This window comes from Triticum aestivum, chromosome 7A (assembly GCF_018294505.1).
Source record: "Triticum aestivum cultivar Chinese Spring chromosome 7A, IWGSC CS RefSeq v2.1, whole genome shotgun sequence".
NCBI lineage: Eukaryota > Viridiplantae > Streptophyta > Magnoliopsida > Poales > Poaceae > Triticum > Triticum aestivum.
Genome location: NC_057812.1, coordinates 92,077,878 through 92,149,966, shown reverse-complemented (window position 1 = coordinate 92,149,966; position 72,089 = coordinate 92,077,878). Strand labels below are relative to the sequence as shown.

At 44.7% G+C, this 72,089-nt stretch overlaps 1 protein-coding gene and 1 pseudogene across 1 annotated transcript; one reads left to right on the top strand and one right to left on the bottom strand.

Annotated features, from left to right (window-relative positions):
• The first annotated feature begins 19,087 nt into the window (after positions 1-19,087).
• Positions 19,088-20,591, top strand: LOC123150599 (uncharacterized). Its single transcript, XM_044570437.1, has 2 exons — positions 19,088-20,296; positions 20,476-20,591. The coding sequence occupies exons 1-2, from the start codon at positions 19,713-19,715 to the stop codon at positions 20,531-20,533; spliced, it is 642 nt and encodes a 213-aa protein (XP_044426372.1). The 5' UTR covers positions 19,088-19,712; the 3' UTR covers positions 20,534-20,591.
• Positions 20,592-24,160: 3,569 nt separating this feature from the next.
• LOC123150600 (uncharacterized) lies at positions 24,161-25,225 on the bottom strand (annotated as a pseudogene).
• Positions 25,226-72,089: the final 46,864 nt, after the last annotated feature.

Below are 72,089 nucleotides of genomic sequence, written 5' to 3'. Positions count from 1 at the left end.
GGACATATTTCTTTAGGACTCCCATGAACCTCTCAAAGGGGAACATATTGTGTAGAAATACGGGGCCCAGAATGACAATCTCGTCAACTAGATGGACTAGGACGTGCATCATGGTATTGAAGAAGGATGGTGGGAACACCAGCTCAAAACTAACAAGACATTAGGCCACATCAGTCCTTAGCCTTGATATGATTTCTGGATCGATCACCTTCTGAGAGATTGCATTGAGGAATGCACATAGCTTCACAATGACTAATTGGACGTTTTTCGGTAGAAGCCCCCTCGATGCAACTGGAAGCAGTTGCGTCATAATCATGTGGCAGTCATGAGACTTTAGGTTCTGGAACTTTTTCTCTGGAATATTTATTATTCCCTTTATATTCGACGAGAAGCCAGTCGGGACCTTCATACTAAGTAGGCATTCAAAAAAGATTTCCTTCTCTTCTTTGGTAAGAGCGTAGCTGGCAGGACCTTCATACTGCTTTGGAGGCATGCCGTCTTTTTCGTGCAAACATTGCAGGTCCTCCCGTGCCTTAGGTGTATCTTTTGTCTTCCCATACACGCCCAAGAAGCCTAACAGGTTCACACAAAGGTTCTTCGTCCTGTGCATCACGTCGATTGAAGAGCGTACCTCTAGCTCTTTCCAGTAGGGTAGGTCCCAAAATATAGATTTCTTCTTCCACATGGGTGCGCGTCCCTCAGCTACATTCGGAACAGCTAGTCCGCCGGGACCCTTTCCAAATATTACGTGTAAATCAGAGACCATATCAAGTACGTGATCACCGGTATGCCTGGCGGGCTTCTTCCGGTGATCTGCCTCGCCTTTGAAATGCTTGCCTTTCTTTCGACATTGATGGTTGGTCGGGAGAAGTTGACGATGGCCCAGGTACACATTCTTCCTGCATCTGTCTAGGTATATACTTTCGGTCTCAGCTAAACAGTGCATGCATGCGTGGTATCCCTTGTTTGTCTGTCCTGAAAGGTTACTGAGAGCGGGCCAATCGTTGATGGTTACAAACAGCAACGCATGCAGGTTAAATTCCTCCTGTTTGTGCTCATCCCACGCACGTACACCGTTTCCATTCCACAGCTGTAAAAGTTCTTCAACTAATGCCTTTGGTACACATCAATGTCGTTGCCGGGTTGCTTAGGGCCTTGGATGAGAATTGGGATCATAATGAACTTCTGCTTCATGCACATCCAAGGAGGAAGGTTATACATACATAGAGTCACGGGCCAGGTGTTGTGATTACTGCTCTGCTCCCCGAAAGGATTAATGCCATCCGCGCTTAAAGCAAACCATACATTCTTTGGGTCACTTGCAAACTAAGCCCAGTACTTTCTCTCAATTTTTCTCCACTCCGACCCGTCAGCGGGTGCTCTCAACTTCCCGTCTTTCTTACAGTCCTCACTGTGCCATTGCATCAACTTGGCATGCTCTTTGTTTCTGAATAGTCGTTTCAACCGTGGTATTATAGGAGCATACCAAATCACCTTCGCAGGAACCCTCTTCCTATGGGGCTCGCCCTCAACATCACCAGGGTCATCTCGTCTGATCTTATACCGCAATGCACCGCATACCGGGCATGCGTTCAAATCCTTGTACGCACCACGGTAGAGGATGCAGTCATTAGGGCATGCATGTATCTTCTCCACCTCCAATCCTAGAGGGCATACGACCTTGTTTGCTGCGCACATACTGTCGGGCAATTCATTATCCTGTGGAAGCTTCTTCTTCAATATTTTCAGTAGCTTCTCAAATCCTTTGTCAGGCACAACATTCTCTTCCTTCCACTGCAGCAATTCCAGTACGGTACCGAGCTTTGTGTTGCCATCTTCGCAATTGGGTTACAACCCTTTTTGGATCCTCTAACATGCGATCGAACTTCAGCTTCTCCTTTTCACTTTCGCACTTTTGTGACCCGGCGGAGATCATCATCGGGCACATCGTCTGGTTCCTCTTGATCTTCAGCTTCCCCCGTTGCAGCATCACCATATTCAGGGGGCACATAGTTGTCATCGTCCTCTTCTTCTTCACTGTCTTCCATCATAACCCCTATTTCTCCGTGCTTCATCCAAACATTATAGTGTGGCATGAAACCCTTATAAAGCATGTGGGTGTGAAGGATTTTCTTGTCAGAGTAAAACCTCGTATTCCCACAATCAGGGCATGGACAACACATAAAACCATTCTGCTTGTTTGCCTCAGCCACTTCGAGAAATTTATGCACGCCCTTAATGTACTCGGAGGTGTGTCTGTCACCGTACATCCATTGTCGGTTCATCTGCGTGCATTATATATAATTATGTGTGTCAAAAGTAAGAAAATTAGACAAGTATCTATCTAAAGTAAGATTTTTTTTCTTTCAGAAAGAAGATAAGAACAAGAGGCTCACCCCGGTGGTGCCGGCGACGAGATCGGCGCGGGCGATCGAGGGTGGTGAAGACGAGGACGGGGCGTGACGGACCGCTAAACCTAGACAAATCTCGGAAAAAATGGAGCTCAGAGGTCGAGCTTCGAGAGGAGAAAGCTTAACTAGTGTGGCTCGGGCATTTCATCGAACACCTCACATGCATAAGAGGTGAGCTAAAGCACCCAAATGCCCTTCCTCGCCGGCCAGAAAAAAACAGAGCACTATGGAGTGCTCTTCTCGTCGGCGATGGGGTATATATAGGCAACTCATTTGTCCCAGTTCGTGGTTGGAACCGGGACTAAAGGCCATCCTTCTGTTGGAAATATGCCCTAGAGGCAATAATAAATTAGTTATTATTATATTTCCTTGTTCATGATAATCGTTTATTATCCATGCTAGAATTGTATTGATAGGAAACTCAGATACATGTGTGGATACATAGACAACACCATGTCCCTAGTAAGCCTCTAGTTGACTAGCTCGTTGATCAATAGATGGTTACGGTTTCCTGACCATGGACATTGGATGTCATTGATAACGGGATCACATCATTAGAAGAATGATGTGATGGACAAGACCCAATCCTAAGCATAGCACAAGATCGTGTAGTTCGCATGCTAAAGCTTTTCTAATGTCAAGTATCATTTCCTTAGACCATGAGATTGTGCAACTCCCGGATACCGTAGGAATACTTTGGGTGTGCCAAACGTCACAACATAACTGGGTGGCTATAAAGGTGCACTACGGGTATCTCCGAAAGTGTCTGTTGGGTTGGCGCGAATCGAGACTGGGATTTGACACTCCATGTGACGGAGAGGTATCTCTGGGCCCACTCGGTAGGACATCATCATAATGTGCACAATGTGATCAAGGAGTTGATCACGGGATGATGTCTTACGGAACGAGTAAAGAGATTTGTCGGTAACGAGATTGAACAAGGTATCGGGATACCGACGATCGAATCTCGGGCAAGTACAATACCGCTAGACAAAGGGAATTGTATACGGGATTGATCGAATCCTCGACATCATGGTTCATCCGATGAGATCATCATGGAACATGTGGGAACCAACATGGGTATCCAGATCCCGCTGTTGGTTATTGACCGGAGGACGTCTCGGTCATGTCTGCATGGTTCCCGAACCCGTAGGGTCTACACACTTAAGGTTCGATGACGCCAGGGTTATAAAGGAAGTTTGTATGTGGTTACCGAATGTTGTTCGGAGTCCCGGATAAGATCCCGGACGTTACGAGGAGTTCCGGAATGGTCCGGAGGTAAAGATTTATATATGGGAAGTCCTGTTTTGGTCACCGGAAAAGTTTCGGGTTTTATCGGTAACGTACTGGGACCACGAGGAGGGTCCCGGGGGTCCACCAAGTGGGGCCACCGGCCCCAGAGGGCTGCATGGGCTAAGTGTAGGAGGGGACCAGCCCCAGGTGGGCTGGTGCGCCCCCCCCCCCCCACAAGGGCCCAAGGCGCCTAAGGGGAGGAGGGGGGCAAACCCTAAGGGAAGATGGGCCTTAGGGCCCATGCCTGGTGCGCCTCCCTCTCACCCTCCCCTTGGCCGCCCCACCAGATGGGATCTGGGCTGGCCGCCGCCCCTAGGGTGGAATCCTAGGTGGGGGCGCAGCCCCACTCTCCCCCTATATATAGTGGAGGCAAAGGAGCAGCCCATAGACGAAGTTTCTTCTCTTGTTGGCGCAGCCCTACCTCTATTTCTCCTCTTATCTCGCGGTGCTTGGCGACGCCCTGCTGGATCACCATGCTCTTCCACCACCACTACGCCGTTGTGCTACTGCTGAATGGAGTCTTCCTCAACCTCTCCCTCTCTCCTTGCTGGATCAAGGCATGGGAGACGTCACCGGGCTGTACGTGTGTTGAACGCGGAGGTGCAGTCCGTTCGGCACTAGGATCTCCGGTGATTTGGATCACGACGAGTACGACTCCTTCAACCCCGTTCTCTTGAACGCTTCCGCTTAGCGATCTACAAGGGTATGTAGATGCACTCTCCTTCCCCTCGTTGCTGGTTTCTCCATAGATAGATCTTGGTGACACGTAGGAAAATTTTGAATTTCTGCTACGTTCCCCAACAGTGGCATCATGAGCCAGGTTTATGCGTAGTTTCTATGCACGAGTAGAACACAAAGTAGTTGTGGGCGTTGATTTTGTTCAATATGCTTACCGTTACTAGTCCAATCTTGATTCCGCGGCATTGTGGGATGAAGCGGCCCGGACCGACCTTACACGTACTCTTACGTGAGACTGGTTCCACTGACTGACATGCACTAGTTGCATAAGGTGGCTAGCGGGTGTCTGTCTCTCCCACTTTAGTCGGATCGGATTTGATGAAAAGGGTCCTTATGAAGGGTAAATAGAAATTGGCATATCACGTTGTGGTTTTTGCGTAGGTAAGAAACGTTCTTCCTAGAAACCCATAGCAGCCACGTAAAACATGCAAACAACAATTAGAGGACGTCTAACTTGTTTTTGCAGGGTATGCTGTGTGATGTGATATGGCCAAGAAGAATGTGATGAATGATATGTGATGTATGAGATTGATCATGTTCTTGTAATAGGAATCACGACTTGCATGTCGATGAGTATGACAACCGATAGGAGCCATAGGAGTTGTCTTTATTTATTGTATGACCTGCGTGTCATTGAACAATGCCATGTAATTACTTTACTTTATTGCTAACCGGTAGCCATAGTAGTAGAAGTAATAAGTTGGCGAGACAACTTCATGGAGAAAATGATGGAGATCATGATGATGGAGATCATGGTGTCATGCCGGTGATGATGATGATCATGGAGCCCCGAAGATGGAGATCAAAAGGAGCAATATGATATTGGCCATATCATGTCACTATTTGATTGCATGTGATGTTTATTATGTTTATACATCTTATTTGCTTAGAACGACGGTAGCTTAAATAAGATGATCCCTCACTAAAATTTCAAGAGAAGTGTTCTCCCTAACTGTGCACCGTTGCGAAAGTTCGTCCTTTCGAAGCACCACGTGATGATCGGGTGTGATAGATTCTTACGTTCAAATACAACGGGTGTTGACGAGCCTAGCATGTACAGACATGGCCTCGGAACACATGTGAAACACTTAGGTTAACTTGACAAGCCTAGCATGTACAGACATGGCCTCGGAACACGTAGGACCGAAAGGTCGAACATGAGTCGTATAGAAGATGCGATCAACATGAGATGTTCACCAATGATGACTAGTCCATCTCATGTGATGATCGGACACGGCCTAGTTGATTCGGATCATGTATCACTTAGATGACTAGAGGGATGTCTATCTGAGTGGGAGTTCATAAGATGAACTTAATTATCCTGAACATAGTCAAAAGGTCTTCGCATATTATGTCGTAGCTCGCGCTTCAGTTCTACTGTTTAGATATGTTCCTAGAGAAAAATTAGTTGAAAGTTGATAGTAGCATTCATGCGGACAGTAGAAGGCTTATGTCCTTAATGCACAGCTCAGTGTGCTGAACCTCGAACGTCGTCTGTGGATGTTGCGAACATCTGACATACACATTTTGATGACTACATGATAGTTCAGTGCGTAATGCTAAGTGGTTTAGAATTGAGGCACCAAAGACGTTTATGAAACATCGCATAACATATGAGATGTTCCAAGGACTGAAATTGGGATTGCAGGCTCATGCCCACGTCAAGAGGTATAAGACCTCCGACGATTTTCTTAGCCTGCATAATAAGGGAGAAAAGCTCAATCTTGAGCTTGTGCTCAGATTGTCTGAGTATAACAATCGCTTGAATCGAGTGGGAGTTGATCTTCCAGAAATAGTGATGGTTCTCCAAAGTCACTGCCACCAAGCTACTAGAGCTTCGTGATGAACTATAACATATCAGGGATAGATATGATCCTTGAGTTATTCGCGACACCGCGAAAAGTAGAAATCAAAAGGGAGCATCAATCGTTGATGGTTAGTAAAACCACTAGTTTCAAGAAGGGCAAGGGCAAGAAAGGGATACTTCATGGAACAACAAATCAGTTGCTGTTCTAGTGGAGAAACCCAAAGTTGAACCCAAGCCCGAGACTAAGTGCTTCTGTAATAAGGGAACAGTCACTAAAGCAGAACCACCCTAGATACTTGGTAGATGAGAAGGCTGGCAAGGTCGACAGAAGTATATTGGATATGCATTATAATGTGTACTTTACTAGTACTCCTAGTAGCACCAGGGTATTAGATACTGGTTCGGTTGCTAAGTGTTAGTAACTCGAAACAAAAGGCTACGGAATAAACGGAGACTAGCTAAAAGGTGAGATGACAATATGTGTTGGAAGTATTTCCAAGGTTGATCAAATATCGTACGCTCCCTCTACCATCGAGATTGGTATTAAAACCTAAATAATTGTTATTTGGTGTTTGGTTGAGCATAGACATGATTGGATTATGTCTATCGCGATACGGTTATTCATTTAAGGAGAATAATGGTTACTCTGTTTATTTGAATAATACCATCCCGATCGTAGTGATACACATTTTCATGCCAAAGGTATAAGATAGTAATGATAGTACCACACAAATGTGGCACTGCAATTTGAGTCATATTGGTATAAAACGCATGAAGAAGCTCCATGTTGATGGATCTTTGGACTCACTCATTTTTGAAAGGATTGAGACATGTGAACCATGTTTGTTGGTAGATATGCATGAAGAAACTCTATACAGATGGATCGTTTGGACTCACTTGATTTTGAATCACTTGAGACATGCAAATCATACCACATGGACAAGATGACTGAAAGCCTCGTTTTCAGTAAAATGGAACAAGAAAGCAACTTGTTGGAAGTAATACATCTTGATGTGCGCAGTCGAGTGAGTGCTGAGGCATGTAGTGGATATCGTTATGTTCTTACTTCACAGATGATTTGAGTAGATACTGAGTATATTCACTTGATGAAACATAAGTCTGAATTATTGAAAGGTTCAAGTAATTTCAGAGTGAAGTTGAACATCGTCGTGACAAGAGGATAAAATATCTATGATATGATCATAGAGATGAATATCTGAATTACGAGTTTGGCACAGAATTAAGACATTGTGGAAATTGTTTCACAACTAATACAGCCTGGAACACCATAGTGTGATGGTGTGTCCGAACATCATAACTGCACCCTATTGGATATGATGCATACCATGATGTCTCTTATCGAATTACCACGATAGTTTATGGGTTAGGCATTAGAGACAACAACACTCACTTTAAATAGGGCACCACGTAATTCCGATGAGATGACACTGTATGAACTATGGTTTAGAGAAACCTAAGCTGTCATTTCTTAAAAGTTTGGGGCTGCGACGCTTATGTGAAAAAGTTTCAGGCTGATAAGCTCGAACCCAAAGCGGATAAATGCATCTTCATAGGACACCCAAAACAGTTGGGTATACCTCCTGTCTCAGATTCGAAAGCAATAAGGGATTGTTTCTAGAATCGGGTCCTTTCTCGAGGAAAAGGTTCTCTCGAAAGAATTGAGTGGGAGGATGGTGGAGACTTGATGAGGTTATTGAACCGTCTCTTCAACTAGTGTGTGGCAGGGCATAGGGAGTTGTTCCTGTGCCACCTACACCAATTGAAGTGGAAGCTTATGATAGTGATCATGAAACTTCAGATCAAGTCACTACCAAACCTCGTAGGACGACAAGGATGCGTACTACTTCAGAGTGGTACGTAATCCTGTCTTGGAAGTCATGTTGCTAGACAACAATGAACCTACGAGCTATGGAGAAGCGATGGTGGGCCCGGATTCCGATAAATGGCTCGAGGCCATAAAATCCGAGAGAGGATCCATGTATGAAAACAAAGTGTAGACTTTGGCAGAACGGCTCAATGGTCGTAAGGCTATTGAGTACAGATGGATTTTGAAAGGAAGACGGACAATGATGGTAAATGTCACCATTAAGAAAGCTCGACTTGTCGTTAAGATGTTTCCCGACAAGTTCAAGGAGTTGACTACGATGAGACTTTCTCACTCGTAGCGATGCTAAGAGTCTGTTGGAATTATATTAGCGATTACTGCATTATTTATGAAATCTTGCAGATAGGATGTCAAAAACCATTGTTTCCTCGACGATTTTCTTGAGGAAAGGTTGTATGTGATACAATCAGAAGGTTTTGTCAATCCTGAAAGATGCTAACAAGTATGCAAAGCTCCAGCAATCCTTCTAAGGACTGGAGTAAGCATCTCGGAGTTGGAATGTATGCATTGATGAGATGATCAAAGTTTTGGGTGTATACAAAGTTTATGAGAAACTTGTATTTCCAAAGAAGTGAGTGGGAGCACTATAGAATTTCCGATGAGTATATGTTGTTAACATATTGTTGATCAGAAATGATGTAGAATTTCTGGAAAGCATGCAGAGTTATTTGAAAAGTGTTTTTCAATGGAAAACCTGGATTAGGCTACTTGAGTATTGAGCATTAAGATCTATAAGGATAGATCAAAACGCTTAATAGTACTTTCAAATGAATACATACCGTGACAAGATTTTGAAGGAGTTCAAAATGGATCGGCAAAGAAGGAGTTCTTGGCTGTGTTATAAGGTGTGAACATTGAGTAAGACTCGAAACCTGACCGCGGCAGAATAGAGAGAAAGGACGAAGGTCGTCCCCTATGCTTTAGACGTAGGCTCTACAGTATGCTATGTTGTGTACCGCACCTGAAGTGTGCCTTGCCATGAGTCAGTCAAGGGGTACAAGAGTGATCCAAGAATGGATCACAGGACAGCGGTCAAAGTTATCCTTAGTAACTAGTGGACTAAGGAATTTTCTCGATTATGGAGGTGGTAAAAGAGTTCGTCGTAAAGGGTTACACCGATGCAAACTTTGACACTAATCCAGATTATTCTGAGTAGTAAACTGGATTCGTATAGTAGAACAGTTATTTGGAATAGCTCCAAATAGAACGTGGTAGCTGCATCTGGGAGATGACATAGAGATTTGTAAAGCACACACGGATCTGAAAGATTCAGACCCGTTGACTATAACATCTCTCACAAGCATAACATGATCAAACCCAGAACTCATCGAGTGTTAATCACATGGTAATGTGAACTAGATTATTGACTCTAGTAAACTCTTTGGGTGTTAGTCACATGGGGATGTGACCTTGAGTGTTAATCACATAGCGATGTGAACTGGATTATTGACTCTAGTGCAAGTGGGAGACTGTTGGAAATATGCCCTAGAGGCAATAATAAATTAGTTATTATTATATTTCCTTGTTCATGATAATCGTTTATTATCCATGCTAGAATTGTATTGATAGGAAACTCAGATACATGTGTGGATACATAGACAACACCATGTCCCTAGTAAGCCTCTAGTTGACTAGCTCGCTGATCAATAGATGGTTACGGTTTCCTGACCATGGACATTGGATGTCATTGATAACGGGATCACATCATTAGAAGAATGATGTGATGGACAAGACCCAATCCTAAGCATAGCACAAGATCGTGTAGTTCGCATGCTAAAGCTTTTCTAATGTCAAGTATCATTTCCTTAGACCATGAGATTGTGCAACTCCCGGATACCGTAGGAATACTTTGGGTGTGCCAAACATCACAACGTAACTGGGTGGCTATAAAGGTGCACTACAGGTATCTCCGAAAGTGTCTGTTGGGTTTGCGCGAATCGAGATTGGGATTTGTCACTATGTGTGATGGAGAGGTATCTCTGGGCCCACTCGATAGGACATCATCATAATGTGCACAATGTGATCAAGGAGTTGATCACGGGATGATGTGTTACGGAACGAGTAAAGAGACTTGCCGGTAACGAGATTGAACAAGGTATCGGGATACCAACGATCGAATCTCGGGCAAGTACAATACCGCTAGTCAAAGGGAATTGTATACGAGATTGATCGAATCCTCGACATCGTGGTTCATCCGATGAGATCATTGTGGAACATGTGGGAACCAACATGGGTATCCAGATCCCGTTGTTGGTTATTGACCGGAGGACGTCTCGGTCATGTCTGCATGGTTCCCGAACCCGTAGGGTCTACACACTTAAGGTTCGATGACGCCAGGGTTATAAAGGAAGTTTGTATGTGGTTACTGAATGTTATTCGGAGTCCCGGATGAGATCCCGGAAGTCACGAGGAGTTCCAGAATGGTCCGGAGGTAAAGATTTATATATGGGAAGTCCTGTTTTGGTCACCGGAAAAGTTTCGGGTTTTATCGGTAACGTACCGGGACCACCAGGAGGGTCCCGGGGGTCCACCAAGTGGGGCCACCGGCCCTGGAGAGCTGCATGGGCTAAGTGTGGGAGGGGACCAGCCCCAGGTGGGCTGGTGCACCCCCCCCCCCACAAGGGCCCAAGGCGCCTAAGGGGAGGAGGGGGGCAAACCCTAAGGGCAGATGGGCCTTAGGGCCCATGCCTGGTGCGCCTCCCTCTCACCCTCCCCTTGGCCGCCCCACCAGATGGGATCTGGGCTGGCCGCCGCCCCTAGGGTGGAACCCTAGGTGGGGGCGCAGCCCCCCTCTCCCCCTATATATAGTGGAGGCAAAGGAGCAGCCCATAGACGAAGTTTCTTCTCTTGTTGGTGCAGCCCTACCTCTATTTCTCCTCATATCTCGCGGTGCTTGGCGAAGCCCTGCTGGATCACCATGCTCTTCCACCACCACCACGCCATTGTGCTGCTGCTGGATGGAGTCTTCCTCAACCTCTCCCTCTCTCCTTGCTGGATCAAGGCATGGGAGACGTCACCGGGCTGTACGTGTGTTGAACGCGGAGGTGCCATCCGTTCGGCACTAGGATCTCCGGTGATTTGGATCACGACGAGTACGACTCCTTCAACCCCGTTCTCTTGAATGCTTCCGCTTAGTGATCTACAAGGGTATGTAGATGCACTCTCCTTCCCCTCGTTGCTGGTTTCTCCATAGATAGATCTTGGTGACACGTAGGAAAATTTTGAATTTCTGCTACGTTCCCCAACACCTTCTGTCCCGGTTCCTGCCATGAACCGGGACCAATGGTTGTGGGCCAGGAGCGAGGCCCATTGGTCCCGGTTCATGCCAAGAACCGGGACAAATGGGCCCAGACGAACCGTGACCAATGCCCACGAGGCCCCAGCCGGCCCTCTGGGCTCACGAACTATGACAAATGCATCCATTGGTCCCGGTTCGTGGCAGAACCGGGACTAATGGGCTGGCCAGGCCCGAGCGAAAGCCCCTTTTTCTACTAGTGAAAGCTTTACACCACAATGATTGAGCTTTGTGACAACACCAACCGCAAGCGCCCAAGCACCTAATAGGAACAAGCTCTAGGTTACCAAGCACCCAAGCGTATAAATAAGCTTCTCAACTTTCACTCCCAGGAATCCTTGTGGAGAACTCAAACATATGCACCAAATGCAATGGAAAGAACACATAGTGCTCAAGTCCTTCTCTCCCAAATCTCACCACAACAACTAATGCTATGGAGGAATAGCAGAGGAAGAACAAAGGAGGAGAACACAAAGAACTCCAAGATCTAGATCCGTGGGGTTCCCCTCACTTAGAGGAGATATGGATTGGTGGAAATGTAGATCTAGGTATTCTCTCTCTCTCTCTTTTGCCTAAAAGAGATGCAAGATTCATGGGAGGAATAGAGAGAAGGCAAAGCTTTTGGCGTTCAACAATAGAGGAGAAAGCGTGCTCCAAAAACGTGAGCACCATTGGGGAAGAAGCCCCCTTAAATAGGAAACCAGAAATCTAATTGTTATAGTGTAGAAAACACTGCATCGGTACAACCACTCCAGGAAGCAAACTGGGAGCTGCGGCCCGACTACAAGGGTGGCCAGGGCGAACAAAGTGGTAGAACCGTCCGGTTGCCTGGTTTTACCGGTTATTATGAAAATAACTAGAACAACCGCTAGGCCACCGCCTGAGCACCCCTACCAAACCCGAGGGAATCACTTCTTGGGTGGTAATTGGTCCTATAGTACCGCTCGAGAAAGTAGTCGTACGACTGCCTAGCCGTGCATAGTTGTGTCCACACCAAGGAGCGGTACAACCGCTAGCACGAGCGGTACAACTGGACCAGGTAAAGACTGCAGAAAACATGTAAAATTAGAACTTTCATAATTTCTGCAAATGAACTCTAATTTCGACAAACTCAAGCTTGATAGAAAGCTAATGACTAGAGAAATACAAATTATATAGAAGTGTGAAACCTCTACGAGTGAAGAACCGACAAAAACAACCATATCGAAAATGTAATTGAAGATGCATAGGAAATCCAGTTTCGATGAACTTGAGCTTGTCATGAAGATAACCACGGGTTCTAAGACTCGCAAATAGAGAGCCAAACAAGAACCAAGAAAGATGATGCCCAGGATGCAAAGTTTGAGTTCTCTATGAACGATACGATCAAGTTACTCACTCGAGATCCCACCTTGATAGTATTGCTATTGATCCTATAACTCGGTCTCCAAACTAACACCATGAGACCAGTAAGATAGAACACCTATCAAGGTAATACCTTCGCATTGCGCAATCAGTTGAGCTAGATGGTGCCGATCATGACCTTCTCAAGTTGGACCACTTTATTGATTGTGTTGGATGGATGAAGACTAGTAATTTTCTCCCCATACACCACTATGGGAGATACTCTCTTAGGCACATATTCACTTGTCCAGTATCACCAGAATGGACGGCAAGATCCAAGCATGTGATCTCTTCGTGATTCTCCTCTTGAACCTGCACAACTCAACCTTAAACCTTTTCTTCTCGCTGTCCATGGATGATGTCTTGAAGGTAAACATAGTGTTCAAATAATCTTCTTCTTCAAGACATGCTTTCAATAGGCTCAACTCTCACATGACCATTTTTTTGATAACTCCTTGAATAACACCTTGGTCATCAATAATCTTCTACATTCAACCTTGAAGCCAACATATGATCTTCAAGAATTGCCTATGGACAAACCCTTCAAGTATCTCAAAGAAACTAGTAGTCCATAGGGATTGTCATAAATTATCAAAACCAAAGAGATGGGGCGGCCATGCTCTTTCAATTACTTTGATCTGATGCTGCCCATTGGTGGGTGGAATCTCATCTCGTCGGCCTGCTCTGCACCATGGTATTTAAGCTTCTCTTTTAAATGATGAAGAAACTCGGGGATAGGTCAAAACCCATACAAGTTCATGTGCAAATAAAAATAAATTGTGCACCCTTCAATATTCATGAGCTACCACCTCCTCTTCCCCTATCGAGCATGCTTCCCAATAAGCATTATCCACACATCACATATCTCTCTCCTCAGCATCCTTCCACCTAGTGGCCATGTGGTGTTGCCCGCTCTTGCGCACTTCCTCTATTATATTATTTGGGTCGTGCTTCAGCATGGGAGGCGACCGGTGATGATATGACATCAGTGCAGATGGACTAGAGGCTATGGTGACACTTCGAATTTGTGTAGATCAAAGGACCCCGGACCACACATACTACTACTATGCATGATTGACATCTTTTTGTACCTAGGATTAGGTATGTAGATATTTAAAAATATACAATTATATTGTCCATTTTTATATCACCAACAAAAATCTAGTGACAAATTGCCTTTTAGTGCAGGAATTTGTCCCATGGCACATGTAAAATGGATAATAGTGTTACCATATGTTTATTCTTCTTATTTTCTATGGACCAATTGTTATATGTAGGCAAATGATTATTTGTAATTGTTATAACTTATATTACAACAATTTTTATTTTTGAACAATCTTTATTCTTGTGTAGCTTTTGGGGACAACAAAACGTATCACCACTGTAAAATGAACAAAAAATGGGTTTATGCATTACGAAGGTAAAAATGTTCGTGAAGCAACTACAATTTCTTATTTGTGACAAGCATAACCTAGATCTAGCAATGCCTAAGAAGCCCAAGGAGAATGGAGGAAAATATGTTTGCAAGCCAACCCGAGGTACAACATAACTTGTTTTCTCCGACCCGGTAAAGTGCAATCCTCACCTCTTCAGGTGAGAGTATGCGCAGAAATTTTGGAGTGGGAAGATCCATGGGCCCATTCTTAATTTAGGGGTTTGTCTTAAGCTCATAGCTATTTTATTTCTCTAATATTAATACTACAAGAGACTCTATGAGTTCAGTACCAACAATTTAGAGCATCTCCAGCCGCGCCCCCAACAGGCCCCCCAGGCCACTTTTTCGGCGCCGGCGCCGAAAAAACGTCCCAATCGCGCCCCCAGGACGCCGAAAATCGTCGGTTCGGACCTTTTTTCTGCCCGGCGGTCACAGGCCGAACCCGGCGCGCTGGGGAGCAGTTGGGGGCTCCAGCGCTAGGGAAAAGCACGCCTGGCCCACACCAACAGGGGAAAAGTCAAGGTTTTCTTCCCCCGACTCGCCTCGCACCCCCCGCGCCCTCGGCCACCACTAGCTATATCCTGGCGACGGTCGCCGCCCTACTCCGCTAGATAGCCATTCCCCGCCGAAAAATAGCAGCGCTTCGCCGCGACAGCCCCTCCCACAGCAGCTGGGCGTTTCCGGCCGCCGTTTCCGGCCGCGGAGGCACGGTTTAGCGGCGGGTACACGCCCACCGAGCGCAAGGTGTTCGGCGTTTTGCCTGTCTCGGTGATGGACTCGGATGACGAGGAAGAGCTCGCCGCGCTGCTGGATGAGGAAGCCGCAGCCGACGTCCAGGAAGAAGAGCATCTCATGGTGCTCGCCGCCCTCGCCCAGCTGCTGGCGAGCAATGAAAAGCCGCGGCGAGGTGGCTCGGCACCGGGGCGGGTGAAAGCAAAGAACCGGCATCGTCTCGAAGGCTACTGCATGCTCTACTCCGACTACTTCGCCGATGCTCCACTTCATGGCGAGAAAACATTTCGGCGCCATTATCGGATGAGCCGAAAGCTCTTCCTCAGGATTGTGAATTCCATCCGGGAGTTCGACAACTACTTCAAGTGCAAGATGGATTGTACTGGCGCTCTTGGATTCACCTCCATCTAGAAGTGCACGACAGCGATGAGGATGCTTGCATATGGAGCTCCCAGTGATTCACTCGACGACTATGGGCGCATGGCCGAGTCCACCAGCATAGAGTGTTTCTACAAGTTCTGTCGGGCAGTGGTGGTAGTGTTTGGGCCACAATACTTGAGAACACCCAATGCGGAAGACACTGCTCGGATCCTAGCCTAGAATGCAACAAGAGGATTTCCTGGGATGCTTGGAAGCATCGACTGCATGCATTGGAAATGGAAGAATTGCCCATTTGGTTGGTAGGGGATGTACAAAGGCGCCAAAGGCGGTTGCAGTGTGGTGCTTGAGGCGGTAGCCACACAGGACCTCTGGATTTGGCACTCCTTTTTTGGTATGCCAGGAACTCACAATGACATCAACGTGCTGCAGTGCTCTTCTATTTTTGCCAAGCTCGTTGAGGGCCATTCTCCTCTGGTGAACTTCGAGATCAATGGGCACCAATACAATAAGGGGTACTACCTAGCAAATGGAATCTATCCGAGATGGTCGACATTTGTGAAGATGATCTCAAACCCTGCGGCAGGAGGCAAGAACGCCTGGTTTGCGAAAGTTCAGAAGGCTTGCAGGAAGGATGTCGAGCGGGCATTTGGTGTGCTCCAATCTCGATTCACTGTTGTTCGGTACCCCGCTCAGACCTGGTCCAAAGATCAAATGTGGGAGATTATGACTTGCTGTGTCATCTTGCACAACATGATCATAGAGAGCAAGCAAGAAGACCCAGTGTTTGACACTGAACCATACTACAAGCAGGGTCCTCTAGCCGAAGTTGATCACCATCTACCGGCAACTTGGACTGCCTATCTCAGTATGCGTCAGGAGATCCGAGACCCACAGGTGCATCATCAACTGCAGAAAGATCTGATTGAGCACCTATGGAGGCTCAAGGGGGATGCCGTGTGATGAAATACGAGTTTTTATTTGTTGAACTATATAATTTGTATTGAACTATTTGTTGTTGTACTATTTTGTTGAAGTATTTGATTTTTCTGTGATGAAATATGTGATAAGAAATAATTGTGTTGATAATTGAACGCCGAGACACGACGAAACCACGCCGAATATGGGCCTATTCTCGCCCATATGGGCCCTTTATTCGTCGAAATTGGGCTGCAAAGTGGGACAATTTCGGCGCCTGGGGGCGAGCTGGGAGCGACGACTGGACGCAAAACCGTCGCAGCGCCGATTGTATCGCCGGCTCGCCCCTAGGGGGCGATTTTTATGCGTCCTGGGGGAGCCAACGGCTGGACATGCCCTCACACACTGAGAAAACATCATTCTTCCTTTACGAATCTAGGTTTCTGTATAGTAACTCTCCAACTACTCGCCTCGACAAAATCAAGCGAATAACTTCTAGTTGCTAGAAGCATGCTAGGCCATTTCTACGTGCGTGCGAGATCTTGTCCATGGGACGCACTCGTGGGAGTGTGATGTTAAAAACGAAAACATATTTTCAAAGTAGAAACCCTAATTCTAGGTACTTTACCCAATTTACCAAAAATAAGTAAGAATTTTCTAGTGAGAAATCTTCGACAAAAACATAAAAGTTGTGCTAAAAAATCAGGAAAATCTATCTTTAGTTGTATGTTTCTTGATTTATCAACAAGATGTGTCATGTTTTTTTTATAAAGCAGGGAAATATTTTCACAATAGCATTACCATACTTCAATAATTCATTTGAGAGCATACATAGTATTAAATCTGAGTTGTTTATAACTATACTAAAGAAAATATTCAGTTATGTCAACAAGAATGTTGTATATAATTTTTTTGCCAACGATGACAAGATACCTAGACTGAGCCATAGCTAGATCTTGAGTGACCCAAACATAGCCAAACACAACCAGGGTTCCCCGACCTCACCAGCACCGAAAGGCCCCTAGAGGTGAGTGAACCTGGTGGCGGCACTTACGCGACAATCCTAGGTGCCTTTCTTTGGAGAGAGTTGTGAGACGATAGAGTGAGGTGGAAATGTATTTTGTTCCCCGAGTTTATAAAAAAATATAGTTATATACGACAAAAAATGTTTCATGATCAGAGGGGTTCATTTATCCAACAAAGCTAAATTATTCGTCCTTGTGAAAAAGTATTCTTGATGAGTTAAAAATATTTCAAATTTTAAATTTCCATGTTGAATACTAATTAAATAACTTCACACACACCGTCTTAAAAATATTGATGTGTTTGTTCGACAACAAACTAGAAGCAATAATAAAAGGTTACTGGACTAACTCAGGAATGCATAACAAAAATAATGAACAAATAGGCCAGTGGAAAAGATACAATAAAGAAGAAAACATAAAGGGAGTGCCATATGTAGGGTACACAATAAATGATAAAAAAAACTAAGAAAGAAAGGGAATCAACAATAAAAAGGAAGTGAAGATGGTAAACTAAAACAAAAAATTGTAAAATATAATTAAAACAAAATTGGAGAATGAAAAACCCAATATATGCATTGCTTGACGTCAAACTAGTAGTCGTTTTGCTTGTGTATGTTTATGAAAAGCAAGACCAAAAGTGAACCAACACCCTCGATTATTGCAAAAACACCATCCGGTTACAAAGCAGCCTGGACTAATTCTGCAAATTGCTGCATTTGACTAGAAATCCATTTATTTCTCCTTTTCAGCTCAATATAAGGAAATCAGACGTTTTATCATGTTAGAAATGTATGTTTAAGATAGAATCATTGAGCAAAATAGTTGAAACTGGATAAAAAATTATATCTACCATAACGGTGGAGGGGGGAGGAAGAGTCGTCAACTACAATGCTTCCACATCGATCCACGGTGGCGCTGGTACTCTCGTCAATAAGTCATGGTATGGAGCTTATATCATCGACGTGGTAGGTTGGGTCTCCTCGCCTGCCCCTCACCTTTGTTCTCCATGCGGAAGGTATGTGCTTTAGATTGTTGTCACTAGTATCTCTAGCAACGTCAAGCGACTTCCCGACTGTAGTTATCAGGACTACCTGGCTCCAGTGATGTAGAGTTGGTGTTGGTATGCTTCAAAATGCTACCGTTAGAATTTAACCTCCTATGATTTTATCAGTTAGCAATCTGGCCTAACAATTGGCAAAGTTAATACTCCTACGTTCTAATCTTTTTTCCTTCACTAGAAAAAAATACAGTTGTGAAGCCCGTTATCATTGATGCCTTTCCTATAATCTAGTTTAATAACTTGTACAAAATATTAAGACTGAGTTTAAAACAACGAAGCAAAAGCCATTTATGAACATGGCTGAAACATTAGCATATGAGTGCATGAGTATGCACGCAGGCCCATATGATAGCTAGACAATGCATCATGCACTTAAAAAACCTATGTTCATTTTGCAACCTCTATGTTTGTGAATATCACGTAGAAATCTCGAAATTATTTGAACATGAGAGATAGATAGATATGGAAGATAAGTGTGTCAAATTTATTGACTTCATGGGTTATTAATTTGTATCTCTATATATACATATAAAAAAGATATGTAGATATGTACACAATTGATTGGCCTATGTATTGAATCTTTTTACCATGAAGTGCCATTAAATGACCTAAGCCAAGAAATCTGCCTATAGATGAAATTTCGTGCGTTGGATGTGGGAAGAATGATCACCAAAATTAAGAGAAAGGATATGCTTACCTTCACTGGTAATGTGTGTGGATCATATATGTAGCCAAGTTATCATGGGGAGATATTAATCAATTATTAGCAAATATGTATGCAATAAAACTCCATTGATGCATGTGTCACTAGCAGCCAAATACGAATGGAGATCCTGTGTGCTTTGCATATTTGAGAGCGGCAGAAACCATGGTTTGAGTCTTGCATTCTAAGATGAGAACACATGTCATGCATGCGCGCACAAGATACGTGTTCTATCTATCTACACCGAAATTGATCAATACTCAATAGGCATGCGTGTGTTGTTTCTACCAATCTTCTTGCGTATATTATGAGGCCCCTGGCAATTATTTGCATTGGCATAATAAGAAAAGATTTTTTTCAAAGAAAGGCACAATGTCAAGGTCAACTTAAAATAGTTTGGCATGTTCCTGAGAGGGTCATAAGAATTAATTGTCTTAACTATAGTTCAATCTACTTTAGTATGGACCGACAAACTATCAATGTGCCAAATTAATTAGCGAAAGTAGGACTGCACACAAGAGGGCTATAAATACACTACCTTACTCCCCAGTCTCCATCCCCAAGCTATAACCCATCTTCATAGTTCATACTCCTCATAATTCTATAGCGTTCAACTACCCACTTTCTCATGGACCCAATAGTCAACCAGGGGTGGACCTCATCCGAGGTAGAGGAGGCATGCTCACTCATTGCTAGGCTCAACACCAACAAAATCATGTACGACGACAATGATGACAAGAACAAGAAGCATAATTACATCATGAATTCTCTCCATGCATTGTTTCCTTCAAAGACCATGAAAGAGGTAACAGATCTTTATGTTAATCTCGCCGTGGAAATGCATATGATCCAACGGAGGGAGGGAACCCATGTTACTAGTGGTAGCCCGCAAAACATTTTCACCTTTTGTGACCCTGTCAACGGTAACTATGAGCTACCGAAGGAGGAGAATGGTGCTAGCAGCACACACGTTATCTACACCATGGGCGACCATGCGAATGAAAACTTCGGTGTACGAGACGAGGCAACAATCATGGACAACAATGGATTGTCCTTTGGTTGTGTAATGGAGGATACGGGGATCACGGTGATGGGTGAGGCACCGCTGATGGCAGACACCAACAAGATGGAGGTGTTGGAGAACAATATTTCCATAGATCAACCAGTTGTTGCCCCACATCAATGTGGTTTTTGGATCGACGAGGAACACAGGTTCGCCCATGGTTGTATACCCTCCATTGTCATGTAGTTTCAATTGTTGTTTGTTTTCAGTGAACATATACTAATTAAGAATGTTGTGCATATTTATTATGTGAGATCAGTAGCTTATGTTTGTGATGATATTGTACTTTACTAAATGTACACTGGACACTGTCAATTTCCATTTACAGCATGGGCGGCCTTGTTAATGAAAACTTTGAGGTACAAGAGGACGAGGATAGACCATGATTGATAATGGGTTTTCATTTCGTTGCGCACTGGAGGATACAACGCAACTGGAGGATACAAGAATCAGGAAGATGGAGGAGGCTCCGATGATGGTAGACAAGAACAAGATGGTGGTCTTGGAGAACAAAACTTCCACTGATCGACCAGTTGTTGCCGCACATCAACGAAAGTATTGGACCAAAGAGGAACACAAGTTAGTCGATACCTATATTCTTCCTTGTCATGTAGTTTTAGTTGTTCTCTATCTAAAATCGACACATGATAATTAAGCTCTGCGAATTAATTCTATGAGGCAGGTGTGTTAAATTGATATTGCACTTTACTAAATGTATATCTGGACGTTTACAATTTACATTTTTGATAAATACTAATCCCTGCAAATAAGATATAGATGAACTTTCTTTCTGGCTTAAAAAATTTATGTGATTGGACCTTGATTAAAAAATAGAAAGGCAGTAAATAGGCCATTAAATTCCAATATGGCACGTCTTGTCACAATCAAACAGATCAATAACCTGTAATGATTGTCGTTTCACTATAGAGAAATAGAGGTATGGTAAATTTGAATTTGTAATATGTTGGTTGTCAATATGTTAGAAAATGTTCATTCAATTATGGATTTCTGATATACATATATTCCATCCAGTGCCCGTAAATAAACAAAAGTAAGCATGTGTTGTTGTAGTGGTTCGAACCTGTCAAACTGGAGCTTTGCTTCAATCTATATTAGTTGCTTCAATAAAACAACTGCACAATTTATCTTTCAGTAAACAATTTTACCGAACAATTCTTTTGAACATTGTGTCCACAGGTCATTTCTTTATGGGCTGGAAGTCTATGGCCGTGGCGACTGGAAAAACATATCCAAGCACTTCATCACCACTAAGACCCCTGTCCAAGTTTCAAGCCATGCACAAAAGTTTTTCAAGAGAATACAGAAAAAGGGATCGTCAGGGACAAAGCGTTACAGCATCAATGATGTCAGGCTCCATGACAATGAGCTATTGGCAGCAAATAATAGTTCTGCCCCTCGGCAAACCCTTTCTTTCACCGGCCTCAGTAATGACCCAAGCTTTAGGTTGCAGGGTCCGACGAGCTCGTTCGCAGTCATGAACAACCTAACTCAGTGCTCCCCTTCCATATATAATCAACAAGTGGGTCGGCAGCCAATGTGGAGTGAGCAGCAGATGATGGGTTCTGTTGCAGCTGTAATGGACGGGGTAGGAAGCTATGTGCCTGATGGCCAACAAGGGAGCTTATTTTTGTCTTGGCAATGTATGAACAAGATGTAGTAGATCGTAGGCTTGGGCCATGTTTGGAATGCTAGCCAGGCATGTGTCCATGAATAAACGGACTGTCCTCCTAAAGATGGCAACAAGACATTATGGCCGGCATGTGTGTTTAATAAGTGAATAAATAGTTCTGTTTCCATATATAAAAAGTATTTCACCTTCGATAGTCTCATCATCTTAATAGTGTTTCTAATGCTAAAAAAAAGTGTTTGCCATCTCCCTTATTTTGTAAGACTATATATTGTTGTTGTATTGTCATACGAACGCATACATGATGTCTCAATATGTGGCCCTGACTGTTGTATCATAACTTGCCTACATTAGGAGATTGCAATCACCCGATGAAAAAGCACAAGAATCTTAGCAAAAAGTTAAATATTGGTTAATTAAATCAAATAAGATTCAGTTGGTGAATTACTTGAAAATCAGACCTTCTACACGATAGTCAGATCCTACTATACTAACACTAGTTTATCTAAAGCATGCATGATGGCTCTTCCCGTTTTTTGTCCAAGAGCCCCTAGTAATTAATATTGTGTGGTGTTGCTACATTGCGGCAATGTAATGCCTATATATAAATATGATGATGGAGTTGATATAATTTGAAATTAAGGATTTCATATTTCACCGTCACTATAGTTCACAGTTTGTCACTAGGGGGTAAAACAGAGAAACCAATCAGTTATAAAAACCTTACCCTCGCCATCATTTTAAATCCCAATACTCTCCATAATATTAAATTTGTGTGTCTGAGAATGGAGGATGAAGAGATCAGGGGCACGATTGGCATTTATTGACATATTTCATGTTACGTTCTTCTTGCTCTAGAGACCTAGGTTGGGACGTAGGCTTGGAAGATTATATATGAAATGGCAGAGATGGCCAAAAGAAGAAATTAGTAGATGATCATTTATCGGAATGGGTCATTTCATAAAGAAACATTGGATAGTGTTTTTTTCCTTCTTTTGGCCACAGGAGTTGATCCAGTCCCCCTGAAGTTCATTTGCGCCATTGTAGATTGGACCCTTCGCTCATATCTCTCGTATTTTTTCCCATTAACATGAGGATTTATGGGGAGTTTGTAATCAGTATACTAGTAGATGGAGACATGGAAGGACATATTGGAAGTACGGACAGTTGAGAAGAATGAGTAGGAGGCTGAGATGGCGAAGTGGGAGATGCCGCTAGTCCAAGATAATGAGGTGGAGGTGCTATTGAAGCGATTCGTTCATCAATCAGCAATTCCACAAGAACGGTGCTTCAGGCCAAGGAAGAAAGACACACTCAATCATTTGTTATGTCCTTGTCGTTTTCCCCAATTAGGTCTTTTTTTGTTGTCTTTGCACTGTTTTTATGCGTGAATGTTGCTTCTGTCATGTATAGTGCTTTAGCAAGTGTTCCAATATGAATTAATAGATACAGATTTACAGGTTTAGTTTTTTCTGTTCTTACTGAACTATAGACTTATTGTTGTCTACCGTTATCTACTAATTTCAGTTACTTCTTTTAAAAAGTGCCTCCTAGAGAGGTTGAGTGATGGGAGCTACTCGATCTTGATTAATGCATTGCTTTGGTCTCATCATTGTGATGTTTGTCGTTAATGGGTGGAATCTCAACTCACCGGCCCTGGTCTATGTCGGAAGTTGAAATTCCCCATACCGCATCATGCCAGCTCCTCTTCAGAGTTGCCCAAACCCTTAATGTTACCTCTAAAAGGGGAAAACTTGTATGCTAAAGAGAACATCTGTAATCAAGGCCTCAAGCGAAAGGGAGTTCACCAGTCACACGGGAAAGAGGCCAAGACGTCTACCATCCAGAGATCAAGATTGGGAGGCTCAAGGCGTTCGCAACCAGGAGTCCAGGAAAGGAATGCGTCCAACCGACTCAAGACCGGGTATAAATACCCGTGTGCCAGAACCAAAAGGGGGCACCTTCTACTTCGACGGCCAAGATAACGGAAATAAAGCCCTAGCTTAGACCTAGATTAGATCTAACCTTAGACATAATAGAGCCTCTGTTGAAATAATAAAGGCCCTGATCCGAGCATAAAGGGCACACTTTGAACTAAGACTGATTCAGAGGAGCGCAGGTGAATAGACTTCACATGTCAAAACGAGCTTGGGAAAACTCATTCTAGACAAAAGTGCCAGATCTCGTGGACAAAAAATGCATCTGTACTTTGTGACAATGTACGCAGAACATGCATGTAAACAACCCAACTTGAATATTGACACGCATACTCAATCAAGTGAATCTCAATCAACCATAGCACAAACGTCCATAGACAACTGTGTGGAGATCACTAAATTCAGTAGCAGTGGTCAGCCATGTATTAGCTACTCTATAACTTTATTTCTATGTACTCAATTCCACATAAGAAAATTCCAGTTCTGACATAATTTATCTTATGAGCTAAAAGAAAATAATTTTGGAAAAATTAATGTTAAAAGGAAAGGATGCCCACAGGTACTTGGAGGCCGATGACACGGATGCTGTCCATGAGCTCCTGCACCTTGTCAGGATCATTAGCACGCGTTCGCATTAGCGGCCCCCGGATATCTTCCAGCGGGATCTCCATCACCACAGGGCCTTTCTTCTCCGAGTCACTCAATGCGGAGAGCCCAGCTGCACCTATACCGTTAAATATGAGTCATTGTTACTTCAGTGTCTGTTCAAGAGCAGAGACTGAACTTAAACATCAGAACTAGACACCCAAAATTACAAGTTTGTAACTGAATATTGCACAAGGAAACTATCCTGTCATGTATTCGACAACATGATTGGTCTCAAAAAAGCCCAATTGGACAGCCTTTACACACGATTCCCCGTCCAAATTGATCTCTAATTTTGCCAGCTCAGGATAATTGGCGAAGAAGTTGGAATTAAATCTCACCGGATTCAACTGAACCGCTATGGCTTCAGAATGGACCATGAAATCGGTGAGAGCGGTAATACTAAGATTCGGCTCCTCGCAGGCTCGAACCTCATCTTACTATGGTTGAACAGAACTCCAAGATCTCAAACAATTCCACAGGGAAATACAAGAAGGGGCAACAGGTAAAGGCAGACCTACCATTGGAGGACGAGACCGAGACGGCGAGGCCGCACCGCCCGCTCGCGCTCCTCCCCGGAGAACAGGGGCGCTGGGGACGGCGGCGCAGCGGTGGAGGAGGTAGCCGGCCGTCGGCACGATCTTTCCCAAATCCAAGCTCGAGGTCGACGCCATTCGTGGTCGCGCTGCTGCTGCTGCTGCTTCCGTTTTCTTGCGGCCTCTCTGCTTAACGTGTCTGAGCGTCGCATCGATCTGCACCATAGGAATTCAATGGGCCTTGCAGTTCCAAAACGTGTAAAGTGGGCCGCACACTGTTTCGTCGATTTTTTTCCTGAATATTGTTTTTTACGAAATCATGAAACTATAATCATGATCCCAGAAGTTTCACTTCTATCACCCTGTGGCTGCTGCTTTCACTTCTATCACCCTGTGGCTGCTGCCAGGAACGAAATGGGAGACCCATGGGGACGACGCGTTGCCACAGAAAGGAAGTTCCGGGTCAATGTTCAGTGGCAGTTCCGAGAGTGACTTCACCTAAAACTTGTCCTGAACACAGCCTCAGTTTAGCGAGCGAACTTCTAGCGACACTGTTGAATCAATGAAATATCTAGTTATCTAGGTATCTTTCAAAGTGAAATGGCACGGTTGACCCGGAACAAAAAAAAAAAACAGCTCCGAACTGTTCAAACTAGGTTTGTTCTTCGAGTATGAATAACCCCATGTGGCTCATTATTACTAGAGGATAATCTATGAAAGTGCCGGGACTTAGAGAAACTCGTACAAAGGAATGGCTTTTTTTCTTGAAACACTTGTAATTTTATTCATACTCATAACAATTACAGGTACAGTGATTTTGACCTAAGATCCAAGAAAATACAAAGTAACTCATTTGACTAAGAATTACAATGAAATTTCTTGAAATCAACTTTTTCACGGTATCAATCTCTGCTCGAAGAAATACTCCAAAGACTTTCGTAAATAGGTTTCAATTGGACTAGAGTAATGATGTTGTCATGTGGGGCCAGCCCTATAGGCGCAAGGGACCTGTGCGGGCAGGCCCTGCACCTGCCTAAAAATATGCCCTAGTTTAATTTTAGTTTTTTTAGATTAGGAGTCTGGGTATTAGTTGGAAAGGTTTAGTCCCGTAGAAGGTTACCCTGCCCACACCCAATTGTAATAGGAGTCTGTTTGGTCTTGTAATTAGGCTATATATAGCCAGCCCTTGGATCAATAAATGCAAGCAGAAAAAAACCTACAACCTCACCTCCTTGCTCCTGCGCCTCGGCGCCCCTCCTCAACCCCCTTCTCCAACTATAGGCCGGCGAGGGCCTCGCCCTCGTCCTATTACAACCCATGACTACAACCTGCGCGACAATCAACCAGTCCGTGACAACTTGGCATCAGCTTACTCGTCGATCCCAGCGCCCATGTCTCCGCCACCGCCGCCGGCGCCCCTGCCGCAAACCCTAGCAGACCTCGCGACCAAACAACACGAGGATCATGAGGCCGTGGTCGCCACTTTGAACAGCCTCTCGGAGGAGAACCACACCGCTCGGACAGAGCACGCCGAGGACCGCGCCACCCTCCAGTCCATCGCCGAGACACTCAAAACCCTCCAGGGCCAGCTTGCGAACACGTCACAGCAGCAGCGCGCGCAGAACCTGGCCCTCCTTCGGCTGGAAGGCAAGGGCACGCCTCAATTGGGTGGTACCAGGCTCCTACGGCCCCCAGATGCGTCGTCCCACACTGGGGCCCGGTCGATCTGGCGGATCGGGCTCCGCGCCTCTACAAGATTGATTTTCCCCTCTTTGATGGGGCCAGCTATCCGCGGCCATGGCTGACACGCTGCAATCTCTTCTTCCTCGGGCAGCAAACGTCGGAGTCGGATAAGACGTGGCTCGCCTCATACCACCTCACCGATGTCGCCGCATTATGGTATGGCCACCTTGAGGCTAAGCTAGGCCAGCAGTTGTTCTGGACCGAGTTTTAAAAACTGATCGCCAACCACTTCGGACCGCCGACGCGCGCCAACCCCTTTGGCGAGCTGATCTCCACCCGCCGCTCCGGCACCGTGGCGGAATACTCCAAGCGCTTTCTAGAGAATCTTTCTCGGGTGCGCCCCATTGCTGATGACGATGAGCGGGATATCTTCAGCAACAACTTGGGCGAGCCTATGAAAACTCAGGTCGAGATGCTAAAACCGGCGACTTTGGACGCGGCTATGGACTTAGCAATCTCCTTTGAGCACCTCAATACCGTCACCAGCACTGCGACCACCCCGGGCCGGCCCAGCCATCCACTCCGCCCCATGGCCGCACCTACTCCGGCCTTACCGGGTTCCTCCAACCCCACGCCCGCACTCGTCTTTAAAAGACTCACGCCCGCCGAGATGGATGAACAACACGCTAAGGGTCTCTGCTTCAATTGTGATGAGAAGTTCGCCCGGGGCCATCGCTACAAATGACTGTTCTACATTCAATCCATCGACGCTGAAGAGGAGCAGTTTGAGGATTTCCAGGAGGCACAAATCTCACTCTTGGCTGTCATCGGAATTCCCACCAGCGACACAATGCAGGTCACTCTTCGCATCGGGAGCTGTGACTTGGTTGCCTTGCTTGATTCAGGGAGCACTCATAACTTCATCCACGAAGAGCTGGCCACCATCGTCGGGCTGCCTTTCTCCTCCAATCGTCGCTTGGGAGTCACGGTCGCTAATGTCGATAAGGTGACATGTCGGGGACTCCTCCAGCAGGTTGCGATCACCATTGACAAGGAGCGTTTCGTTGTTGATCTGCATGCCATTCCATGGGGCGGGTTTGACATTGTCCTCGGTACATGATTCCTCAAAACTCTTGGGCCAATTCTCTGGGATTACACTACGCAGTGGATGTCGTTTTGGCACTCGGATCACCGTGTGGAGTGGTCGGGCCTCGACTCCCTCGGACGGCCTGCCCACCTACATGTGTGCGAAGGCAAGGACCTTCTAGACAGCCTGCTGGCCACTTTAACCGATGTTTTCGCCGACCCACAGGGTCTGCCGCCGCAGCGCGCACATGACCATCATATTCATCTTATTCCCGGGGCACCGCCGGTTGCTGTCCGTCCCTACCGCTACCCAACGATTCAAAAATATGAACATGAGCGCCAATGTTCAGAGATGTTGGCTCGCGGTCTGATCCGTCCTAGTTCTTCTGCATTTTCATCCCCCGTTCTACTCGTCAGAAAGGCCGATGGGACTTGGCGTTTATGTATCGACTACCGTGGTCTCAACCTTGTCACTATCAAGGACAAGTTTCCAATTCCGTTGTCGATGAACTTCTAGATGAACTCAAGGGCGCCCGCTTTTTCACCAAACTGGATCTCCGGTCGGGTTACCACCAAGTTCGGATGGCCCCTGAGGATATCCACAAGACGACATTTCGCACACATGAGGGCCTCTTTGAGTTTATGGTGATGGCCTTTGGTTTGACAAATGCCCCAGGGACGTTCCAAGCACTCATGAACGACGTCCTCCGTCCCTACCTTCGTCGGTTTGTGCTTGTGTCCTTCGATGATATCTTGATCTACAGCTCGTCCTGGTCGAATCATATACGTCATGTCAAGCTCGTTTTGGAGGCTATGCACACACATCAACTGTTTCTCAAGCGCTCCAAGTGTTCCTTTGGGGAAGAAACCATGTCTTATATGGGACACATCATCTCCGCTGCAGGAGTTGCCATGGACAGCGACAAGGTTCTAGCCGTGGTAGACTGGCCGGTTCCATGCACCATCCGTGCTGTGCGTGGTTTCTTAGGACTGGTAGGATACTACCGCAAGTTCATCCGGGATTTTGGCACTATTGCAGCTCCCCTCACGACGCTCCTCAAGAAAGACGGCTTTGTTTGGACGCCTGCAGCAACTATCGCCTTTGAAGTCCTCAAGAAAGCTCTTATCACCGCCCCTATGCTTCAGCTATCGGATTTTGCAGTTTCATTCATTGTGAAGTGTGATGCATCTGGATCTGGTTTCGGGGCAGTCCTGCATCAAGGTGGCGGCCCCATTGCCTATTTCAGCAAAACCATTGCTTCGTGTCATACTTCTCTCGCCGCTTATGAGCAGGAGCTCATTGGTCTGGTGCACGCCATGCGCCACTGGCAGCCCTATCTTTGAGGAGGTGCGTTCGTCATCAAAACTGACCACTACAACCTGAAGTTTTTGCTAGACCAACTCCTCGCTACCATTCCACAGCATCATTGGGTGGGCAAGCTGTTGGGGTTCGACTTCACGGTGGAATATAAACCGGGTCGCCAAAACATCGTCGCCGATGCTCTTTCTCACCGTGATGCTCATGCGGGCCAGGCACTCGCCATCTCCGGGCCTTCTTTTGATATGTTTGAAGCTCTCCGTCAGGCGGCACACACGGACCCGACGCTTGTCACTTTCCGGGAACAACTAGAATCTGCTGAGTTTGGACAGCCTTGGGCTCTCGTTGACGGTGTTGTTACCTTCCAACAATAGGCTTATGTGCCACCTACGTCGCCGTTGCTCAGAGAGGTCCTGGCTGCAGCCCATGATGCGGGCCATGAAGGTATCCAGAAGTCACTCCATTGTCTTCGCTGGGATTTCCATCTGCCGCAAACAAGGGAAGCACTTCAGTAGTATATTCGTGCTTGTCTGGTTTGTCAACGCAACAAGATGGAGCAGCTTCATCCAGCCGGCTTATTGCAGCCCTTGACAGTGCCATCTCGTGTCTGGAAAGGCATCTCCATGGATTTCATTGAGGCACTTCTGAAGGTGGGCGGCAAAAGTGTGATACTAACCGTCGTGGACCGTTTCTCCAAGTATGCGCATTTCATCCCCTTGACGCATCCATACACTATGGAGTCTGTTGCTAAGGCCTTCTTCTCCAACATTGTCCGACTTCATGGGTTTCCCACATCCATCGTTTCGGACAGGGATGTGGTTTTCACTTCGGGCTTTTGGAAGGCTCTGTTTGCCGCCGTAGAGACGCGCTTGCACATGAGTTCGGCCTTCCATCCGTAGTCTGACAATCTGAGGCCGTCAATTGCGTCATCACCATGTACCTTTGTTGCATAACTGGGGATCGCCCCCGGCAGTGGCTCCAATGGTTGCCTTGGGCGGAGTACTGCTACAACACTTTTGTACCACTCAGCGTTGAAGGACACTCCTTTCAAGGTGGTTTATGGACGGGATCCCCCCTCATTGCGGGACTATACGCCAGGTGAGATTCGCAACCAGGCGGTGGAATAGCAGATTGTCGACCGTGATCAGTTCTTACTCGACATCTGTGACCGTCTCCTTCAGGAAGCACAACAGTACAAGCATTACTATGATGATAAGCATCGGGCCCTTTCTTTCGATGTTGGAGAGTGGGTTTGGCTCCGTCTTCAGCACCGGCCGACGGCATTTCTTGGAGTAGGCGCCAAATGGAAATTGTCTCCCAAATATTATGGGCCTTTCAAAGTCCTCGCTAAAATCGATACGGTTGCTTATCGTTTGGATCTGCCCCCATGCGCCCGCATTCACAATGTCTTCCACGTCGTCCACCGCAGGAAGTTCTGCCGATGCTTCCACCTCTGTTTCAGGGTCGAGTACATCCAACCCCTGTACAAGCGTTGCGTGCTCGTATTGCTCGCGGTGTCCAGCAGGTGCTCATTCACTGGGAGGGCCAGCCGGCATCTGCTGCTTCATGGGAGGATGTTATAACCTTCCATGATAGTTATCGAAGCTTCCAGCTCTTGGACGAGCTATTTCAGAATGGAGGGGGAGATGTCATGTGGGCCCAGCCCTATAGGCGTAAGGGACCTGCGTGGGCCGGCCCTACACCTGCCTACAAATATGTCCTAGTTTAATTATAGTCTCTTTTAGATCAACAGTCTGGGTATTAGTTGGAAAGGTTTAGTCCCGTAGAAGGTTACCCTACCAACACCCAATTGTAATAGGAGTCTGTAATCTGGTCTTGTAATTAGGCTATATATAGCCAGCCCTTGGATAAATAAACACAAGCAGAAAATAACCTACAACCTCATCTCCTTGCTCCTGCGCCTCGGCGCCCCTCCTCAACCCCCTTCTCCAACCATAGGCCAGCGAGGGCCTCACCCTCGCCCTCCTATAACCCACGAATACAACCTGCACGGCAATCAGCCATGCCGTGACAGATGTTGTCACTCTTTCACCCGCATGAATATTACCAATAATACTTTTTCAAAATGCCTTGAGTGGCCCATCCAGAAAGATGGGAAGTCTTTATCGATGAACGTACTTGGCCCGGGGATGATCCCCTATAAGTGCAAGCCGTCGAATCACTATATCTTCACCATGGCATTGATGAAAGATTTCACCTTCACAAAGAATGAGACCAACAAAAAAGCTTGACACAACAACATAAACTCATCAAATCAGAATAATCGGATCTACGAGGACAAAAAACTCTCTAACCTCATGGCACCACCAAAAGAACGAGAGAAAATTAATTCTCACAAAACAATGATGATCACTAGACGTTGACGAAGAACATAGAAGTATTGAAGATTCGTGATCCACCACCTCTTAGCGCCAAGATGGCAGCCGAAGACGAGGGGACCTAAATTTCTTAGATGGCGACGGCAGTAGGAGAACAGGATAGGGAGTGGATTTTCGAGGCCTTTGGCTTAGGATTTGTCCATGGAGTTCAGACCAATGTACTCTGCTTCTGCCACTCTTCATAATATGGTTGTATACTGAATGTGAATGTTGAATTCACTAAAAGCCTAGAATATATATGTTACGAATAACATGTAAACAACAAATTAAAAGTTGTGATTTGTGTTCTTGCTCTCAAGGCCTAGTGTTGGGACGCACACATGGGAGAATATAAACCAAATGGACGAGATGGCCAAAAGAAGAAATTCGTACATGGAGTTACGAGCATTTATGGGAACGAGTCTTTCATCAAGAAACATTGGATAGTGTTTTTCTTTCATTCTTTTTACCACGTGAGTTGAGCCAATTCCCCTGAAGTTCAACTATGCTATTCTAACTTGAATTCATAGCTCAAATAATTCTTATTTCTCTGATTAACAAGAAATTTTATGGGGAGTCTTTAATTAGAATATTAATAGAAGGAGACATGTAAGGACATATTGGAAGTATAGGTACGTAGTTGAGAAGAATGAGTTGGAGGCGCAGATGAAGATGCAGGTGCTGCCGCTAGTCCAGATAATGAGTTGGAGGTGCTAGGAAGAAGTTCGGTCCTCAATCACCAATGCCAAAAAAGCGGGCGCTTTGGACCAAGGAAGAAATCAATATTCAATCATTCTTTACATCCTTGTCGTTTTTCCCAGCTAGATATTCTTTTGTCCTTGCACTATTTTTGGATACGCATGGTGCTTTTGTCATGTATAGTGATTAAGAAAGTGTTCAGATATGATTTAATAAAGAAATATTTATACATTTACTTTACTATATACTTATTGTTGTCTACCGTTATCTACTTACGTAAGTTACTTATTTTAAATGGTGCCTCCTAGAAAGATTTGAGTGATGGAAGCTACTCAATCATGATTACTACATTACTAAAAGGACGTGGATGTCGCCAAGAGGGGAGGGGTGAATAGCCATTTTAAAACACTTACGGTTTAGGCTTGAACAAATATGGAATAAAACTAGTGTTTAATTTATCAAGCACAAAACCTAAATAAAACTGGGCTCAACTATGTGCAACAACAACTTATGGTAAACAAGATAAACAACTATGTGATAGCAAGATATATAACTTGAATCATGGATGTTATCACAAACAAGTGCATAAGTAAAGGGCTCGGGTAAGAGATAGCTGAGGCAAACAGAGACGAGAGGATGTATCCTGAAGTTCACACACTTGCGGATGCTAATCTTTGTTAGAGCGGTGTGGATGCACAATGCTCCCAAGCGCCACAATGACTCACTGTATTCGCCTTGTGCCCCCACACAATGCAAGGTGCCGTGACTCCGCTAAGGGACCCTTGAGCGCAATTACCAAATCCATACAATTGACCCTTGATGGATGTCATCGAACCCATGCAAATTGCCCGGGGCAATCTCCACAACTTAATTGGAGGCTCCCGAAGCTTGCCCGAAGCTTTACACCACAATGATTGAGCTTTGCGACAACACCAACCGCAAGCGCCGAAGCACCTAATAGGAACAAGCTCTAGGTTACCAAGCACCCAAGAGTATAAATAAGCTTCTCAACTTTCACTCCCAGGAATCCTAGTGGAGAACTCAAACATATGCACCAAATGCAATGGAAAGAACAATAGTGCTCAAGTCCTTCTCTCCCGAATCTCACCACAACAACTAATGCTATGGAGGAATAGCAGAGAAAGAACAAAGGAGGAGAACACAAAGAACTGCAAGATATAGACCTGCGAGGTTCCCCTAACTTAGAGGAGATATGGATTGGTGGAAATGTAGATCTAGGTCTTCTCTCTCTCTCTCTCTCTTTTCCCAAAAAATATGCAAGTTTCATGGGAGGAATAGAGAGAAGGAAAAGCTTTTGGCGTTCAACAATAGAGGAGAAAGCGTGCTAAAAAACGTGAGCACCATTGGGGAAGAAGACCCCCTTAAATAGGCCCCTAGAAATCTAATTGTTACAGTGTAGAAAACACTGGAGCAGTACAACCACTCCAGGAAGCAAACTGGGAGCTGCGTCCTGACTACAGGATTGGCCAGGGCGAACAAAGTGGTAGAACCATCCGGTTGCCTGGTTTTACCGGTTATTATGAAAATAACTAGAACAGCCGCTAGGCCACTGCCCGAGCACCCCTACCAAACCCGAGGGAATCACTTCTTAGGTGGTAGTTGGTCCTATAGTACCGCTCGAGAAAGTAGCGGTACGACTGCCTAGCTGTGCATAGTTGTGTCCACTCCAAGGAGTGGTACGACCGCTAGCACGAGCGGTACAACTGGACCTGGTAAAGACTGCAGAAAACATGTAAAATTAGAACTTTCATAATTTCTGCAAATGAACTCTAATTTTGACAAACTCAAGCTTTATAGAAAGCTAATGACAGAGAAATACAAATTATATATAAGTGTGAAACCTCTATGAGTGCAGAACCGGCAAAAACAACCACGTCGAAAATGTAATTGAAGATGCATAGGAAATCCATTTTCGATGAACTTGAGCTTGTCAAGAAGATAACCATGGGTTCTAAGACTCACAAATAGAAAGCCAAACAAGAACCAAGAAAGATGATGCCAAGGATGCAAAGTTTGAGTTCCCTATGAACGATACGATCAAGTTACTCACTCGAGATCCCACCTTGATAGTATGTCTATTGATCCTATAACTCAATCTCCAAACTAACACCATGAGACCAGTAAGATAGAACACCTATCAAGGTAATACCTTCGCATTGTGCAATCAATTGAGCTAGATGATGCCGATCATGACCTTCTCAAGTTGGACCACCTTTATTGATTGTGTTGGATGGATGAAGACTAGTAATTTTCTCCCCCATACACCACTATGGGAGATACTCTCTTAGGCACATATTCACTTGTCCAGTATCACCAGAATGGACGACAAGATTCAAGCATGTGATCTCTTCGTGATGCTCCTCTTGAACTTGCACAACTCAACCTTGAACCTTTTCTTCTCACCGTCCATGGATGATATCTTGAAGGTAAACATGAGTGTTCAAATAATCTTATTCTTCAAGACATGGTTTCAATAGGCTCAATTCTCACATGACCATTCTTTTGATAACTCCTTGAATAACACCTTGGTCATCAATAATCTTCTACATTCAACCTTGAAGCCAACATATGGTCTTCAAGAATTGCCTATGGACAAACCCTTCAAGTATCTCAAAGAAACCAGTAGTCCATAGGGATTGTCATAAATTACCAAAACCAAAGAGATGGGGCGACTATGCTCTTTCAATTACTTTGGTCTGATGCTGCCCATTGATGGGTGGAATCTCATCTCGTCGGCCTGCTCTGCACCATGGTATTTAAGCTTCTCTTTTAAATGATGAAGAAACTCGGGGATAGGTCAAAACCCATACAAGTTCACGTGCAAATAAAAATAAATTGTGCGCCCTTCAATATTCATGAGCTACCACCTCCTCTTCCCCTATCGAGCATGCTTCTCAATAAGCATTATCCACACATCACATATCTCTCTCATCAGTATCCTTCCACCTAGTGGCCATGTGGTATTGCCCACTCTTGCGCACTTCCTCTATCATATTATTTGGGTCGTGCTTCAGCATGGGAGGCGACCGATGAGGATATGCCATCAGTGCAGATGGACTAGAGGCTATGGTGACACTTCGAATTTGTGTAGATCAAAGGACCCCGGACCACACATACTACTACCATGCATGATTGATGTAACATCCCAAATTTTCAATTTGGAATGTTATACAGTAGATCATCATTGCATATCATATTTTAATTGCATTTTGGTCGATCCTAGAAATTCTACGCAACTCAAGGACCCTCGGAGAGAGTTGGGGATTTTGTTATTTTCATAGGATCATTTGATTTTATTTATTTTGTCTTCAATTATTTCTATTATAAAAAGATGAGAGAGGGAATAAAATGACTTTCCCAAAATAAAGAAATTTTATTGATTTAATAAAAAAAATCAAATAAGATTTTATTTGGATTTATTTGCTATTTTATTTGAATTTAGAAAAAATGCGCATTTTTCAAAATTGCATTTAGGCCCCAAATAAATGTTCATCCTGTGCGGCTTGAGTTTAGAGGCCGGGGAAAATTTATTTCGGGATTTTTGGAGTCCGTTTAGTAGTCCTTTTGTTTTTTTTCTGAGCGTAATTTTTTTTAAAAGTCAAACCGACCTATCGGGCCGTGTCCGATCCGGACACCCAGCCCGGCCGGCCTTATAAGCCGGAGGAGCCCAGCCGAGCCGCCCCCAAACCCTAGCGCCGACCCTCGCCGCCCCTGCCGCCGCCGCCCCGCCGCATCTCCCCGCCGCCGGAGCCGCCGCCCGCCGCCTCGCCTCGCCGGAGGTTGACCCCGCCCCACCGCCGGTTTTTTCTTGAAAAACCGTTCGGTTTTCCGTCAGTTTTTCGTTCGGTTTTTTAGATCCGTTTTTCTAGATCGTTTTTTCTTCTGGTTTAGTTAATTAGCGAGCGTTCACTCGTTCGTTCGTTTTAACGAACGCGTTCATCGTTTAGATCCAGATAACGAACGTTCATTCGTTAATCTGTTCATTATTTTTCTTTTTCTCGGATTTAATCCGCGATTTTTCCGATCGCGATTCCTGATCCGATTTTCGTTTTAGTATATCTTTTCGCTCGTTTATCGGAATCAGGCGATTCAAGCGTCTGGAGTTTCGTCTCGAAACCCTCTTTCCATTTAACCAACTCAAGCAAGTTTTTGCAACTCAAGCAAGTTTTTTTTGCCGTTTGTCTTTCGTTGCTTCGTTCGATTTGGTTCTTTTTGCCAACCGGAGTTCTTAAGTTGAACTTTCTGGTTAGATCTCTTACTTGAGTTTTACCTGTGCATTAGCTGAGCACTTATTGTATGCTTGTTTGTTTGCGATAGAGTACCCGGAGGGCGCCGCTTGCTACTTCGAATCGCTAGGTTTTGCGGATCATCAGCAAAGCAAGTAACACTTTGATCATACCTCCTACTACCCAGTTTTTATTGCATTAGATCAACCCTCACACATTGCATGATTAGGATCTAATTAAATTGTGGGTTTGGGAAGTAGATGAGGTAGTACCTATCACCTGTTTATTATCAAACCTTTGGGAGTTACTTCTACGTTTGCTTATTATGCCATGCTATGCTAGTAGACATGGATTGGGTGAGTGAAATCCATGACAGATGTGAGTTTGTTAAATTAATGGTTTATCTAAGGTGGCAACTTAAATTCACATCTGGGTGGATTGAGGCACCTGGGTATTCCAGCGATTGCCTATTTTTCTTTTGGACCGCCACCCAGGCTCAAAGGAATCATGAGATTATTCATGCTAGAAACTTCCGTGTGCAGCCACAAGCTACTATGGGCTCTAGCATAGTTGAGTAAGTCGTGCGAACTCTTACAGTGGTTGACTAGCAGATGTAGGGGAAAGTAGGTGTAACGGTCTACCCGATCGTAAGGTGCTAGTGCTTCTGAAAGACTATGTCTCGGTCATCCGTTTCTCAAACACCATGTAGTGCGAGAATCCCAACAGAGGAGATCGAGTCTTGTGGGGAAAAGTGCGCAAACCTCTGCAGAGTGTATAAACTAATCATGGTTAGCCATGTCCCCAGTTATGGACATTTTGAGTATCTAGTACTTGGATTATCATGTGAATCTCATCATTTTACTCTAATTAAATTTGTTGGGTTTTTAATGATGATGTTTAATTGGGATTGAGAGCGTGTCTACACTCTCAATGTTTAACAACCACCATGATAGTTAAATAAAATTTATTCCTTTGCAGTAGGGAAAAATTGGCTTCACGCAAAACTGTAACCATAGAGCTTTCCACCAGCCAAATATGCATGTAGTATAGTCTTATTCCTTTCTTTGTTCTCTATGTGTTACATTGCCAGCATATTCCATGTGCTGACCCGTTTCGGGCTGCAACGTTCATGTTGCAGACTTTTCAGACGATGAGTAAGCTGCCTTTTAGGTCGTGGTTCTATACTCAGTGATGCCGTTGGAGTTGATGGACTCACTTATCTTCCAAGTCTTCCGCTGTTATCGTTATTAGATGGCCTTAAGCCATATTTATGGTAATAAGTTCTCTTTTGAGACACTTGATGTAATAAGTGTGTGATTGCTACTCTGTCATAAATCCTTCAAGTACTATGTGGTGTCACCATTACTGATCCAGGGATGACACTGGAGCATAGAGATTGGACCGTTTGAGGTCTGGTCTCTACAAGATGGTATCAGAGCACACGCTGACTGTAGGACACGACCACTAAGCTAAAGCCCTAGATCACTACTCTCTTCTCAGTCTGACTTCTCATCTTTTCTACTCTTTTAAGACGGCGGATGCAAGGAACAAGTTCACATAACCGGATGAAGATACACCCTTTGGACGTCACTTGAAGGAAGTCACTAGATATCTGAACATAGGAGTACCAAGCTTCACCAGGACCTACAACGCTAGTTTACCTGAAGAAGAGCGCTGGATGATTCAAGTTCAAGTTCCAGGAAGGACGTTCATGCCAGTCACTGAACCTATAGAGTTTTCTTTTGATGCACCAACTTGGAATCTAGGAAAGAGCATGGCAGCTCACATCGCCATGGGACGCATTGGAGAAGTTTACCGCAATGATCTCAAGGATACTATCTACCAGATTTGTGGGCGCCGAGATGAGCACTGGGAGATGATCAGCACCAGAAAGGATAGATCAGTTGCAGCTTTTATCCAGGAGTTAAACCAGCACATTCGACGTCAGGAGAACTAGATGTGCGCCGACATGATAGACCTGAAGAATGCAAGGACAAGAATCAAGGAACTGGAGGAAGAACTCAAGGCTACACGTGAGGATTATGAAGAGGAAATCAAAGTATTAGTGGAGAAGAATGACGATCTGATTAAGAAGATTGGATTATTTATGGGAGGCCCTACACCAGTAGAAGAAGATGAAGAACCCAAGGAGATTCACCCGAAAGACTACATCATCATTGACGACACCGACTCTGATCCAGATGATAGCGATGATGACTATGTTGATGAAGCTGGAGCAGATATCATGGAGTCTGCAACCGAAGAATATTTCTAGTAGACCACCCCATCAGTAGTAGTAGTCCACCATGTAAATATAGTAGTCCGAGCACTTTTGCGATAGTTAGATCGATTGTATGCCCTTGTTTGATAGAATGAAGTGAATTGTTTGCTTTTGCCTCATGTGCATATGGGTAGTGTTTTCTCTCTAGACCCCTCTCTATTCTTAAATCTCATCTTTTCTAAAACCCTCAGATGCCTCTGAGACGTGACCCCGGATTTACCTTCCCACCGGAGCTCACTCAGTTGATCTAGCAGCAAAACACATTGATGTAGTTGCTAGTCCAGAATCAGAATCAGGGGAACGACAACAACAACCCACCACCACCACCACCACCTGTTGATCACTTAGCCCATTTTCTTAGGCTGAATCCGCCGGTGTTTTCTAGTAGCACCGAGCCGATAGTAGCAGATGATTGGCTCACCGATGCGGAAAAGGTGAAGTTTGCCGCACATCAGCTTGAAGGACCCGCAACATCATGGTGGGAGAATTTCACCGCCACTTTTCCTATCGACACTGTCACATGGGACCAGTTTCAGCTGGCTTTCCGTACTGCCCATGTTTCAGCAGGAGCTATGGCCGTGAAGAAGTGAGAGTTTCGCAACTTGCGCCAAGGAGGACGAGCAGTTGGCTAGTATGTGGAGGACTTTAGTAAGCTAGCATGTTATGCCCTAGATGACGTTGCTACGGATGCAGCTAAGCAGGAGAAGTTTCTGGAAGGACTGAATGACGAGTTGAGCATGCAGTTGATGGTAGCAACCTTCAACAACTACCAGGAGTTGGTAGATCGTGCTCTCATGATTAAAGGCAAGCAGTAGCAGATTGAGAACCGCAAGAGGAAGTATGGACAAGGGAAGTATAATTCTGGACCTCAGCAGAAGCCACGTTTTACCCCTAGACCGGGAGGACATTTTTAGCATACCCATGGAGGAGGTAGCTCGCACAATCATAATGACCCCAAGAATGGTAATGGGAATGGAGGAAGCAATGGCCAGAACGGCACCAACCCATCAACCCCAGCCAAGAGAGACCTGAGCCAAGTCACTTGTTTCAAGTGCCAGAAGACCGGACATTATGCCAATGAATGTCCTGAATCCCAGAATGAAAATGGCAATGGAAGATCTGGGAAGAAGCCCCTTTCAATAGGGGACAGGTGAACCACGTTAATGTGGAGGAGGTTGAAGAGCAGCCGGATGCAGTAATCGGTAAGATTTTGGTTAAGTCAATTACTGCACTCGTTCTTTTTGATACTGGTGCATCGCATTCATACATATCAAGGGGATTTGTGGATAAGTATAACCTGCCCACCAAAGTTCTTAGAACACCTATGTTAGTAAGCTCACCAGGAGCGGAGTATATGGCTAGCAAGGGATGTTTTCAAGTGCCATTGAGTATAGGTAGGCATGTGTTTCCCTAGGATTTGATAATTTTGGAATCACAAGGTTTGGATGTAATTCTGGGTATGGATTGGCTGTCGATGTATGGAGGAAACATCAATTGCGCCAGTAAGTCAATTTTGCTTACCACCCCAGAAGGAGGAAGGATCAAGTATGTATCCCAGAATGTGCCAAGAAGGACTCAAGTGAATTCGTTAACAGGAGTTGTGCAGGAGGAAGTACCAGTAGTGAAGGATTTCCCTGATGTATTTCTAAAAGAGTTGCCAGGCATGCCACCGGATAGAGATATTGAGTTTTTGATTGAGCTTTTGCCAGGCACAGGGCCAATATCTAAAAGACCATATAGGATGCCCGCAAAGGATTTGGTAGAGATTAAGAAACAGTTTAAGGAGTTACTGGATAAAGGTTATATTCGCCCAAGTTCTTTGCCTTGGGGATCGCCAGTACTTCTAGTGGAGAAGAAGGATGGATCATTAAGGATGGTTGTTGATTATCGAGGATTGAATGAAGTAACCATCAAGAACAAGTACCCACTACCGATGATCAATGATCTGTTTGATCGATTACAAGGAGCTAAGGTATTTTCTAAGATCGATCTGCGATCAGGATACCATCAGTTAAAGATTCGAGAACAGGATATACCTAAGATGGCTTTTACCACCAGGTATGGGTTGTACGAGTATACCGTTATGTCATTTGGTCTGACTAACGCACCTGCATATTTTATGAACATGATGAACAAGGTGTTTATGGAGTTTTTGGATAAGTTCATCGTGGTGTTCATTGATGATATCCTGGTATACTCGAAGAATGAAGAGGAGCATAAGGAGGATTTGCGTTTGGTACTTGGTAAGCTCAGAGAACATCAGTTATATACCAAGTTTAACAAATGTGAGTTTTGGTTGAAGGAAGTTGGATTTCTCGGACACATTATATCTGGAGAAGGTATAGCAGTAGATCCCACTAAGGTTGACACTGTGACAAATTGGGAAGCGCCAACCACAGTTGGAGAGATCCGGAGTTTTCTTGGACTCGCAGGATACTACCGGAGATTTATTGAAATTTTTTCGAAGATTGCGAAGCCTATGACAGAATTGTTGAAGAAGGATACTGAGGGAGTCCTGGATTAGGGGGTGTCCGGATAGCCAGACTATACCTTCAGCCAGACTCCTGGACTATGAAGATACAAGATTGAAGACTTTGTCCCGTGTCCGGAAGGGACTTTCCTTGGCGTGGAGGGCAAGCTTGGCGATACGGATATGTAGATCTCCTACCATTGTAACCGACTCTGTGTAACCCTAGCCCTCTCCGGTGTCTATATAAACTGGAGGGTTTTAGTCTGTACGAACAACAATCATACCATAGGCTAGCTTCTAGGGTTTAGCCTCTCTGATCTCGCGGTAGATCTACTCTTGTACTACCCATATCATCAATATTAATCAAGCAGGACGTAGGGTTTTACTTCCATCAAGAGGGCCCGAACCTGGGTAAAACATTGTGTCCCCTGCCTCCTGTTACCATCCGCCTAGACGCACAGTTCGGGACCCCTACCCGAGATCCGCTGGTTTTGACACCAACGTTGGTGCTTTCGTTGAGAGTTCCTCTATACCGTCGCCATCAGGAAGGATGCCTCATCCCGTCTTTAAAGATGGCACCATTGCTAAGGGAGCTTTGGCTATCAGCCAAACTCTCAGGCTAGGTGGTTTCCTTATGACCGCCCGTTCGGCTGCTGCGCCGATGATGACCTCTCGGGTCATCGAAAGCAATCTTCACGTCATCTCGGAATTCGCCGAGCAGCTAGATCCAATGGAGCTCTCTTCCCTAAACGAGCTCTTGGATCGTTTCGCTGCCCTGGGAGTCGCTACGGATTACGACCAGATTGGGCCTAAACCCGATCTGAGAGAGATTAACTCTCCCCAGGTCACCCATCACGTTGCCGTGGTAGAGGGACAGTGCGGCGACCCTTCATCTATCTTAAGGACTAGCTATGTCCGGATTCCCGACCCCTCCAAGCCGGATACCCGCGGAGGGGAGGACATCACTCAAGACCTGAACTTAAAGTCAGGCGACGGGCTAGATCCATTGGACAGCATCCAAGAATCCAAACTTCCGAGTTCAGAAACTCCTTGGCCCCTGGGTCTTAGATTGGGTGAGGTTTCGTATTTGATTCCACCCACCCACCCGTACATAAGCGATCTATCCCAAATTAGGCAAGAGCCCGAAGAAACAGTACATCATTACTGGGCCAGATTCCTCCTGGTTATGAACAGGATAAAGGACTGCCGCGAGGAAGACGCAATTTCATTCTTCTGCAATAATTGCACGGACAAGGGAATCCTCAACGCCATAAGTCGCCGTGATATTACACGCTTCCCTGACTTGGCGTCCATAGTACAAAAGTACTGTGCGATGGAAAGCACCTGGAAAACCGAAATAAAATTTTGGGACAATCCGGCCCTGAATACAAACCCAGTCCGAAATAAAAGGGTGCATCATCGCCAGACACCCGGGTTCAATACCAAAAAGCAAAAGCCCTCTACGGGGCACGGAACCGTACTGGAAGGATGGCTTAATGGACCCTGTAAAATTCACAGTGCAGAGGGCGCGACACCAACTCACAGCCTTAGAGCATGTTGGATCCTCTGGCTGGTGGCAAAAATTGGCGAAGATCTTCTAAATCCAGAAGCCACAGAAAGCCACCCCAGAGACACCAGTACGGTATTAACAGTCTTAGATACTTTCGCATCAAATAATATGCGAAAAAGAACACTCCGCAGCCTTGCCGAAGTCTACCAAGTAGCAACAATAAACCCATGGAGTGACACGACTATTACTTTTAACACCAGTGATGAACCTAAATTCCGAACAGCCTGAGCACCAGCCGCATTGGTCCTCAGTCCAATAGTGGATGACTTTTGTCTTACCAAGGTACTCATGGATGGCGGTAGCGGATTGAACCTCATTTAGGAGGAAACCCTTCAAAAAATGGAAATAGACTGGAACTACATTGAGTGAAGCAGCACAACCTTTAGAGGAATAATCCCCAGTCGGGAAGCACGTTGTACAGGAAAAATTACACTAGATGTGGTGTTCGGCACGCCGGATAATTACAGGTCTGAAGAGGTCACGTTCCAAGTGGCCTCGTTCAGTAGCGGATATCACGCTCTGCTAGGGCGGGAAGCGTTTACAATCTTCCAAGCAATACACCATTACGGGTACATGAAGCTCAAGATGCCCGGGCCTAACGGAATCATCACTCTCGCTAGTGTTCCGGACATAGCACTCCCCGCCGAAAACAAGATAGCCGCACTAGCCCTCGAGGCGCTATCCGAAGCCCTAGCGGCTGAGGAACTGACTGCGCTGCGCTCCACGGTGAATAGGGATGATGTGATACTCGACAAAAGATCCAAGTCCACCTCCTTTAAACCGGTGGACAAAATAGTCAAATTCCAGGTCCATCCAACGGACCCCAATAAAACAGCTTCCATCGGGGCATAGTTAAACCCCGATGTAGACGCCGCACTGCGAGAGTTCCTATGAGAGAACTTGGACATTTTCGCCTGGCACCCTTCAGACATGCCAGGAATCCCACGCAGGCTGGCCGAACACAGCTTAAATATCCTAAAAGGATTCAAGCCAGTCAAACAGGCTCTTCGGTGTTTTTCCGAACCTAAGAGACATGCCATGGGAGAGGAACTAGCCAAGCTATTGGAGGCCGGATTCATCAAAGATATAAAACACCCGGACTGGCTAGCAAACCTGGTGATGGTACCAAAGAAGGACAAATCCTGGCGCCTGTGCGTTGACTTTAAAGACCTTAACAAGGCTTGTCCAAAGGATCCCTTCCCTCTCCCCTGCATCGACCAAATTATCGACGCTACCGTAGGACACGATTCGTTGTGTTTCCTCGACGCATACTCTGACTACCATCAAATAAAGATGGCAGAGTCAGACCAAGCCGCAATGACATTCATCACACCATACGGCCCATTCTGCTTCAACACAATGCCCTTCGGGCTCAAAAACGCCGGCGCAACATATCAGTGCATGATTCAGACATGTCTGGCAAACCAGATCGGCAAAACAGTGGAGGCATACGCAGATGATGTGGTCGTTAAAACAAGACATGTCGAATCTCTAGTAGACGACTTGAGGCTAACATTCGATAACCTCCGAACATACGACATCAAGCTCAACCCGGAAAAATGTGTTTTCAGCGTTCCAGCCGGAAAGCTCTTGGGCTTAATTGTATCCGGTAGAGGAATTGAAGCAAATCCAGCCAAGATCCGAGCTCTGTTACAATTGGATATCCCGAAGGACCTCAAACAAATAAAAAAATTAATCGGATGCGTGGCGGCTCTAAGCCGCTTTATCTCCCGCTTGGACGAAAAGGCCCTACCCCTTTACTGCCTCCTTCGGCGCACCGAACACTTTGAGTGGACGGATGCAGCCACGGCCGGACTCGACAAAATAAAAGCCATCTTGGCAACAAACCCAGTCCTGGCCGCACCAAACATTGGCAAACCAATGCTATTATACATTGCAGCAACCCATCAGGTCGTAAGCACAGTGCTCGTCGTCGAACGAGAAACGAACGGACACAAATTCCCCCTTCAAAAGCATGTCTACTATGTGTCCACTGTCCTTACTCCGTGCAAGTCACGATACCCGCATTATCAAAAGATTGCATACACGGTATTTATGGCATCCCAGAAGCTGCAACACTACTTTCAAGAGTGTTCAATAACAGTAGCCTCGGAAGTGCCACTTAACGATATTATAAACAACCGCGACGTGACGGGCCGGATTGCAAAATGGGCCATTGAGCTCCTCCCGTTCAACATAACTTACAAGCCACGGCGAGCTATCAAGTCGCAAGTTTTGGCCGACTTCGTCGCAGAATGGATGGAGGCCGAACTCCCTAAAGAATACGGCACATATTCCAACTGGGTCATGCACTTCGACGGCTCCAAAATGTTGGCCGGTCTAGGGGCTGGCATCGTTTTGACGTCCCCCACAGGAGACACAGTTCAATACGTACTCCAGATAATGTACACAGACTCCAACAATGCAGCCGAATATGAGGCCCTTTTACATGGTCTCCGGATGGCAGTATCCATGGGCATTCAACGCCTAGAGGTGCGCGGGGACTCGAACCTCGCAATATCCCAAATAAATGGAGACCTTGATGCCAAGGATTCAAAAATGGCAGCTTATCGCAACACCGTCCTAAAAATGTTAGCTCAGTTCGAAGGGCTCGAATTTCACCATATAGCCCGAGAAACTAATCAGGCGGCAGATGTCCTGGCACGCATCAGTGCAAAACGCGATGTAGTCCCCCCCAACATTTTCTTGGAAAGGATGTTCAAGCCATCCGTAGTATGGGAAGGGGAACCCGGCAATAACAGCCCGGACCCAACCGCACTGCCCGACACCGAACACTCTGACATAATTGGAGGCTCTGCCAATAAAATAACACCTTCAGCCCACGTAATAATGGTTGTCATCGCCCCGTGGACAGAACCATTCCTCGCCTACCTTACTAGGCAGGAACTCGCCGAGGACCAAAATGAGGCACACTGCATAGTGCGGCGATCTAAAGCCTATAAAGTCCATGAGGGAGAGCTTTATAAGAAAAGCACTACCGGAGTCCTTCAAAGGTGCATCTCCGAAGAGGAAGGGCGGAACCTCCTGGCTGAAATTCATGTTGGACTCGGCGGTCATCACGCTGCAACTCGGTCCCTTGTAAGCAAGGCCTTCCGTACAGGCTTTTATTGGCCGACGGCCCGGGCAGACGCCCAGGACTTAGTCCAACGATGCGTCGGTTGCCAGCTCTTTGCAAACCAAAGCCATATGCCACCCACCGCCCTCCAAACTATCCCCATCACTTGGCCCTTCGCGGTCTGGGGGCTTGACATGGTTGGACCCCTTAAAGGCGGAACCCACAAGAAAAAAATACTTACTGGTCATGGTGGATAATTTCACCAAAGGGATAGAAGCCAAGCCTGTTAAGACGGCTGAATCCAGACCGGTGATAGACTTTCTATCCGGGGTTGCACACCGTTACGGCATCCCCCACATCATCATCACTGATAACGGCACAAACTTTACGGCCGACGAGGTAAAAATCTGGTGCAAAAACATGGGCATCAAGCTTGATTATGCTCCCGTCTATCACCCACAAACTAACGGCCAGGTTGAACGTGCAAATGGTCTTATCATGAGCGGCATCAAACCCAGATTAGTGCGGTCCCTTAAGGAATCTAATACACACTGGGTAGAGGAGCTCGACTCCATACTCTGGGGGCTGTGGACCATGCTGAATCGCACCACCGGATACACACCATTCTTCATGGTGTACGGCGCAGAGGCAGTTTTGCCCTGCGACACAATTCATGACTCACCTCGAGTGCGCATGTACGAAGAAAGAGAAGCCAAGCTCGATCGGCAGGACAGTTTGGACGCCTTGGAGGAAGAGCATGATGTGGCAAAAGCCCGTTCCGCATTCTATCAACAGCAGGCTCGAAGATACCAAAGCAGAGAAGTACGGGCCAAAAATTACAACGTTGGCGAATTAGTTCCACGCCTGCCGGACAAGAAAAAGGACAAACTTAAGCCCAAGTGGGAAGGTCCCTTCATAATTGACCAAGTGTTGACTGGTGGAGCGTACCGACTGCGAGATGCATTGGATAAATGACTCGAGCCGAACCCATGGAACGCAGCCCGTCTCCGAAGATTCTATGCCTAGCGCTGGACTCTGTGTTCTTCTCCTTCCTCTGTCCATTTTTATATACATTATGTCTTACATTTCTCTCCTTCTCCCCCCTCTCTCTTATAGCCTTTAAAGGCTCATAAAGTGACGCGCTATCCGCACTCATTAAACTTGGGGGCTTCTTTAAACAGAAGCTTATTTATACGGGCTTCATGTGTTGGGGAACGTTGCAGAAAACAAAAAATTTCCTACGGTTTCACCAAGATCCATCTATGAGTTCATCTAGCAACGAGTGATCGGATTGCATCTACATACCTTTGTAGATCACGCGCGGAAGCGTTCAAAGAACGGGGATGAGGAAGTCGTACTCGACGTGATCCAAATCACCGGAGATCCTAGCGCCGAACGGACGGCACCTCCGTGTTCAACACACATACGGTCAGCATGACGTCTCCTCCTTCTTGATCCAGCAAGGGGGGAGGAGAGGTTGATGAAGATCCAGCAGCACGACGGCATGGTGGTGGATGCAGGGGTCACCGCAGTAGGGCTTCGCCGTTCTACTACGAGAGGGAGAGGTGTAGCAGGGGAGAGGGAGGCGCCAAGACTCAAGGGTGCGGATGCCCCTCCCTCCCCCCCTTTTATATAGGCCCCCTAGGGGGTGCGCTGGCCCTAGGAGATGGGATCTCCTAGGGGGGGCGGCGGCCAAGGGGTGGAGTGCCCCCCAAGCCAGGTGGGGCGCCCCCCACCCTAGGGTTCCCAACCCTAGGCGCATGGGGTGGGCCAAGGGGGGTGCACCAGCCCACTATGGGCTGGTTCCCCTCCCCACTTTGGCCCATGGGGCCCTCCGGGATGGGTGGCCCCACCCGGTGGACCCCCGGGACCCTTCCGGTGGTCCCAGTACAATACCGGCGACCCCCGAAACTCTCCCGATGGCCGAAAGTGCACTTCCTATATATAATTCTTCACCTCCGGACCATTCTAGAACTCCTCGTGACGTCCGGGATCTCATCCGGGACTCCGAACAACTTTCGGGTTACTGCATATTCATATCTCTACAACCCTAGCGTCACCGAACCTTAAGTGTGTAGACCTTACAGGTTCGGGAGACATGTAGACATGACCGAGATGGCTCTCCGGTCAATAACCAACAGCGGTATCTGGATACCCATGTTGGCTCCCACATGCTCCTTGATGATCTCATCGGATGAACCACGATGTCGAGGATTCAAGCAACCCCGTATACAATTCCCTTTGTCAATCTGTACGTTACTTGCCCGAGATTCGATCGTCGGTATCCCAATACCTCGTTCAATCTCGTTGCCGGCAAGTCACTTTACTTGTACCGTAATGCATGATCCCGTGACTAGACACTTGGTCACTTTGAGCTCATTATGATGATGCATTACCGAGTGGGCCCAGAGATACCTTTCTGTTATTCGGAGTGACAAATCCCAGTCTTGATCCATGTCAACCCAACAGACACTTTCGGAGATACCCGTAGTATACCTTTATAGTCACCCAGTTACGTTGTGAAGTTTGGTACACCCAAAGCACTCCTACGGCATCCGGGAGTTACACGATCTCATGGTCTAAGGAAAAGATACTTGACATTGGAAAAACTCTAGCAAACGAACTATACGATCTTGTGCTAAGTTTAGGATTGGGTCTTGTCCATCACATCATTCTCCTAATGATGTGATCTCGTTATCAATGACATCCAATGTCCATAGTCAGGAAACCATGACTATCTATTGATCAACGAGCTAGTCAACTAGAGGCTTACTAGGGACATGTTGGTGTTTATGTATTCACACATGTATTACGATTTTCGGATAACACAATTATAGCATGAATAAAAGACAATTATCATGAACAAGGAAATATAATAATAATCCTTTTATTATTGCCTCTAGGGCATATTTCCAACAGTCTCCCACTTGCACTAGAGTCAATAATCTAGTTACATTGTGATGAATCGAACACCCATGGAATTCTGGTGTTGATCATGTTTTGCTCTAGGGAGAGGTTTAGTCAACGGATCTGCTACATTCAGGTCCGTATGTACTTTACAAATATCTATGTCTCCATCTTGAACATTTTCACGAATGGAGTTGAAGCGACGCTTGATGTGCCTAGTCTTCTTGTGAAACCTGGGCTCCTTGGCAAGTGCAATAGCTCCAGTGTTGTCACAGAAGAGTTTGATCGGCCCCGACGCATTGGGTATGACTCCTAGGTCGGTGATGAACTCCTTCACCCAAATTGCTTCATGCGCTGCCTCCGAGGCTGCCATGTACTCCGCTTCACATGTAGATCCCGCCACGACGCTCTGCTTGCAACTGCACCAGCTTACTGCCCCACCATTCAAAATATACACGTATCCGGTTTGTGACTTAGAGTCATCCAGATCTGTGTCGAAGCTAGCGTCGACGTAACCCTTTACGACGAGCTCTTCGTCACCTCCATAAACGAGAAACATTTCCTTAGTCCTTTTCAGGTACTTCAGGATATTCTTGACCGCTGTCCAGTGTTCCTTGCCGGGATTACTTTGGTACCTACCTACCAAACTTACGGCAAGGTTTACATCAGGTCTGGTACACAGCATGGCATACATAATAGAACCTATGGCTGAGGCATAGGGGATGACACTCATCTCTTCTATATCTTCTGCCGTGGTCGGACATTGAGCTGAGCTCAATTTCACACCTTGCAACACAGGCAAGAACCCCTTCTTAGACTGATCCATATTGAACTTCTTCAATATCTTATCAAGGTATGTGCTTTGTGAAAGACCTATGAGGCGTCTTGATCTATCTCTATAGATCTTGATGCCTAATATATAAGCAGCTTCTCCAAGGTCCTTCATTGAAAAACTCTTATTCAAGTAGGCCTTAATGCTGTCCAAAAGCTCTATATCATTTCCCATCAAAAGTATGTCATCTACATATAATATGAGAAATGCTACAGAGCTCCCACTCACTTTCTTGTAAACGCAGGCTTCTCCATAAGTCTGCATAAACCCAAACGCTTTGATCATCTCATCAAAGCGAATGTTCCAACTCCGAGATGATTGCACCAGCCCATAAATCGAGCGTTGGAGCTTGCACACCTTGTCAGCATTCTTAGGATCGACAAAACCTTCCGGCTGCATCATATACAATTCTTCCTTAAGGAAACCATTAAGGAATGCCGTTTTGACGTCCATTTGCCATATCTCATAATCATAGAATGCGGCAATTGCTAACATGATTCGGACGGACTTCAGCTTCGCTACCGGTGAGAAAGTCTCATCGTAGTCAACCCCTTGAACTTGTCGATAACCCTTAGCGATAAGCCGAGCTTTATAGATGGTAACATTACCATCCGCGTCTGTCTTCTTTTTAAAGATCCATTTATTTTCTATGGCTCTCCGCTCAACGGGCAAGTCAGTCAAAGTCCATACTTCGTTTTCATACATGGATCCTATCTCGGATTTCATGGCTTCCAGCCATTTGTCCGAATCCGGGCCCGCCATCGCTTATTCATAGTTCGAAGGTTCACCGTTGTCTAACAACATGATTTCCAAGACAGGGTTGCCGTACCACTCTGGTGCGGAACATGTCCTTGTGGACCTACGAAGTTCAGTAGAAACTTGATCTGAAGTTTCATGATCATCATTAACTTCCTCTCTAGTCGGTGCAGGCACCTCAGGAACATTTTCTTGAGTTGCGCCATTTTCCGGTTCAAGAGGTAATACTTCATCAAGTTCTACTTTCCTCCGACTTACTTATTTCGAGAGAAACTCCTTCTCTAGAAAGGATTCATTCTTGCAACAAAGATCTTGCCTTTGGATCTGAGGTAGAAGGTATACCCAATAGTTTCTTTAGGGTATCCTATGAAGACGCATTTTTCTGACTTGGGTTCGAGCTTTTCAGGTTGAAGTTTCTTGACATAAGCATCGCATCCCCAAACTTTTAGAAACGACATCTTAGGTTTCTTCCCAAACCATAATTCATATGGTGTCGTCTCAACGGATTTCGACGGAACCCTATTTAAAGTGAATGCGGCAGTCTCTAAAGCATAGCCCCAAAATGATAGCGGTAAATCGGTAAGAGACATCATAGATCACACCATATCTAATAGAGTGCGATTACAACGTTCGGACACACCATTACGCTGAGGTGTTCCAGGTGGCGTCAGTTGTGAAACTATTCCACATTTTCTTAAGTGTGTGCCAAACTCGTGACTCAAGTATTCTCCTCCACGATCTGGTCGCAAGAACTTGATTTTCCTGTCACGTTGATTCTCAACCTCACTCTGAAATTCCTTGAACTTTTCAAAGGTCTCAGACTTGTGTTTCATTAAATAGACATACCCATATCTACTCAAGTCATCAGTGAGGGTGAGAACATAATGATAGCCACCGCGAGCCTCAACACTCATTGGACCGCACACATCAGTATGTATGATTTCCAATAAGTTGGTTGCTCGCTCCATTGTTCCTGAGAACGGAGTCTTAGTCATTTTACCCATGAGGCATGGTTCACATGTGTCAAATGATTCGTAATCAAGAGACTCTAAAAGTCCATCTGCATGGAGCTTCTTCATGCGTTTGACACCTATGTGACCAAGGCGGCAGTGCCACAAGTATGTGGGACTATCATTATCAACCTTACATCTTTTGGTACTCACACTATGAATATGTGTAGCATTACGCTCGAGATTCATTAAGAATAAACCATTCACCATCGGAGCATGACCATAAAACATATCTCTCATATAAATAGAACAACCATTATTCTCGGATTTAAATGAGTAGCCATCTCGTATTAAACGAGATCCTGATAGAATGTTCATGCTCAAACTTGGCACTAAATAACAATTATTGAGGTTCAAAACTAATCCCGTAGGTAAATGTAGAGGTAGCGTGCCGACGGCGATCACATCGACCTTGGAACCATTCCCGACGTGCATCGTCACCTCGTCCTTCGCCAGTCTCCGCTTATTCCGCAGCTCCTGCTTTGAGTTACAAATGTGAGCAACCGCACCGGTATCAAATACACAGGAGCTACTACAAGTACTGGTAAGGTACACATCAATTACATGTATATCACATATACCTTTCATGATGCCGGCCTTCTTGTCCGCTAAGTATTTGGGGCAGTTCCGCTTCCAGTGACCACTTCCCTTGCAATAAAAGCACTCAGTCTCGGGCTTGGGTCCATTCTTTGGCTTCTTCCCGACAGCTTGCTTACCGGGCGCGGCAACTCCCTTGCCGTCCTTCTTGAAGTTCTTCTTACCCTTGCCCTTTTTGAACTTAGTGGTTTTATTCACCATCAACACTTGATGTTCCTTTTTGACTTCTACCTCTGCTGATTTCAGCATTGCAAATACTTCAGGAATGGTCTTTTCCATCCCCTGCATATTGAAGTTCATCACAAAGCTCTTGTAGCTCGGTGGAAGCGACTGAAGGATTCTGTCAATGACCGCGTCATCCGGGAGATTAACTCCCAGCTGAGTCAAGCGGTTATGTAACCCTGACATAGTGAGTATGTGCTCACTGACAGAACTATTTTCCTCCATCTTACAGCTAAAGAACTTGTCGGAGACTTCATATCTCTCGACCCGGGCATGAGCTTGAAAAACCATTTTCAGCTCTTCGAACATCTCATATGCTCTGTGTCTCTCAAAACGTTTTTGGAGCCCCGGTTCTAAGCTGTAAAGCATGCCACACTGAACGAGGGAGTAATCATCGGTACGTGTCTGCCAAGCGTTCATAACGTCTTGTTCTGCAGGGAGAACAGGTGCTTCACCTAGCGGTGCTTGTAGGACATAATCTTTCTTGGGAGCTATGAGGATGATCCTCAGGTTCCGGACCCAGTCCGTATAGTTGCTGCCATCGTCTTTCAGCTTGGTTTTCTCTAGGAACGCGTTGAAGTTGAGGACAACATTGGCCATTTGATCTACAATACATGTTGTAAAGATTTTAGACTAACTTCATGATAATTAAGTTCATCTAAATCAAATTATTCAATGAACTCCCACTCAGATAGACATCCCTCCAGTCATCTAAGTATAACATGATCCGAGTTAACTAGGCCGTGTCCGACCATCACGTGAGACGGACTAGTCAACATCGATGAACATCTTCATGTTGATCGTATCTTCTATACGACTCATGCTCGACCTTTCGGTCTTCTGTGTTCCGAGGCCATGTCTATACATGCTAGTCTCGTCAAGTCAACCTAAGTTTTTGCATGTGTAAATCTGTCTTACACCCGTTGTATGTGAATGTTGGAATCTATCACACCCGATCATCACGTGGTGCTTCGAAACAACGAACTGTCGCAACAGTGCACAGTTAGGGGGAACACTTTCTTGAAATTATTATGAGGGATCATCTTATTTACTACCGTCGTTCTAAGTAAACAAGATGCAAAAACATGATAAACATCACATGCAATCAAATAATAATAGTGACATGATATGGCCAATATCACATAGCTCCTTTGATCTCCATCTTGGGGCTCCATGATCATCTTGTCACCGGCATGACACCATGATCTCCATCATCGTGTCTCCATGAAGTTGCTCGCCAACTATTACTTCTACTACTATGGCTAACACGTTTAGCAATAAAGTAAAGTAATTTACATGGCGTTTCTCAATGACACGCAGGTCATACAAAAATAAAGACAACTCCTATGGCTCTTGCCGGTTGTCATACTCATCGACATGCAAGTCGTGATTCCTATTACAATAGCATGAACATCTCATACATCACATATATATCATTCATCATTCATCACAACTTTGGCCATATCACATCACAAAGCACTTGCTGCAAAAACAAGTTAGACGTCCTCTAATTGTTGCTGCAAGTTTTACGTGGCTGCAATAGGGTTCTAGCTAGAACATTTTCTTACCTACGTGAAAGCCACAACGTGATTTGTCAACTTCTATTTACCCTTCATAAGGACCCTTTTCATCGAATCCGCTCCAACTAAAGTGGGAGAGACAGACACCCGCCAGCCACCTTATGCAACTAGTGCATGTCAGTCGGTGGAACCGGTCTCACGTAAGCGTGTTCTACTCGTGCAAAAGGAACTACGCATAGACCTAGCTCATGATGCCACTGTTGGGGAACGTTGCAGAAAACAAAATTTTCCTACGGTTTCACCAAGATCCATCTATGAGTTCATCTAGCAACGAGTGATCGAATTGCATCTACATACCTTTGTAGATCACGCGCGGAAGCGTTCAAAGAACGGGGATGAGGAAGTCGTACTCGACGTGATCCAAATCACCGGAGATCCTAGCGCTGAACGGACGACACCTCCGTGTTCAACACACGTACGGTCAGTGTGACGTCTCCTCCTTCTTGATCCAGCAAGGGGGGAGGAGAGGTTGATGAAGATCCAGCAGCACGACGGCGTGGTGGTGGATGCAGGGGTCACCGCAGCAGGGCTTCGCCGTTCTACTACGAGAGGGAGAGGTGTAGCAGGGGAGAGGGAGGCGCCAAGACTCAAGGGTGCGGCTGCCCCTCCCTCCCCCCTTTTATATAGGCCCCCTAGGGGATGCGCCGTCCCTAGGAGATGGTATCTCCTGGGGGGCGGCGGCCAAGGGGTGGAGTGCCCCCAAGCCAGGTGGGGCGCCCCCCACCCTAGGGTTCCCAACCCTAGGCGCATGGGGTGGGCCAAGGGGGGCGCACCATCCCACTATGGGCTGGTTCCCCTCCCCACTTTGGCCCATGGGGCCCTCCGGGATGGGTGGCCCCACCCGGTGGACCCCCGGGACCCTTCCGGTGGTCCCGGTACAATACCGGTTACCCCCGAAACTCTCCCGATGGCCGAAACTGCACTTCCTATATATAATTCTTCACCTCCGGACCATTCCAGAACTCCTCGTGACGTCCGGGATCTCATCCGGGACTCCGAACAACTTTTTGGTTACTGCATATTCATATCTCTACAACCCTAGCGTCACGGAACCTTAAGTGTGTAGACCTTACGGGTTCGGGAGACATGTACACATGACCGAGATGGCTCTGTGGACAATAACCAACAGCGGGATCTGGATACCCATGTTGGCTCCCACATGCTCCTCGATGATCTCATCGGATGAACCACGATGTCGAGGATTCAAGCAACGCCTTATACAATTCCCTTTGTCAATCGGTACGTTACTTGCCCGAGATTCGATCGTCGGTATCCCAATACCTTGTTCAATCTCGTTGCCGGCAAGTCAGTTTACTCGTATCGTAGTGCATGATCCCGTGACCAGACACTTGGTCACTTTGAGCTCATTATGATGATGCATTACCGAGTGGGCCCAGAGATACCTTTCCGTTATACGGAGTGACAAATCCCAGTCTTGATCCGTGTCAACCCAACAGACACTTTCGGAGATACCCGTAGTATACCTTTATAGTCACCCAGTTACGTTGTGATGTTTTGGTACACCCAAAGCACTCCTACGGCATCCGTGAGTTACACGATCTCATGGTCTAAGGAAAAGATACTTGACATTGGAAAAACTCTAGCAAACGAACTATACGATCTTGTGCTAAGTTTAGGATTGGGTCTTGTCCATCACATCATTCTCCTCATGATGTGATCTCGTTATCAATGACATCCAATGTCCATAGCCAGGAAACCATGACTATCTGTTGATCAACGAACTAGTCAACTAGAGGCTTACTAGGGACATGTTGGTGTCTATGTATTCACACATGTATTATGATTTCCGGATAACACAATTATAGCATGAATAAAAGACAATTATCATGAACAAGGAAATATAATAATAATCCTTTTATTATTGCCTCTAGGGCATATTTCCAACATCATGCCCAACACATGTGCCACACTTCCGCATGTACCTTTTATCCACCATTATTTGCATCGATATGACTTAAGTTTTGGCCAAGCTAGGTTGTCTGGCTCCTGTGCTTACCCCTACTTTCTCGATTGTTCGGCTAGGTGGTAAAGGGAGCACCTCTGCGATTGTTACTGCCGGGTCAGCCGGATGTGTACCTCACACTGGGTGAAGCCGAAAGCTAGCATTCTTAAGGGAATATTCGGTCGGTGAACTAAAGATGATCTTTTTTTCACTTATTTATCTATACGCCCCCAGATGTTTTTCCTGCGTCTCTTTTCGCAGAATGGACATGCACTTTAGGGCATGCCTCCCAGGGAAAGGAACCCCTAACGGAAATATTCTCCCTGGAAGATGTTTCTTACTAACCATGTAATATAACATAACTAGTTGGGCACTTGTCTGTTCAAGCACTAATGAACCCTACGCCTGGTCTCCATGCATACCCCGGTTCTTATATAACCGCGAGGGTATTCGGACACACTCCGGACTGTCAGGCCCCGAGGTTGAAGCGAAAAGGTCGGCCATGACAAACAATCTCCAATCCGGCTAGAAGGCATTACACATGTCAATTGAAATTACATAGTCAATCTGACTGATTGTATTCCTCTTCAATACCATCTAACAGGCTGTCTAGCTTACATTCCTGTTGGGAATACTTTGCGGCCAATTCTACTTGGCCGTATACTAAGCTCACAGGGATCTCCTTCCCATCGGGCCCCACGGGTCCGACCTCGGCCATGCGGTTTGGGTCAGCCTTCATGTACCACGTCTTCACCATGGCCCAGGCCTCCCTGGCGCCTTGACGGCAGGCCGACATCTTCCACAATCAGAAGCGCCGCCGCGCTCCCTTCAACTTCTCTACAATCTCTCCAAGGCCTTCGGGCATGGAGACGGATGGCCACAAGGCCTGGGCGACACCTTGCATCACCTGCCGAACTCGCTCGTGCAGTTGTGAGAGCTCGGGAAGAAGGTCACCCGTAGAACTGGGCATTTCCTCTGCAGGACGACCTATTAGCATACCTACAGACATTACTCTGTTAGTCGACTTCCTCGCCGAACTCTTTTTTCAAAGTTCGTTTAAGCACTTACTAAATATGCTGCGTCGAAGCCGCTGATTCTCCTTAACGGAGTCCAACAGCTAGGCACGAACATCCTTCAGTTCAACGCCCAGCTTGGTGTTGGTATCTTGGAGATCGTTCTTCTCCCCCTCACCTTTGTCAGCACACTCTCACCAGCCTTCAGCTGGCGTAGGAGTTGTTGCTTTTCCGGATTTAATCCGGCACCATCTGCAATTTCATTTGTCAGATTTGCACCCATGCCGCACTTCACAAAATACTTATCTTTCGAAGCGAAATACCAGAGGGGGTCTCCTTGGGCTCCCCTGCCGCGGCTAGTGCGGCCTCAAGTTGGGCTTTGCACTCTTCCAGCTCCTGGGACAGTAGGGAATTCTTTTCTGTAAGAACCTGCATAACAAATGATCCTTAAATAAGTTATTCTAACTATTTCAAGTCTCGGGGGCTACTGGTATATATATAATTACCAAAATTTTCTTACCCGTATGTCTTTTACATACTGCTCCGTGGCTCTAGCTAGACCATTTTGAGTGGCACGGAGGTACGCATCTCCCGAATTGAAGGCATCCAATGCCTCTTGGGAGAAACAAGCGTCGCGAAGAACTGTCCGGCGACGCCTGTGGTTCATGGCACTCTCCACCTCGGAATTGGTGGCAGACAGCCTGTCCGCATCCTCTGTCGGAGGAGCGTCCGGTGCGCGCCTTGTGTTCGCCTCCGCTTCCGGATATAGTCCGGCGAGGTCTCTTCGTCCTGAAGAGAGCATGAGCGTTAATATGCCTTGAAGGAATAGAACTTGGGAATAAGATGGCGCGTTATACCTTTGCGCCGGCGTCTCAGTCCGGACCGCACTTCTTTTCAGCCCGCGGGGCCTTGCCGCCCCTCGTTGGCTAGTCGCCGCAGGCTCGGCCTCCCGTCTCAAGGACCTCCCCTGCCAAACGCAGTTGTCATACGGCAATCGAAAACACGCGAGGATAGATCCCTTTTCAAAGTGCTGGGACTTTGGTCTCAGTTACCTGTGAGGCTGGGAGTAGCCCTGGGTAATCGACCGTAATGGCCACCAATGCATTGTCCCTGCTCAATTGATGAAACACCCCATCAATCAGCTCCACAGATAAGTCCGGACCCTCTTGAGAGGCCGGGTCGAGGGACCGTCCCGGATCCTCGGGTTGTGGAGGAGGGCTGTTTATTTCTTTAACAGCCTGGCGCAGTTCCCGCGTTGAAGTCGTTAGACTGAATATTTAACGATTGGGATATAAAACGGATGGGCAAGTAAAAGTGTCCACTTACCCGACTTGGGGGATTGTACATAGAAAATCCACCCTGTGGGTTGACGCGGAGAAATTCCTCCTCTTCTCCCTTGTACAAAGCGGACAAGATCTTTATTATAGCGGGAGCCGAATCCGGCCCCTTACGGCCATGGAAGGTGGCGTCGTCCTCCTCGTTGAAGTCCCACATGGAGTGGCTTCTATACTGGAGCGGCTGCACCCCTCGCATGATGCATACGGCTATGACCCCGATCATGGTCAGTCCGGAATGAGCTAACAATCTTATCCGGCCCATCAGGTAAAGAACGTCCTTGTCGCTTTCCCTCTGAGGGCTCCATGGACGCCAGCTTAGGCGCTTCTTTAGGGGAGCACTGTCAAACTCAGGGAGGCCGATCCGGACAGGATCCGGCAGTGGGACATCCTCTATATAAAATCATTCCGAAGGCCAGTCCTCGGATGCCTTCTTTGGGGTTCCGGATAGATATCCGTTCCCGGCGATGCGCCACACTTCGGCTCCGCCCACTTGATATATTGACCCCTTCTGAGAACGGGGCACAAGGCAGAATAGCCTTTTCCATAGCGCAAAATGAGCCTCGCAGCCCAAAAACAGCTCGCAAAGGGCTACGAAGCCCGCGATATGCAATATGGAGGCAGGCGTGAGGTTGTGCAGCTGGAGGCCATAGAACTCCAGGAGCCCCCAGAGAAATGGATGAATAGGAAATCCGAGCCGTCTTACTAAGTAAGGGACAAGGCATACCCGCTCTCCTTTAGAGGGATTGGGGGCGCTCTCCGCTTGCTCTCCGCCATTATAGGTGTCAAGTCCGGCTCGAACCGGGACCATATAGGCCGGGGGGAGAAATCCCTTGGTCTGGAGCGTCACTAGCTCGCTGTGCGGGATGGAGCATCTCTCCCAATCTCCAGGCTAAGGGCTGGAAGGGTGAGAGGAGGAGCTGCAGCAGCTAGCCATGATAGAATGGACCTCTGTCGGATACGCTCTGATGAATACTCGCGAAGGGGAGAACGTGTGGTTTGGATCTAAATCCTCATCCCCTTAAATAGGCGGCTCATTCACGAGGCTAGGGGTGTAAATATAAAAACACCCTGACTTTTCGTATTCGTTTGACACGTGGAAGACGGCCATTATTGGGCGTAGAAGCCAAGGAGCGCTACATTTACAAGAAACCGGACATTATTCGACAGGTACACGGAAATTGGAGGAGAACCCGCCTTGCAATGCCGAAGACAATCTGCGCGCCAGACTCGTCGTCATTGAAGCCTGGTTCGGGGGCTACTGAGGGAGTCCTGGATTAGGGGGTGTCCGGATAGCCGGACTATACCTTCGGCTGGACTCCTAGACTATGAAGATACAAGATTGAAGACTTTGTCCCGTGTCCGGAAGGGACTTTCCTTGGCGTGGAGTGCAAGCTTGGCGATACGGATATGTAGATCTCCTACCATTGTAACCAACTCTGTGTAACCCTAGCCCTCTCCGGTGTCTATATAAACCTGAGGGTTTTAGTCCGTACGAACAACAATCATACCATAGGCTAGCTTCTAGGGTTTAGCCTCTCTGATCTCACGGTAGATCTACTCTTGTACTACCCATATCATCAATATTAATCAAGCAGGATGTAGGGTTTTACCTCCATCAAGAGGGCCCGAACATGGGTAAAACATTGTGTCCCCTGCCTCCTGTTACCATCCGCCTAGACACACAGTTCAGGACCCCCTACCCAAGATCCGCCGGTTTTGACACCGACAGATACCAAGTTCGTATGGACTGAGGAATGTGAGGCCAGTTTCCAAGAGTTGAAGAAACGTTTGGTTACATCACCCGTGTTGATTTTGCCAGATCAGACCAAGGATTATGAGGTGTATTGCGACGCTTCACGTCGAGGACTTGGAGCAGTGCTTATGCAGGAAGGAAGAGTTGTTTCCTATGCCTCACGACCGCTCAAGCCCCATGAGTTGAATTATGCTACGCATGATTTGGAGTTAGCAGCCGTAGTGCATGCATTGAAAACCTGGAGACACTTTCTCATTGGAAATCATTGTGAGGTGTACACAGATCACAAGAGTTTGAAGTATATTTTCATGCAGAAGGAGTTGAATCTCAGACAAAGAAGATGGTTGGAGCTCATCAAGGATTATGATATGAGATTGCCTTATCACCCCGGAAAGGCTAACATAGTAGCTGATGCGCTGAGTCGTAAGAGCCATGTCAACACACTAATGACGGGAGATTTACCAAGGGAGTTAGCCGAGAATCTTCATGAGCTATGTAGCCACATTGGAGATTCAGTCTACTTTGATGGATAAGATCAGAGAAGCTCAAAAGACTGACAAGGAGATTGCTTCTATTAAAGAGAAAATGAACAAAGAAAAAGCTAAAGGATTTCGTGAGGATGAGCACGATACCTTATGATTCAAAGACCGTGTTTATGTGCCTAATGATTCGGAGATCAGGAGGTTGATTCTACAAGAGGCCCATGATTCACCATATTCGATTCACCCAGGAAATACCAAGATGTATTTGGATTTGAAGGATATTTTCTGGTGGACCGGAATGAAGAAGGATATTGAGGAATACATAGCAGTTTGTGATGTATGTCAGAGAGTAAAGGCAGAGCATCAGAAGCCAGCAGGATTGCTACAGCCATTGCCGATACCCGAATGGAAGTGGGATAAGTTAGGCATGGATTTTATTACAGGATTTCCCAGAACACGTTCAGGCTATGACTCGATTTGGGTTGTAGTCGATCGTTTAACAAAGGTAGCTCATTTCATCCCAGTGAAGACTACCTATACCAGTGCTAAGTTAGCAAAGATATACATGACCAGGATCGTATGTCTGCATGGAGTTCCAAGGAGCATTGTATCAGATAGAGGAACCCAGTTTACCTCAAAGTTCTGGAATCAGTTGCACGAAACTTTGGGTACCAGGCTAGAGTTCAGTACAGCTTTCCATCCGCAGACAGATGGACAGACCGAGAGAGTCAATCAGATTTTGGAGGATATGCTGAGAGCTTGTGCGCTAGATTACGGATCTAGTTGGGACGAGAATTTGCCATATGCAGAGTTCTCTTATAACAACATTTATCAATCCAGTTTGAAGATGACCCCTTTCGAAGCCTTGTAAGGAAGGAGGTGCATGACCCCATTATCGTGGGATGATGTTGGAGACCGCCAGTTGGTTGGACCGGATCTGATTAAGGAGTCTGAACAGAAAGTAAAATTGATTCACGATAGGCTCAAGGTAGCCCAATCCAGGCAGAAGAGCTACGCAGATTATAAACGCAAGGAGACAGTTTACGAAGTCGGAGACCGAGTTTATCTTCGAGTATCTCCACTTCGAGGAGTTAAGCGTTTTGGAGTTAAGGGAAATCTAGCGCCACATTTTGTAGGCCCATACAAGGTTCTGGAGCGTATGGGAGAAGTAGCTTATAAGTTGGAATTGCCCAAAGGATTGTCAGGAGTTCACGACATGTTCCATGTTTCCCAGTTGAAGAAGTGCCACGCCGAGATGGCTGATATACCACTGAGAGACACAGTACAGCTGGAAGCGATTCAGTTAGACAGTGATTTAACCTATGAGGAGAAACCAGTCAAGATTCTTGAGTATGCCAGCCGAGTCACCCGCAGCAAGGTTATTAATTTTTGTAAAATACAGTGGAGCCACTACACGGAGGATGAAGCCACCTGGGAACGAGAGGAAGAATTGCTGAAGGACCACCCTCACCTATTTTCTAGCCAACCCGAATCTCGAGGGCGAGATTCATCTTAAGGGGGGTAGGTTTGTAACATCCCAAATTTTCAATTTGGAATGTTATACACTAGATCATCACTGCATATCATATTTTAATTGCATTTTGGTTGATCCTAGAAATTCTACGCAACTCAGAGACCCTCGGAGAGAGTTGGGGATTTCGTTATTTTCATATTTGAGTTTTCTCAAATTTTGAAAATAGGATCATTTGATTTTATTTATTTTTTCTTCAATTATTTCTATTACAAAAAAATGAGAGAGGAAATAAAATGACTTTCGCAAAATAAAGAAATATTGAGGATTTAATAAAAAAAATCAAATAAGATTTTATTTGTATTTATTTGCTATTTTATTTGAATTTAGGAAAAATGCACGTTTTTCAAAATTGCATTTAGGCCCCAAATAAATGTTCATCCTGTGCGGCTTGATTTCTGAAGACGGGGAAATTTTATTTCGGGATTTTTGGAGTCTGTTTAGTAGTCCTTTTGTTTATTTATGAGCATAATTATTATTTTTTAAATCGAACCAACCTATTGGGCCGTGTCCGACCGGATACCCAGCCCGGCCGGCCTTATAAGCCGGAGGAGACCAGCCGAGCCGCCCCCAAACCCTAGAGCCGACCCCCGCCGCCCCTGCCGCCGCCGCACCGCCGCCTCGCCGCGCCGCCGCATTGCCCCGTCGCCGGAGCCGCAGCCCGCCGCCTCACCTCGCCGGAGGTTGACCCCGCCGCCGGTTTTTTCTCGAAAAAGCGTTCGGTTTTCCGTTGGTTTTTCGTTCGGTTTTTTAGATCTGTTTTTTTCTAGATCGGTTTTTTCTTCCAGTTTAGTTAATTAGCCAGCGTTCGCTCGTTCGTTCGTTTTAATGAACGAGTTCATCATTTAGATCCAGATAGTAAACGTTCGTTCGTTAATCTGTTCGTCGTATTTCTTTTTTTTCGGATTAAATCCGCGATTTTTCCGATCGCGATTCCTGATCCGATTTTCGTTTTAGTATAACTTTTCGCTCGTTTATCGGAATCAGACGATTCAAGCGCCTAGAGTTTCGTCTCGAAACCCTCTTTCAGTTTAACCAACTCAAGCAAGTTTTTGCATCTGTAAAAATTTCCCTAGATCCAAAATAGTAAACGAAACCTGTTTCTTTTGCCGTTTGTCTTTCGTTGCTTCGTTCGATTTGGTTCTTTTTGCCAACCGGAGTTCTTAAGTTGAACTTTCTGATTTTATTTATTTTGTCTTCAATTATTTATATTACAAAAATATGAGAGAGGGAATAAAATGACTTTCCCAAAATAAAGAAATATTGAGAATTTAATTAAAAAATCAAATAAGATTTTATTTGGATTTATTTGCAATTTTATTTGAATTTAGGAAAAATGCGTGTTTTTCAAAATTGCATTTAGGCCCCAAATAAATGTTCATCCTGTGCGGCTTGATTTTAGAAGCCGGGGAAAATTTATTTCGGGATTTTTGGAATCCGTTTAGTAGTCCTTTTGTTTTCTTTCTGAGCGTAATTTTTTTTAAAAGTCAAACCGACCTATCGGGCCGTGTCCGACCCGGACACCCAGCCCGGCCGGCCTTATAAGCCAGAGGAGCCCAGCCGAGCTGCCCCCAAACCCTAGATCCAGAATAGTAAACGAAGCCTGTTTCTTTTGCGTTTGTCTTTCGTTGCTTCGTTCGATTTGGTTTTTTTGCCAACCGGAGTTCTTAAGTTGAACTTTCTGGTTAGATCTCTTACTTGAGTTTTACCTGTGCATTAGTTAAGCACTTGTTGTATGCTTGTTTGTTTGCGATAGAGTACCCGGAGTGCGCCGCTTGCTACTTCGAATCGCTAGGTTTTGCGGATCATCAGCAAAGCAAGTAACACTTTGATCATACCTCCTACTACCTAGTTTTTATTCCATTAGATCAACCCTCACACATTGCATGATTAGGATCTAATTAAATTGTGGGTTAGGGAAGTAGATGAGGTAGTACCTATCACCTGTTTATTATCAAACCTTTGAGAGTTACTTCTACGTTTGCTTATTATGCCATGCTATGCTAGTAGACGTGGATTGGGTGAGTGAAATCCGTGACAGATGTGAGTTTGTTAAATTAATGGTTTATCTAAGGTGGCAACTTAAATACACATCTGGGTGGATTGAGGCACCTGGGTATTCCAGCGATTGTCTGTTTTTCTTTTGGACCGCCACCCAGGCTCAAAGGAATCATGAGATTATTCATGCTAGAAACTTCCGTGTGCAACCACAAGCTACCATGGGCTCTGGCATAGTTGAGTAAGTTGTGCGAACTCTTACAGTGGTTGACTAGTAGATGTAGGGGAAAGTAGGTGTAACAGTCTACCCGATCGTAAGGTGCTAGCGCTTCTGAAAGACTATGTCTCGGTCATCTGTTTCTCAAACACCATGTAGTGCGAGAATCCCAACGGAGGAGATCGAGTCTTGTGGGGAAAAAATGCGCAAACCTCTGCAGAGTGTATAAACTAATCATGGTTAGCCATGTCCCCGGTTATGGACATCTTGAGTATCTTGTACTTGGATTATCATGTGAATCTCATCATGTTACTCTAATTAAATTTGTTGGGTTTTTAATGATGATGTTTAATTGGGATTGAGAGCGTGTCTACACTCTCAATGTTTAACAACCACCATGATAGTTAAATAAAATTTATTCCTTTGCAGTAGGAAAAATTGGCTTTACGCAAAACTGTAACCATAGAGCTTTCCACCAGCCAAATATGCATGTAGGATAGTCTTATTCCTTTCATTGTTCTCTATGTGTTACATTGCCAGCATATTCCATGTGCTGACCCGTTTCGGGCTGCAACGTTCATGTTGCAGACTTTTCAGACGATGAGTAAGGTGCCTTTTAGGTCGTGGTTCTATACTCAGTGATGCCGTTGGAGTTGATGGACTCACTTATCTTCCAAGCCTTCCGCTGTTATCGTTATTAGATGGCCTTAAGCCATATTTATGGTAATAAGTTGTCTTTTGAGACACACGATGTAATAAGTGTGTGATTGCTACTCTATTATAAATCATTCAAGTACTGTGTGGTGTCAGCATTACTGATCCAGGGATGACACCGGAGCATAGAGATTGGACTGTTTGAGGTCTGCTCGCTACAATTGACATCTTTTTGTACCTAGGATTAGGTATGTAGATATTTAACAATATACAATTATATTGTCCATTTTTATATCACCAACAAAAATCTAGTGACAAATTGCCTTTTAGTGCAGGAATTTGTCCCATGGCACATGTAAGATGGATAATAGTGTTACCATATGTTTATTCTTCTTATTTTCTATAGACCAATTGTTATATGTAGGCAAATGATTATTTGTAATAGTTATAACTTATATTACAACAATTTTTATTTTTGAACAATCTTTATTCTTGTGTAGTTTTGGGGGACAACCAAACGTATCACCACTGTAAAATGAACAAAAAAATGGGTTTATGCATATGAAGGTAAAAATGTTCGTGAAGCAACTATAATTTCTTATTTGCGAAAAGCACAACCTAGATCTAGAAATGCCTAAGAAGCCCAAGGAGAATGGAGGCAAATATGTTTGCAAGCCAACCCGAGGTACAACATAACTTGTTTTCTCCGACCCGGTAAAGTGCAATCCTCACCTCTTCAGGTGAGAGTATGCGCAGAAATTTTGGAGTGGGAAGATCCATGGGCCCATTTTCCTAATTTAGGGGTTTGTCTTAAGCTCATAGCTATTTTATTTCTCTAATATTAATACTACTAGTCGTCAACCCGTGCATTTGCACGGGCTAGTCCTATTCTACATAACATTATTATTTGGTCATGTATCAATAGCTTTGGTTGACTTTGATTTTCTATTCATGAATTGTTCATATGAGATTGTAAACTTGTAAGCTAACTTTATAACTTTAGTTTTTTAAAAAAATACTACTGAGAACATCTAAGTCTTTTTTTCCGCAAAAAAAACATGCAAGTGTTTACCTTCATATAATAAAGCTTGGAGAAATGCCATCTGTATCCCAATCCATATTCTAACTTAAATGGGTTAAACCTACGTAGGTGTGCATGCCCATGTATGTGGATGTACCTTTTGTGAATGGTGATGAATTCCAATACCAGAATCCTATTTAGGATTGATAAGAAATATATGTGCATCTAAATTAAGGTAAATTTCTACAACATAGTTGCAACATGGTTAGTTACACTTCCATTCGTGAAAGAAAAAAATATTTTGCAAAACCTCTAGTAGTGGTTAGCACTAACTTTTTGGGTTAAAGAATCCAGGGGTAATAAAATCAAATTCACATTTAGGGAAATTTGTCTTAGTGTTTAACCGAGGATATAATCGATAACCATACTGTCCTTATTGTGACCTCGACAATGTCGTATAAATTCAAGTGGAATGGAATGGTTAGATGAATTCTAGTCGTCCACATGTGCTTCCGCGGGGGCGCTAGTATTTTCTAAAAAGGATAAATGAATATATTAAAAGCATTATTTCTTAGATACACAATGTTTAGAGGTATAAAATATAATATAAGACTTTTGAAGGATTCATATTGTAAACATGTAAAGTTCGGTTTGTTGAAAAAGAATGCAATTTTGACATACTAAGTGCTATGAAAATGGTTCCAAATTCATAAAAACCACAAAAAAAACTTGCTATATGTCAGAAAATAGAAACCACAAGGAGAAAATTATTACTACACCATAGAATAATTTGAGAAAACTTGATCATAGACGTTAGAATATTCTAGCTCAGCATCGGAGACCATAGCTTGTCAACACATAAGAGACTATGACATGAGAGACAGTTCCTTTGGCAGTGTGTGAGCTTCTCATTCCTACCCAAGGACATTGACATGTACCTGTTTGTATAGAGCTCATCGGAATGAGAATATCTATCTCTGTGAAGTGATTTTTCCTGATAGTTAGGATAGTGTCATAACAAAGCTGATAAGTTGTTAGATTTTTGCCCGGGATGACTCGTGATATTTAACCTGCAAACATAATAAATAATAATCTACAAACTTCAGGACTAATACTGGTTATTTTCAAAAAGAAATTCTGTACTAACATTGCTCGGTCGGCTTCATTTCAACAACTTCAAAATTAGGAGGTCCTAACATAGAGCATCTAGAAATAGAAATTATGTACCATTCCGTATGGATTTTCTATCGATTTATTAAATCGTATCTATATGTGTGTACCAAGACAAAATAAAATGGAAGCACAATACAAAAATTTCAAAGAAAATAATAAGCTAAGATGACATCTGTAATCATGGATTTCTGCTCAGACCTCGTTGCGTATAGAAATTTATTGCTACAATCACAGAGTTCTGCTCAGCACAACGCCAATCCACACCTCATCGCAATCAATGGGTTCTATGAAATCTTTACTTCGATCTCATTTCTCTGTTGGCAAATCTATTTATGTTTCAGCAAAATTTTGCATGTAAAGGTATTGGGTTACCTGATGATTTTCAAATCGACATGAACTCTAGTTGCAGCTGTAGATGATACAGCATGAGTACGCTTATATACTTGATATTTACATTCCAATAGAATAAATATTAACATAAAAATACTTACATTCTATTAATATAAATCCACAGCTTTCAAATTTCTGACAGCTATTAATGTTACTATGACTACACAGTCCAAAGAATCCTCGTCAATTTTTTGACCTTCTCACATTAATGTCTTGATCCCTTTATATTCCAAGACTCGTAACTATTAGCAACCATGGTACTTGTAGTCATTTAGTTTCTTTCAATATATCACTCAATTCGAATCACAATAATTTTGAATCTTTGAAATCCCATGAGTTGTCTACGCTTCTTCAGCAAGTCCGATGTAAGTTGCTATGACAACTATATCTCATGAATAAAAAGTGGTGTTAATAAGTAATAAACCAGAGCTCTTACTATTTAAGAACGTGAGCAGCAGTAATCAGATCCAATCCAAGTATAATAGTAGAAAAACAAACTGATCTTGCTGCGTGTCGCTTTTGACCATTCCTTCAGAATAGCCAGTGTCCGAATTCAATCAACTACAGTGGGCAAGATATTAAAAAAATTGTAATCAATACTTGCTAGATCAAGTACATAATGCAAGAATAAACATACATGAAGATCTGAACGTGCAGAAGTCGTATGAAGAGCCATGTATAGCCACTAATTCTTTAGAGAGAGAGAGAGATGAGGGCCGATTTGGTTTGCAGCAATAAAGAAACTGATCGGCACACAACACAATAGCTACTTTTACTTAATGAGCATAAAACAATATATGCAATTCATTGGCAGCAATAAGAATACGCATATGGCATGTAGAACAAATATCTGGAAAAAAATACCTACTGATGACTGTTAGTTAGAGAGTATGTATACCATGTAATACACCATATCCTAAATTCAGGAACTTGAGCATTGGTTTGAAGGTTATTTTGTTAGCTTTTATCCTTCATAAACTGTAAATCTCCACAATCATCTGAAAAGAAACAACTCAACCTGCATACTTTTTCTCTGAATATTATCTCAAACAAACGTTTATTCAATTGGGATGCGAGGAGTAACTCATGCAGATGGGGAACAATTTTGTCCTTGTTATATCCTTGACGCCAAAGTCAAGCTGTTCTTGATTACAAATCATGTGAATGGCGGGAGTCTCTAGCTGTGGTTGTCGCCTTCCAGGCCACGCTGATCTTTAACTTGCATCACCTGGCACCTTCCTTGTTCAACATGTATGACACATCTGCAATAAAACATCATAGCAATGTAAGGAGATAACAGAAAATATCAGCAATTCAAAGCTCCATTGCCTATCTTTATGGGCTTATCCTGCAGTGCGCAGAGATCCTTGACGATGTAGTGCACAAACTGCAAGATGCCCCATGGCGAGATGGTCGTGAAAAGACCCTGGAGTCATGGATAGGTTGTCCCGAACATGTACGTGGTGTTGGCTCTTCCGTCTGAGATGTTGCTGAGATACACGCTCAGCATCTACTATAGACCGTATTGTTCGGTGGAGGCAATGGCTGGGTTGAGGTGCTGATAGTTTGAATGGGACAGATGAGAGAGAGAGGTGCGTGAGAAGTAAAGAGAGAAGCAGGGGAGATGGATATGTTTTTCTTCCGGTGATTAATTAATGGTAGATAGACAGAGATAAGAGAGACGTACAGACCTGAGAGTTTGAAAGGAACACATGAGAGAAAGAGGTGCGTGAGAAGAAAGGAGAGAAACATGAGAGATTGAGCTAGCAAAAGAAATATCTCAGAGATTAGGAGAGATGTGACTATGAAGGGATTTGAGAATCAATCTACACCGTAATAATTTGGTCCCACCAGATTAACGGCTCATAAAATCTAATTAACGTGGGAATTTCTAGGAAGTCTAGGATTAGTCTAGGAACTAGGAACTAGTCGCCGACCCGTGCATTCGCACGGGCTTGCTTTTTAATGTAAGATATGAATATATGATATTCTGAACTACATATAAATTTAGTTTCTAGTTTACTATTTAAGACATGTGGGACTAATTTTAGTTTCCAATTCTTATTGAGCATTTCCTGCTGACTCATTGATTGGTCATTTTTTAGGGTAGCAACTATCTAGTCCCGAAGCTTCATGAATTAGTACTTTTTCATTTTGTAGTTATCTGTGGTTCTTCCGTAATTAACTACGTGTTTTGCAAATACATTCTAGATTGTGTATTGACAAAGTGTAGACAAAAATCTTAGTTATTTCCCTTTTGTCAGTTGTGTATTGACTATTTTTTGCAAAAGTATTAATTGCTATATATATACAATATCAATCCGATCACAAAAAGAAGGCACACTATTTTCGACATTCGAGTATGAACTTAACTTTAACTAATAAAATGTGTCTATGTCTCGCTAAAATTACATCATTAAATTCACAAAAAAGGATTTTTGACATGTATAAAAAAGCCAAGTGAACCTATCAAATGCATGTGACTTTACTTAATATATATGTAAGTTGATGTAGACAATAAATGCTAAATATCAGATATTTGTTTGCGGAAGAAAACTTATTCTAATGAGCAGCAATGTATTTTAGAACAAATAAGTTCTATAGTAAGGTATCGCATGAATGTGCTTACTTTGTGATAGATGCAAATGATCTGTGAAATAAAAAGCTATTTTTCTAAATATTTCTTACTTCGTGATGGATGTCAAAATATTGGTATGCACACACTAAATCTGTCTTTTTTCCGGATATCTCATTATCAAATCATATACTCTAGCTTAAAACATCAATAATTAGTGTACAACATGTTGTTAAGATAAACTCCACAAACATACATCAAAGAAGAATACATGAAGTACATATATGGTAAGTACACCGATTGTACTAATGCAAAACTCTATCAAATAATTAAGCTAAATGGGTTTTTTAAATAGACATAGTGAAAAAATGTATCATAGATTTATTTATTTTAGTACGAATGATATTGTGAAATAATATTTGTAATTGAAACATTCATATTTTTATTACATGAAAGAAAGATTCACTCATCTAACTGCATAGGAACATTAATTTGATAATTAGTGCATCAGTATAATCTTACTAATAGAGCTGAAGTAAAAACTTTCTAACAGAGTTGAAGTGTCCAACCAAAACTTATTAGAATACAAAAATTATTATGACAACAACATAGTTTGTACACGAAGGTGTAGGTGTATGTTCCACTAAAAATAACTATACATACACACTCAATTTTTTCCACTCCAACAATTTCATTGGCCTGAAAAGTAAACTAAAATAAAGTGTGTCATGTGTCCCCATAAGAATCCTCTGCCAACAAAATGATAGTACTGTGGACAATTATCAATGGTTGATCTAGCCGAAAGTGTGCTCTTCTGCAATAGACTGAAACATCACCAATACCTTGCAAAACCGAAAAGGAAAATTTCTCACAAAGAGCGTGTACTTAGACCCGAGAAGCAAATTATCAAGAAATTACATAAATTCAGAATGTAAAGACTGAGGTAGAAATCATATGCTAAAATCTTTTGATATCTGCTAAGTTCTGATATGAGGACATTATATAAACATATGTTGAACTGCAAAGGAAATACAAAATTAGGAAAAGAAACTATCCATATCGATGTGCAACAACTATATAAATCAGTTCTCACCTAAATGAAAATGCTCGCAAAGAGATGCTCTTAAAATCTCGAGTAGCTGGGTATCAGCTAAATGAAGGTAAATCAAAGAAAAACTAAAAACTTATAAGCTTCAATATTCTCTTTTTTCTAGAAAGCTTTCGTGAGACCTCCATACCATTCTAGATACAGATGATAAACAAAAGGCAAGTGTCTTGCAAAACTAAATAAGATATATTGGCAATGGCAATCGGAATTGCTATCCAAAGCATCGATGAACATATCCTGCAAAACAACATAATTCAATGTCATAGATAAGGTTTGTAAGTATGCGAACACATAAAAATAACAATAAACTAAGGAAGCAACAACCACATATCTTCATCTATTGTATACGTATGTGGTCCAAACATATCTAAAACTCCTATAATCAAATCCCATGCAGCAAAGCCAAATTATGTCAGTCGTGTTCTTAACTTCTTATACAAAGCATCACATCAGGCGGCCCATGCAAAAATTACTGGAAGAGAAAGAACTAACCAAAAGGAATTAGAGTAGACGCTGTCAACTCATGGCTGATTTTCCTTTCAAGTTCCTCTTACGTGCTTTGATCTGACGTGCTCATTTATTGTTGGGAAACCTCGATATCAAGCAGTCAACCTTTTTGTCATCGAATGGAGAAGGCAGACACGCGGTAAGCAGCCATTGGATGGCAAGTTGAGAGCACTTTGTGAGATCGGCGTGTCTGGCAGCAAGACTCTGGTCGGAGGGGAGTATGAGGAGTCTGGGCAGCTCTGCAGTGTATATTTATGCACACATGATTTTGTGGTTGGAGACGAAGCAAATATAGGCTTCCACCGTCGGCGTAGCGCACAACCTGGACGATACGGAGATCATGTAGACTTTATCATCGCAGGGGAGTACGCAGAGCCTGGGCAGTGCTGCAGTTGATAAGTATATGCACACATGATGAATTCCTTGTTGAGCACGAAGCAAACATGGGCTGCCGCCATCATCGTAGCGCACAATGAGGACGATGCGGAGATCATGGAGAAGAAGAGATCCTCTGATCACAAAGAGATGGTTATCATTTGCGATTTTTTTTGTAGGGTCAGCTGCGATTAAATTTAATCGACTCGCAAGGAAAGCCTTTTCCTTTACACGTCTATGTAGGAGATAATTGAAAGTTAGTTTCCTTTTCTGTTGTTGCATGCAGACATATACAACATTTTTTAGGAAGCCTTCTGCCTTGCACGTTTTCAGGACATAAACCAGGCCTGCTAGTTTTATACTACTA

Excerpts from the sequence above, each read along its gene's own strand:
- LOC123150599 (XM_044570437.1), top strand. The coding sequence starts at position 19,713 with ATGGACCCAATAGTCAACCAGGGGTGGACCTCATCCGAGGTAGAGGAG. Across the intron at positions 20,297-20,475 it reads TGGATCGACGAGGAACACAG|CATGGGCGGCCTTGTTAATG; the intron begins GTTCGCCCATGG and ends TTCCATTTACAG.